Here is a 72,089-nt window from a genome sequence, read left to right on the forward strand (position 1 = left end):
GAGATGTATTGGGTTTGTTACAGGCTTAGAGAAGATGTTGGGGGGTTTATAGTTTTGAAGTGAATTTGAAATTTTTGTTTAATGTATGTTTAAAGTGTATGTCAATAGTTTGAAGTGTGTTGAATGTTTGAGGATGTATGTTTGAGAATGTACTGGGTTTGTATTCAAAGTGTCTTTTTTGCAGGCTTGGAGAAAATGTAGAGAGGTTTGTAGTTTTTAGTGTATGTTTGATTTCTTAAGTGTATTTGAAGTTTTTATTTATTTTTTGTTGAATGTATGTTTTAGTTATTAATTTTAGTATATTTGAAGTGTATGTATTTGAATATAAAAATAAAATTTTAAAACTAATTTTTAGTTTTTAATTTACAAGTTTATAGCCTATAATGATGACATTTTTGTCTTGCCATTATAGGGTATCTCACTGTTAAAACAACTTCGTCATTATACGATACCTCATTGTTATTAGTGTTTTCAGTTCCGACGAGATTCTTCGATGGTATTGGTTCACCCTTTAACGACTCCATATAAATGTCGTCATTATTGGACAACAAATGTCATTTTCTTTCGGTTGCTTATTCGCGCCGTTATAAGACAATAGAGGTGACAAATAGGGCAATAGCGGCAAGAAAAATCACCGCTATTAACCCTCATCCTTGTAGTGTGTGTTTTCAATACAACTTTGAAAATGAAAAAGATAAATGAAACTCTATCGTTTTTGTAAAATAGATAAAAAATGTGTTCGTTTGAAAGAAACATTTTGAACACAAAAAAATTATATTTAAAAGAAATACTTTAAAAAATCCATTATGGGTCTAATTGGTATTTTGGATTTGGATTATAATGATTCTTGAATCTAAATCTCATAATTCTTATACTATACATTTTTTAAAGGAGTATTTTATAAATAGTTAAATAATATATATTATATATAGTCACTAGAACATGAGAACTGAAAATATGAGAACTACCGTGTGAACCATGATTTTCATGGATTTTTGGCTCTTTTCTCTTAAATCTAACTGTATGGATGTGATCTACATGTTTGGTTTTATAAGTAGTAGCTCTTGAATCATCAAGATTATGATTTATAAATACATTTTTTAAGGCTTTAAAATCAATGGTTCATAATCTTCATAAATATTCAATCAACCAAAATTCATATTTTTGTTACCGAAAATACATAATCCAATTGTTGATTTCCAGCAAATTCATCATTGTCGAACACATCTACATGGTTGGATTTACAAAAAGAGTGTTGGAAATACCCAATTCAAACGGTAATTCTCATATTCTAGTGACTATCTGTTTTTCGGACCGGTTTAATAAAACTAAAACCAAATTAAACTTGTATGTATTGATTGCCGAGTTTTTGCTAGTTGTATTTTATTTTATGCTTCTTTAGCCATCTTTTTTAACAGAAAACCTTTCAAATAACGTATTCAGTATTTAACGATTTTTTGCAGTTATACTTATTGCTATGGACGTGGGGACGTAGACAATGCTCCCAGCCCTACTGCTTCAGCTGAAAGGTAGGTAAGAACGTTAAGCGCGCGCGCGCGAGCGAGAGAGAGAGAGAGAGAGAGGTGTGGATGATCGATGGGGAGACGTGAGGTGATGAGAGGAGGGAGACCGCTTGGTGAGGAGGACGCTCCAACCGACAGTCAAACCCCAAGCACGCGCCAATCAGTGGCAGTAGCAATAGCTGCAGCCGCCACCATGATGCCCACTGCTGCTAGTGACGATGATGTCTCTCTAACCACACACTCCATCGCTCGGGGTTGGAGCCTTGAAACCCAAATGGTGGTGAGAGGTTTTGAAACCGAAAAGTTGTCCCTCAAGCTTCAAAATAAGCGCCGCAGGCCTTCTTCCCTTGTCCCACCTCCAGATACCCACCTTACATGAGTGAGTGAATCGACTGCTAGTGCTACCATTTTTTTTTATACGGTTCTTGTTATTTCTTCTTTTTCAGGGTCTAGTATAGTGGGGTTTCTTGATGTTGCATCTAGTAGGAATCTGTGTAATTCATTGCATCTCTGTTCTTTTATTGGTGAACTTGGCTAAGAAACTGAAAGAAAAAGAGAATCGAAGATTTTTATGATTTAGACGGTTTGTGTTTGGTGGTTGTCGAAAAATTGAGCTATTCTAGGTTTTCCTTTTTTGGAATTTTGGTATTTTTTTTTTCCATGAGGAATGGGGAAACCACAACTAGTCGCACTAGCTAAGCCTGCCGTACTTACAGTCGTCTTCTCGACAATGTAAACCTGTGGCGCACACCTTGCCCCCAGGGAGTCGTCCTGCTTTGGCATGAGCAAGGGACATAATGCCCTTTCCCTTTCTTATATGCAAGGGGCTGACGTCCGTGAGAATGGAACCCTGACCACCCATCTAGCAGCCAAGCCCCCCTCCCACTATGCCAAACCTGGCTGGAATTTCGGTACTTGAAGTTGTGTTTTGCTTGTTGTTTTCATCTAATCTCGCGAAAAAGAGACAGGTACATATACCTGTTGAAAGATTCGTATGGAAACACACGATGAAGCTGCTATCTCTTGTTCTTGTCTCTGCGAATTCTTCTTATAATTCAAGTCAAATGAATGTGGCAGAGTTTTTGCGCCTTTGCTTCTGCATTCTTAAGATCAAAGCTAGAGCCGAGTGCATCTTATTGCAACCAACATTTCAAAATTGCTTCTGGTGCTTTCAAATGTTTGCAAATCTTTTGGCATTTGAGAATATGGTAGTTGGGACTTGGGAAGATTGGCAATTTTGTTTAAAGGGATCTGATCATGTCTGTTGCAGGTTTGAAGACGTATAGTTGATTTTTGTGGAGGAAAATTTGATAGCTTAAATCACGTGAGAGATTTTGATTATTGGTTTGAGCAATGGAAGACCTGGAGAAACCTCTGCTCGGGCCTGAAAATTTTCACCGAGATGCAATTGATCTGGTACAGATGTTGGAAAACAGTAAATCACAGTGTTGTTTATTCCTAATCTAATTTGGTTTTGCTGTTAGAGGATAGGATTTTATGCTCAATGAGATGAGTGTCCTGCAGGAACGTTTACCTCTAGAAGAAGTATTTGAACAACTGAGAACATCTCGGGCAGGGCTCACAACAGCAGATGCTGAGGCTCGTTTGCAAATTTTTGGCCCCAACAAACTTGAGGAGAAACCAGTAGGTTTCCTTACTGCTCATTCACCCAACTATCTTCTTGCTTTATCATCATTTTTTGTTAATTTTGTACCCTCTTTTTGTGTGCTTGAATTGCCATCATTCCTGAGTCAAATTTTAAGCTGTAAGCACTGATTATACTCTTGATGTGTTTCACTGCAGGAGAACAAATTTTTGAAGTTTCTCGGCTTTATGTGGAACCCTTTGTCATGGGTTATGGAAGCTGCTGCAGTAATGGCAATTTGCCTTGCCAATGGAGGAGTATGTTTTCATCTAACATGGATCCTACACATTTCTTATTTTTATTTATACAGGCTAATCTGTTCAACTAGAATGGAATGATCTGCCGCAAAAGCCACACTAGTTATATTGCACCTCTCCATGTGAGAGTGCTGAGCTATCTAAATTTTAATTGCATGCCAATTACAACCCTTTTCATGAGCTTATGAGCAATGCGCTCAATAGTGTAGATTATGTTGTCAAGAAGTCTGATTGATATGCATTTGCTATAAAAGGTTTAGAAGCTATTCGAGCAATTTTGGATGCTCAAATTCCTTCTCTAACTATCAATTTATGTGATGTTCCAGGGGGAGCCTCCTGACTGGCAAGACTTTGTGGGAATCATCTGTTTATTGCTCATAAACTCTACTATTAGTTTTGTGGAGGAGAATAATGCTGGGAATGCGGCATCTGCTCTCATGGCCCGTCTAGCTCCAAAGACAAGGGTTGGTGCCTGTTCTGAGCTATGATAACAAGTTGTTTCTGTGACTAGTTGATATAACAGTCTGCTGTCTCCAAGACTACGGCGTATGCGATCAAGCGACCTACTTTGTGAATGCATATGGCATTAAGATTAATTAACATTGTAATTAGAGAGAATCCTCAATTGGATCCTGGTGAGACCCCATTATGGCAAACCTTGAAAACGGTGCAGGCCACCAATGAAAAGGAGGCCAAAGAGCCAAAGATGGGGACTCTACAAGCTTTTTACTGGTCTTGACTTTGCTCTGGGACATTTTCAATGTCATCTTTTTTCATGTTTTGGCGCTATATAATACCTGTCAGTATCATAAACGTTCATAGCAGAATGGCTGAAATAAGTGAGATGTGTCTTTTTCAGTTTGTTTCTTCTAGAATTACATGAATTATGGGGTTGTTACTTTCCAATTATTTTGTTCAGGTTCTGAGAGATGGACAATGGCAAGAAAAGGATGCTGCTATTCTGGTACCAGGAGATATAATTAGCATTAAACTTGGGGACATTATCCCAGCAGATGCTCGCCTGCTTGAGGGAGATCCTCTTAAGATTGACCAGGCATGTGCTTCTTACATCCTTTAAGCTAATAATTTCAAATTGTTTAGTGCAAGATAAGCCACCATTCTTATGATAATCATGTGAAATAATATAAGGATTTCTTTTCTGAAGCATTTATGACACTGAGGAGCATGAGCCTCACTAAAAGTCACACTTATATACTCTAACCATTCATGCTTCTTTGATGCAGTCAGCATTGACAGGAGAGTCCCTTCCAGTTACAAAGAGGACTGGTGATGAAGTTTATTCTGGTTCTACATGTAAACATGGAGAAATTGAAGCCGTTGTAATTGCTACCGGTGTTTATTCTTTCTTTGGGAAGGCAGCTCATCTTGTTGATTCCACTGAGGTTGTCGGACATTTTCAGAAGGTAGGATATGGAGGATTTTATAGCTTGTTCTTTGCATATAAAGCATCCATTCATATTATATTTATGCACAAGGATTCCAATAGATGTCATTCCAGCAACAATGGTAGTTCCACGATTACCCAGCCAGTCAATCTTTCATCGATTGCTTGGTATTAATTTCTGCAATTTTATGAGCGGTCACCCAACTTCTAGGCATTATGTTTTCACCAATTGAATAGTTAGGCATTGCAAGTCATAGAATTTGCTTGCATCCATCATAAATGAGTGTGAAAAGGTATGATCTGAAAATTTTGAGAATTAGCTGTTTTGTGTTGGGACCTCATCAAATGGCCTGGTTTTTTAAGTCATTATTTATCTGCAGGTATCCTCTTGGCCTTGTTACTGCACCCATAGGATCACCATGCCTTTTTATATTCATGAAATTCTTTACCATGGTGATTTGCTCAATTCAGAAATGTTTAACAGACAACAATTGTTTTGTTTTTTAGTGAAAACAAAAAACTTGCAGACTCGTGTAAAATTCCTTAACACCCAAGTGGATAAATGTTCCTAGCATAGGCACATAGAAATCATCACACATGAGAATGTTGATTACTGTGTGGGTATCATTCATTGAATTGAATTTAGAGTAGTGTCATACTGAAAGGACATTTCTGACCCTTCATGGTTCATGATACTCAGATGAAAGGTGGGACTGAAGGTGAAGAATTTTTTTGTCACCTTAATGTTTAGCGGTTCTCGACAAGTTATATCTACATTGCAATCCTAAAGGAAGTATTAATTATGTTATTTTAGATGCTAAAATTTTGATTTCTTTCTTTACTAGGTTCTTACAGCCATTGGAAACTTCTGTATTTGCTCAATAGCTGTGGGAATGATTCTTGAAATCATAGTCATGTACCCCATCCAGCATCGATCATATAGAAAGGGTATCAACAACCTTCTTGTTCTCTTAATTGGAGGAATTCCTATTGCTATGCCAACAGTGTTGTCCGTAACACTTGCAATTGGTTCTCACCGTCTTTCACAACAGGTATAACTTATCCACTTTTAGTTTCATAAGAGGTGTTATACATTATCACCCAAAAACTCTTTTTCTTCTCAAACAGGGTGCTATTACCAAGCGGATGACTGCCATTGAAGAAATGGCTGGAATGGATGTCCTCTGCAGTGACAAAACAGGGACACTAACTTTGAATTGCCTTACTGTTGACAAGAATCTCATTGAGGTTAGTGTCCCTTAAATTTTGTTGTGATTGCAAAAAACTATTTTCTGAACCTTCTAGTTAGCTTCCAATAAACTTTATTTCTGTATGGCTTGGCTCTACCTTTACTGGCATTTGTAATTGGAAGAGCCTTGGCAACTTTTGATTTGACTGCTGCTGTACCGCTTTAACTTTCCCCAAAGAATGCAAGCTTTAGTATTCATGTTTTGAGGAGAGGAAATCACGACTACAACCTTTTCTTGTAGGTTTTCAACAAGGATATGGATAAAGAAATGGTAATCTTGCTTGCAGCACGAGCAGCAAGGCTCGAGAACCAAGATGCTATTGATACAGCCATTGTTAACATGCTTGCAGACCCAAGGGAGGTAACTGGATCCATTTCCCATTAAATAACTAATTAAACCAACTAACAAACTCTACACACAACCACATGCACACATGCTTAAGATGCTAGTATTTTGGGTACCATCTGGCATCACAGCAGGTGCTGCTCTACTGGTTTCCAATCACTTTGATGCTCAAAATTGATGATCAAAGGTAGAGCATTTGTTGGGTAAAATGGATGTAAAATTGCCAATTTAGTAGCAAATGCATGTGTATGAAACACAAAGCTACTTCTGGTTTCCAGACATGGCAAATACAGATCTTGGTAGAGGGGAGTAACAACTTTCAAAATGGTACCGATCTCACCCGTTCCTGGTATCATCATCGCCGGAAGCTAGTAGCATGTAGGCATGTTTACAGAATTATGCCTCATGGACATGCACATGTGAGAGCGTACACTTCATGCCTTATTAAGCCCAGATATTTGGGAGGATTTTTGACCTGGAACAACCATAAATGGGCCAATATTGTGAAAGAACAAAAGAAAAAAACATATATATAAAGCCCATATAAGTGCCATGCAATCAAAGATTCCTGCCACAATCATCTCTGACAGTAGGAATACCCTCTGAACAAGTGGGATAACTGAATTTTGGATTTCTGCATTATGGGCACATCTGGTGCCAATGGTGATGGAATATGATCAATTAAAAGCGGAGCATGCTCTAAGTTATAGTGATTTTTACCACCAGAAAGCTGGACTTCACAATCTTTATATGTCTCCATTCTGAATCTTCTTTTATTGCTTTTCACATTAAGAACTGAGAAAATGTTATGTTTTTAATGCAGGCACGAGCAAACATCAAACAAGTTCACTTCCTGCCCTTTAATCCTGTTGATAAACGTACTGCCATTACATATATTGATTCTGATGGTTCATGGCATCGGGCCAGTAAAGGTGCCCCAGAACAGGTATTCACTGATTAGCATGCTTTCATCAGATACAGAAAGTCCAAACCATGACAGAATTCCTGGAAGTTTTTTAGTTTTTTTCTAAATTTGAGAATCCTAAGTTTCTACTAGTTGTAATTGTTACTCAGTAGTTCAGTCATTAGAAAGTTTATCCAATTTGGGTCATCTTTTTTTTTCCTTTTTGATAAGCAAGCTGGGAATAAACCCCACAGAATTCAGACCTGAAACCCCTCACTTGTCTTAGTGCAACCCCATAGTTACCAGGAAACAAAATGGATATGAGAAGCAATGCATGAAGCAGAAACCTGGAACTGAGTATTAAAAAGTAGTATGAAGCCACAAGCAGGATACAGTGGTGATGCGATTTATGGAAATGCATGAGAAAAGAAAGAGACAATGCATAGAGAGCAATATGAAGTGAGAGCAGAAGTGAATAAGAAACAGCATGAAAATGAGTAGAAAGCTATGTATAATCAATATACAGGCTTGTTGCATAAAAAATTTATTTTTTAATATGAAGAAGTGAGGGGGAAGTGAGTGAGAAGTGAGAAGTGAGAAGTAAGAGGGAAACACTAAAGAAGCATGATGTGTGACCCTGGTTGAATGAGATAGCTGGATGCTTAGGTCAAACTATTATAACTGAGGGGTCTCATGTTTGAATCCCATGGGGGTTATCCCCCAGCTTGCTTATCAGAAAGAAATTATTGGTGTCATTTGCTATGATGGAAAGTATATAAATGGCCTTAAATGGGGTCGCTTCTCAATGTGTATCTGGTCTGTTGTTCCTTCCCTCAAATAAGCAGCTTCTATGCTTTCAAAATTTTCTAGTGAAACTTAGACCCTCATGTCCCTTTGCTGCAGATTCTAAATTTATGCCAGGAAAGGGATAAAATTTCAGGGAAGGTCCATGCTATCATTGACAAATTTGCAGAGCGAGGGTTGCGGTCACTAGCAGTTGCCTATCAGGTAGAAAAACTGTTGGAAGCCCTAAACACTTGGAAGGTTTCTTTTCTTTTTGGATCTTCGTTGATGTTTGGTGGTCCTTAGATTTATGGTTTTCAATATTTTGAACAGATTTACTATATTGATTATTCACATTGAGCTCATGCTAAGGTGGTTATCCATTAATTAAATGTATCAGTTTTTAAATTCTCTTTAATTTCCATAAATTACCACTATAATTTAGAAGAAAAAAATTGCAAAGATAGAGGTTCATGTGTAATCTGGATTTTGTTGTGTTTGTGTACTTACTGCACTTTCATAGTGCAATGTCTTTATAATTATCTTTGCTTTTAGGATCTGACCATGCTAAAGAAGGTTGGCCATAAATACAGGATGTGCCTGAAAAATTGAAAGAAAGTCCTGGAGGCCCATGGACATTCTGTGGGTTGTTGCCATTGTTTGATCCACCCAGACATGACAGTGCTGAAACGATCCACAGAGCACTTAATCTTGGTGTTTGTGTAAAGATGATAACAGGTAGAATACTTTTCTTCATTATTCTTTGTATAATTAACATTCGGGATTTTAGCTCCTTTAGATGCCACAATTAGATTTATTGTGGCAAATTCTAAATAGAGATTTTGTTAGAAACCCTTAACCATTCTGCAAGTTTCAGAAATAATTGATACAAAAGTGTAATTCCTGTCAATTGCCACTTCAAAATGATAATGGTCTTTCTTAGCTTTCAGCATAGATACTTCTGATGATATTCTTAACTAAACCTTGGTTGGTACTTTTTTTCCTGCATTTTTCTCCCATAAAATTTTATTTCGGATGTTCTTTTTTTTGAAAATTTTGTTCCCGAGGTTTAAACTTGCAAACAAATGCTATGGTTAGTGCGTCCTTGATGCAATTAATGCTAAACCATGTAATTCTAACTTAACTGACTTGCTATTATATATTTGGTATTTGTTTGAATTGTCATGAATACATGTTTTCAGTATCTTTTAGTTTCTAAAAACTGTTCTTACTCGAATGTATTTCTTGTGCTCATGTAGGTGACCAGCTGGCAATTGCAAAAGAGACTGGTCGTCGTCTTGGCATGGGAACAAATATGTATCCTTCTTCATCATTGCTAGGGCGTGATAAAGATGAAACTGAAGGGCTTCCTGTTGATGAGCTTATTGAAAAAGCTGATGGTTTTGCTGGTGTATTTCCTGGTATTTGGATTAGACCCATATATACATACATACATACATATATATATGTTAAGATGTATCTATATATATGTATATATATACATCATATATATGTATGCATATAATATATGTTATATGTACATTTTTTGTAAAATAATTTTTTGTTTTTTCTGTAATTTTCTTTTTTTCTTTTTCCTGCAGCTGTTGACTAGCCGTTAGGCTAGTCTAACAGCTAGTCAATCTACCTGTTAGACTAGTCTAATAGCTATCTAGGGCTCTTCTTTGTGTGTATATAAAGGGGATCTTCCCATATTGTAGTTATGCATTCTTTGTGCATTGATTCATTAATAAAATATTATTTTTTAAGAGTGTTTTGTGTGCTTTCTCTTTGGTCCTTAGTGGCTCTTGTGCTTATGCCCATAGTAGCTTGTGTTTGTGCCTCTTGTGGGGTGTGTGGGTTCTCTCCCTATTTCATTACATGATATCAGGGCCATGAGTTCTCGATTCTTGGGGTATTTGTGATCAAAGTGCTCGTGTGGACGTTTGCTCGTGGATTGTGCGATCATGAGTTCATGGTGTTCAAACTTCAAAGAGCGTTGCTATCCACTATTTATTCTTCTCCTTATTACTCTCATTCTTTGCCATCATAAAAGATAATCATGAGTCTATCATTGTCATTGGCATGAAGATCAATGACACCAACTACGTAATGTGGGTTTCTATTATGAAACATTACATTTGGGGCAAAGGGGTATGGGTATTGGTCGATGGTACCAAAAAAGAACCAAAGCTTGCCCTCACCAAAAATGACAATGGAAAAGATATTGTACTTCAAGGAAATGATATGAACAAAGTCGTTGTCAATTATGAAAAGAACTGGAAAGAATGGAAGATGGGCCATTACAAAATCATGTCATGACTCATAGTGTGGATATCAACAAGTGTGCAAGCTTGGCAAAATTTGAATATGCAAGCGATGCATGGAAGTATCTTCAAGACATGTACTCTTTAAAGGATATTGCATATGTGTGTAATCTTCAAAACAAAGTAAGGACTATGATCCAAGGGGATATGAGCATACATGAATACTATAATGCTCTATCCCTTCTTTGAGATGAACTAACCCTTCTTGAGCCCAAATAACATTGTCTTATAGGCATTGAGCTCCGTGGGAAGCAAGTGAAGGCGGAGCACATCTATCAATTCATTAATGGACTTAGGCCCGAGTTTGAAGATACTAAGTTTGTTATTCTCGATAGAGGTGGTGTTCCCTCTATTGTAAAAACGTTTGAAAATCAACTATGGAGGAGAATAGACTAAAGAAGCATGCTACCAAAGATAAAGATTATGTGTTATCCATGTCTAGGCCCGGATCTAACACACGTACTTACAAGCCTCCCCATTTTGGTAGGTCCTTCAATGATCATGAGACCAAGAAGAGGATTGTGTGTCATTATTGCAACGAACAGGGTCACATCAAATGGTTTTGCTCGAAGAGGAGAAAAGAGGAAACAAAAGAAGAAATGATAGTGACATTCGTGTGACCTTCATTTGAGAAAAGCGGTGTTGATGAAGGCTCTAAAAGCATTTCATCAATGTCTTTTTTTCTAACGAATGGAGGCTCTACAACCACTTTTCAAGAATCAATCATCTTCACTCTCCAATGTCTCGATATCTACGTGCATTGATCTTGGTAAGTCCTTTTGGATTCTTGATTCCAGTGCTTCATTTCATGACTCCTAATGAGTCCATACTATCCGAATGTTATGATAATCCTAATGATTCCTATGTGTTCACCACCAATGGAACTTCCTTAAAAATCAAAAGTTTTGGTATTTTGAATAATGTTTTTAAAAATAGCCAAAACTTTTATGTTCCAAATGTTATAATAGTGTCAAACTTGAATTTAAATCTCTTATCGGTTTCGCAAATCTTCGACCATGGATGTAGGATCATATTTTCACCTAGTGGTTGGTTGGTGCAAGATCTCCAGTTCAGGAGGCCGATTGCGCGAGGTTATAGAAGAGGGGATCTCTACTTCATGGAAACGTATGCTTACCAAATCAAACTTTTTGTAATTATGTTGAAAATAAAGATATAGAAAATTAGAAAAATAAAATTATTACCCTTTAGACCTAGTAATTTTGTTTCTAAAAAAACCATTTGAATTAGCATATTCGGATGTTTTGGGACCAGTGCTGATAATATCTAGAGGAGGAGTTTCATATTATGTTATATTTGTTGATGATTATAGTAGACACCTTTGGATATACTTTCTTAGACTAAAATCCGATGTATTTACTTGTTTTCAAAAATTCCATAAACTTGTTAAAATTTAATTCAAAGCAAACATAAAAAAAATTTGATCGGACTCTGAGAGAATTTTTGCCTAATGATTTTAAGAACTACCTTGATCATCATGGAATCATATATCAAAGATCTTATCCCAATACCCCCACAACAAAATAACTTAGTCGAAAGAAAACATCGGCTTATCATTGAAACTACACGGACCTTGCTTATTTTAAAGAATGTTCCTAAAAGCTTTTGGGCTGAAGTTGCTCTTACAGTGATTTATTTAATCAATAAATTATCTTCATCTGCTCTTTAAAATATTTCACCCATTGAAAAATTATTAAAAATCTCTCTCGATTACAAAAGGTTAAGAGTTTTTGGTTGCAGATGTTTTTTTCTCACCAACAAAAATGATAAACTTTCCGCAAAAGCTATTGCTTGTGTGTTTTGGGATATGCCAAAAATAAAAAAGGATATAGATGTCATGATATTAAAAAGGATAAACTTTATGTTTCAAGAAACATTATTTTTCTTGAAAACAAAAATGAATTTGATAAAGTTGCGTCTAATGAAAATTATGAGTATTCTTTCCTTTTCTATCTAGTCAATAAGCACTCTAACGACCCCAACTCCTACCTTTGAAAAATGCGGAATATATATATATATTTTTTTAAGAGTCGCGGAACACTTCCCAGAGACCTGGGGTCCCTACAGTTCCAATTTCAGTTGGATAACCACACACCACAAAGCAACTTACATTTATCAATCATAACTAATCCACTGAACTCTTTTATTAATGAATCAATAAGAGTAATATGTTCCATGTCAAAAGTGAAATATCAAATTGCAGGAAATCAGAAGAACTAAAAGAAAATAACAGTAGAGCCACTCTGTCCGTAAGTGAAGCCGTCTGAAACAAATGTGACCCTTGTATCTCTCAGAAGCTAGTCGACTTCACTGGTTACCTGTGCCTGGGAAAAACCAATAAAATAAGAGGGTCAGAAATCCGAAGAATTCTGCGTACAGGTTTCCCTAATGAATCAAATAAGAAAAAGAGCATAAATAAGATCCATGTAATATTTTGAGGAATACGATTATAATCAATTACTAAGTCAATTAACCATTCATGCACAATTAAACATTTAACAGGAGGGAACACGAAATATGCAACATTGATCACAACTTAATCAATAAGGCAATTAAATGTAAAATAGATCAACATCATACAATGATCAACATAAACAATCAAGTGAACAGTACACATGCATGAACTAATGCAGAGCAAGAATATACATGATTTATGTGCAATGCATGAACCATTTATTACCTTTCATTTAAGTTTTCCTCTTTCCATATGCATGTCCTATTAAATGCACACAATCCTTAAGTTCCTCTTTTTAATTTATCATTGCCCGCGGATACACCAAACGGGTACAATCCCCGAGGTCAAGTAGGGTTCCCGGGGTAGCTTCACACACAATTTGTATTTTCTTACCGGGTTCCAAACTTAGCCCTCGATCGATATCAGGAAACAGCACCATCCATCGGAACCTTGGAAAACAGCATCCAAAGTCGGGGACACCAGGGAAAACAGCATCCACTGGCGCCACTTTCTTGGTATACCAAAACAAACTCACAGTTGTGACTAACACACCACTCCCGGGTAAAGTGGCGGACTCTCCCTAAAACCGTGGCCAGGAGAAGAACCTCAATATCGGGTTCAGGGGCAACAAAACGCACACGGAGTTTTTGTATCCTCACGGTTTCCCCTAAACCGCAATATCCAAGATTCCCACACTAAAGCAGGGACGTCAAGGAGAAAGTGAATTACACTGTTCTTTATTTAATTTTATTTGGTTATTAATTCATTTCTTTTACATTTGCAAATTTACCTGCAGAACTAATAACATAAGCTTGCACATCAGCATGCTAAGCTTTTTCACGGGACCACAGCCCGTGATCACATAGAACAGTGTGGTAAAACAATAACATCACCTTTGATTTATTGCATTGCATCAAAATAACTAAAATAGAGAACAACTGGTTTTCGAGGCTCACCCAGCCTCTGATGATCCAGTTGACCATCAATGCATTCATAAGCAAAAATCATCAATCACATGCCTCCCTGCATAATTTTCCACATGTTTTTCGATGCATATGTATGATAAAATTTAAAGATATGCATGAAACAATAATATATTTATGCATGTGCATGAGTTCACTATTCATGTGCATGTACTTTTATGAAATCATTTCATACACATGCATTCATTTATGATTTATAAGCACATGTGGACATTCAAGCACTATTGTACATGTTACACCCACATCGATTTCATGTATGTATATGCACTTAAACAAATTTTTCGATAGCACAATACTTAGGCATGTCAGATCAAATCAAAGCACATGAACGATCTCAATCATAACATGTATTAAAATTACCATACATGCATATAACTAAATCTGGAAATTTAACTTGCAAATTTAAAGATCTAGCTCTAGAATCAAAATAACACTAAGTGTTAAAGTATACACGTAATATATATATATATATATATATATATATATATTTCGTGTAACATTTTATTCATGCACCCAAACCAATTCCCTAATGACATGTCATGCAAAGAATCTCAAATACCTGTAGAAGAGTTGGTGCTTGGCTGGTAGTGGATAATACCTATAAGTGAGGTTTTCCTTTGTAAATATGATGTATGGGCCTAGCAAGTATTTGGTAAATATACATGAACACCTTTATATTTCTAGTAATATTTCCCTGAAATTTCCAGAAATAAATGAAGCACTGAAACTCTTCATGAGAACCACTTCAATCGAAGCATCATTAGGTATTTGGAAAGTTGAATGTGTCAGAGGCAGCTGCTGTTAGCCATTAGAGACAGACTTCAACAGTTTGTGAAAAGAAAATCTGTTAATAGGATAAACAAACCCACGAAAAACAAAATTTCCAAGACACTTCTTTTAAGGTCTTCCGGTCTGGTCTTACTAGAAGGGGTGTTACATGATGTATCTGTTGTGCACCTCAAAGGGATAGTTAAATGGAGTTTCCATTGACTCATGAAGAAAAAATGCCAAAGTCTGCTTTGTTATCCAGTATTTAGTGAATATTACAGATCATGCTGCATCATCTTTTGTCTGGGAATATTACAGACTAATTTAATCATGCTGATATGTGGCCAGAAGGTGGCAAGCAACATGCACCAAAATAGACTGGTTATTGGGTTAATGCACATTATCTTCTTGAGTGTTGTCTTTTTTTTTTTTCTTTGTTTCAATCCCAAATACATATTGGTGTCATGAAATTTTAGTTGCTATTTAACTGAGGTATATTTTCTCTGTACTGATCAAGGTATTTTGTGTACGATGGACTAAAGCACTCATGCATAGAGGACCAGCATTACTTATACTGAGTTAGTGACTTGGTTTGTTTGTTCCTTAAAAAAAACAGGCCAGCAGAACATACATTTACCCCTCTTCTTCCCCTTGAATATATGCAAAAGCCAATGCCTGACATGGGTGCCACACGATCTTGCTAGGTCTGTGCACCCCCTTGCCATGCTGCCAAAGTATGGCAGTCAGCAGAGACTCACTCGGTTGGCTGCCAGCCATACCCATCACTCATATTTTAAAAGTTTCATTTTAAACTTTGTTTTAAAAAAAATTGTTTATTGAGAGTAAAGGTTGCTGCCCAATAGTCTGGCAGTAACCATAGCCCTAGGGCTCAGTCTGCCCCACGTTGGCCAGACTGTTGCCTAACCCATACCTGTTTTTCTTTTCTTTATGAATTAAAATCTCTAGTTTACTATACAAATACCTTCCACAAGCATGTTATTCCATAATAACTTCCAAGAAGATGAAAAATACATGGATTTCATCCATGGATCTTAGAGTAAACATCTAGATTTACTCATCCCTATGCTTTTACACCAAAATACCTACATGGAAGTCGAACCCATGTTCGTTTTCCTTACTTAACCCACAGGAAAAACCCGTACCTCTTACGGTGGTTTTCCGGTGGCCGAAGACGGCTGTCGCAGAGGGGTGCCGACTGGTGACGCTCCTTCCAACTGCTGTGAAAGGAGATGCTCGAGGGGCCCTTGACGCCTGCGGATGGCCGGTAATGGGCTCCTTCCTCCGGCGTGCGCACACACAGCGAAAGAGAGAGAGAGAGAGATGAGGGAAGGGAGAAACGAGGGAGACGAGGGAAGAGGGTGAGACCCCCTCTTCCACTTCCCATTTATCGCCGACCCCCCCCCCCCCCCCCTTTTCTTGCCGAGATGGGTGGGGGTTTCGGTTACGCCTGCGTAACCCCCCCCCCCCTCTTTCCCCTTTTCTGTTCTGCTACAACCCTATCGGGCAACCCTTATCGGGTTGCCCCTTTCTTTAAAAGGGTTACACAGGGGGTGCGGCTCGGGTCCGGACCCGAGGCCCGTAACCCGACCCCCAACCATATGGATCCATCAGTTGGATCCGAATGGATCCAACTGTGGATCCTCGGATAATTAAAAAATAAAAATTTAAATTTTATTTATATATTATATTATTAGTTTTATTATGAATATGGATATAAAGACCATTTTATGGATCTTAGATCCATATGTTGGATCCATTTGGATCCAAACACGGATCCAACCTTAAATACTCGGTTTTTCTTTTCTTTTCTTTTATACTTATTAATTATTTATTTAACTATTATAAGTATAGTTTTAATACCCCATTGTGGGTTATTTACACGTTCTTTTATGGATCCGGTAATGGATCCGAGGCCCAAATTTAGAAAAATACTCGTTGTTTTCAAATAAATTTAAATAAATAAATTACAAAATTTGAGGTTATTACAAGCACGATGCCAATGTTGATGATGATGATCATGATAATGATGTACATGAGAATGTCAATGATTATATTCATGATAATGATGTGCATGAGAATGACAATGATGATACTCAAGATAATAATATACATGAAAATGTGGATGTATCCCATAATGACATACAAATTTGTACACGTCATGTTGATGATTATCCACCATGTGCTTTAGAGAAATATTATCAAAACCAATACTTAAAACAATCTAGCATTAGAAGATCAACAAGGATATCCAAAGCACCTAGTAGATTTGTGTCCTATGAATCCTTTGAACCAAAATGTAGATTGTGTCTCATGGTCATTCACTTATATGTTGAACCATCCTCATATAATGAAGCTAAGAATCACCAAGAATGGATTGTTGCTATGAATAATGAACTAGAGGCCTTATAAAGGACTAAAACTTAGAAAATTAAATCCTTACCATTAGGAAAGAAACCCATAGGATGTAGATAGGTTTACAAAGTCAGGACCAAATGTGATGGATCACTAGAAAGATAAAAAACAAGACTAGTGGCCAAAGAATATAGCCAAGAGTATGGCATAGACTATGAAGAAACGTTTACCCCGGTAGCTAGGATGACCACATTTAGAATTCTTACAGCCATAACATCGATTAGTGTGAGAAATCAGATGTGGGAGTCACCTTACTATCGTAGCAAGAGATAGAGAGAGAGGTAAGAGGGAAGAGAGAAAAAAATGTTGGGCGGCAATGATGTCTTCTCCCCTTTCCATTGATATTTATATGTTGTACGAGTGGTACAATACAGTACAATAGTACAATACAGTACAGTATGCTGTACAATACAGTACAATACAGTACAATAGTACAATACAGTACAGTATGCTGTACAATACAGTACAATACAGTACAGTAGTACAATACAGTACAGTATGCTGTACAAGTGGTACAATACAGTACAGAAATATATTCATTTACATATACATATTTAACAGCCTCCCTCAAGTTGAGGATGATCTTCAATCATGCTCAACTTGCCCTTAAGTAACCAAAATTGATGACTAACCAATCCTTTGGTGAAGATGTCTGCTACTTGGTCTTCTGATCTGACATACGAAGCCTCAATTTCTTCTGTTTCAATCTTTTGTCTAACAAAATGCTGATCAATCTCAATGTGCTTCGTGCGACAATGATGAATAGGGTTAAAAGAAATATTAATGGCACTTTGATTATCACATAAAAGCAGAGAGGAAGAGATAGGTTCATTCAACTCTTGAAGAAGATGTCGTACCCAAGTGACATCAGCTGTCCCTGCTACCATTGCCCTGTACTCTGCCTCAGTGCTGGATTTAGCAATGGCCTTTTGTTTCTTACTACTCCAAGTGACAATATTTGGGCCAATAAAAACACAATATCCTGAAACCGACCTACGCTCATCAGGGTCCCCACCCCAATCTGCATCACAATATGTAAGTAAACGGTGTCCTGTAGTGAAGCTTTCATCTTTGTGATAGAGCAATCCATCTCCAATAGTCCCTTTCAGATATCTGAGAATACGCTTAATACATTCCATATGACAATCAGTGGGAGCATGCATAAACTGAGATGCTTGATTTACAGCATAAGCAATGTCAGGTCTTGTAAATGTAAGATATTGCAACATACCAACAATGCGGCGATATAAAGTGGAATCATGATATAATTGGCCTTCTTTTGCACTAAACTTATGATTTAAGACAGATGGGGTGCTGAGAGGTTTACAATTAATCATACCAGTGGTGTGAAGAATGTCAAGAGTATACTTGTGTTGACTTAGAGTGAGTCGATCATCTTGTCTATCGACTTCAACTCCCAAGAAGTATCGCAATGGGCCTAAGTCCTTCATCTTGAATTTGGCCATGAGTAAAGACTTGACCAAGGCAATATGTGCATCATCACTCCCAGTGATAATGATGTCATCAACATATATAAGAACCCAAGTAGTAACATGATCATTCTTATACATAAATAAAGAATGATCAAGTATACTCTTAGAAAAGCCATGCTGCTGAATTTCCATGGAGAAACTCTCAAACCAAGACCGAGATGCCTGTTTTAAACCATAAAGAGACCTTCTCAATTTACAAACCCATGTAGCCGCATCATGTTCACTATATCCAGGAGGTTGCTCCATATACACCTCTTCCTTCAAGTCCCCATGTAGGAACGCATTCTTGACATCCAACTGGCTAAGAGACCAACCATGCTGAAGTGCCAAAGTGAGGATCACACGAATGGTGCCAATTTTGACAACAGGGCTAAAAGTTTCCTCATAATCTTGCCCATATTGTTGTGTGAATCCGCGTGCAACAAGGCGAGCTTTATATCTTTCAATGCTATCATCTGGTTTACGCTTGATCTTGTAAACCCATTTGGAACCAACAACATTTCTATCAACAGGTCGAGGAACAATATCCCATGTATGACATTCATGAAGTGCTGCCATTTCTTCGTTCATAGCTTCAACCCAAGCTCGAGAATGGGCTGCCTGATGGAAAGTAGACGGCTCTTTCTCTTTGGCCACATTGGTTAGAAACAACTGAAAGTCAAGAGAAAAATTGTTGTAACAAACCCAACGATGGATAGGATGCCTTTCACGTGTGGATCGTCGAAGAGGGGGAGCCTCGTGAGATGGAGTTGAAGGGGCTCCTCGACGGGCATAAACCAAACCTGAAAACCGTGAAGGTGCATCCTGGATGATGGAGTTGTCTGCTTCAAACTGAATTGGTTCATCAACAACAGGATCTCTGATAGAGTCATATAGCAAAGTATCACAAAGCCATGGATCATAAGTAGTTTGCTCATATACCTGAGAAGTATCACAAGTGCTGAAATGGTCATCATCAAAAACAACATTTCTAGACACCTTAATCTTACCCAAAATAGGATCATAACATCTATATCCTTTATACCCATCGGCATATCCCAGAAATCTGCACTGAACTGCTCTGTCCTGAAACTTGTTACGTAAAGAATGATCCACATGGACATAACAAATGCATCCGAAAGCATGCAAATCATCATAAGAAGGGTGAGAACTGTGAAGCAAATAATAAGGAGACTGATCTCCTAATAATTCCATAGGCAACCTGTTAATGATATGCATTGCAGTGTGAAAGGCCTCAGTCCAAAGAGAGAAAGAAATATCAATATTGTGCATCATACTTAACGCGGTTTCAACAATATGCCGATGCTTACGTTCTGCTACTCCATTCTGTTGTGGAGTGTAAGGACAAGAGGAGTTACGTGTGATGCCATGGTCCTTTAAATATTCATTAAAATCATGAGATATGTATTCTCCACCACCATCACACTGGAAATAAGTGATATTTGAATTGAAAAGGTTCTGAACAAGAGCATGGAATTGTTTGAAAAGTTTGAACACTTCAGATTTAGATTTCATAAAGTAAATCCAAGTGTAACGAGTGAAAGAGTCAAGAAATAACACATAATAACGAGAGCCAGATAGAGATGAAACAGGAGCTGGGCCCCAAACATCAGAGTGAATAATTTCAAATGGCTTGGAAGCTCTTTTATTGATACTTTGAAAGGGAAGTACATGACTCTTGCAGACATTACAACTAGGACACTTATGATCTAATTTGACTTTGGGAATAAAACCCTGAGAAGACAATTTGTCAAGGAACCCTTGACTACAATGACCTAACCGACGATGCCAAGAAACTGGCTTATTACATTGCATAACAGAAGAAGACTGACTCAAATAAGCAGGAAAAGATGGAGACACGGTAGATGACGTCTTCAAAGTCCCGGGGGCTGCTTCGAAGACGTACATGTTTCCGCGTCGTTCACCCTTAGCGAGCATCTTCTTGGTTCGAAGGTCCTTAAGACAAACAGAAGACGGAGTAAATTCCATGGAGGAATTTGTTTCATCAACCAATTTAGAAACAGATAAAATGTTTTTCTCAATGGCAGGAGTGAGTAAGACATTTTTCAATGGTAGTGTAGATTGTGACAAAGAGAGAGATGCATTTCCAGTATAAGAAATACGGTGGTGGGAACCATCTCCCGTGACAATAGTGCCAGTGCCAATATAAGGAACCATGTTGGAAAGTTTACCTGCATCAGAAGTAACATGTGCGGCTGCTCCAGAATCAATATACCAAACTCCATCATCATTCTGACGCAAATTCATGTTGTTAAATGCAGTCATCAGAATTTGTTGCACATCATGTGGCAACCCTGCACTCTGTCCCTTATCAGTACCCTGATGTGCTCGAAAATTTCCCTGCGGCTGCCCCTGAAACTGTCTAACATTCATCTGTCCAGCTCTTGGTCCTGGCCTCCCTGCCTTGTTGCGATTCTGTGGGTTGTGCCAACAATCTGCTTTCACATGGCCACGCTTGTTGCAATGGAAGCAAGTAGGGACACGGGTACCTCTAGTGGCAGGTGGAGCAGTAGGAGTAGGAAGGAGTCCTCCACGGCCCATATGAGCAGCAGGTGGACGAAATGAGGTAGACCCAGATGTAAACATGACAGGATGAGGATCATCAATAAGATGATCTTGAGTCAAACTAACTTCATACTGTAGGAGTTTGGCCTGTAAATCCTCAAAGCATGGAAGTGTAGAGGCAACCTGTAATGCAGTGCAAAACATACGATATTGGGGCCCAAGGCTTCCCAATACCTGCTGAACAACATCTCTGTCAGAAACAGGATATCCAATAGCGGCCAACTGATCAATGATAATTTTGATATCCCCTAGAAATTCAGTAATGGTCTTAGTTCCCTTTCGCATAGATTGGAACTGCCATTTCAGTTGAAGTGCACGTGATTCAGAAACCTGTGAATAAGAGTGAGCAAGATGTCTCCATAGTTCTGCAGCAGTAAAATGGTCAGAGATAGTTTGTAATATACGATCAGATAACGTGGCAGTCAAATAGGCAACCACAGATTGGTCCTTCTGAAACCAAACATCATACGCAGGATTTGGAATAGCAATGCAACTCACCTTCCCATCATTACCAGTTACCTCTTACGTAATAGTCATAGGTGGGGCGGGTGATCCCCCATCCAGATGCCCGGAAAGACCATGACTTCGGATAAACAGCAGAATTTGGCGTTTCCAAAGTAAGTAGTTATCATGAGTTAATTTGTGAGAAACAAGTTGAGAAAGAAATCCGGGGCTGATTTTAGAATCCATAAGGAAGAAGATCAAAGATGAATCAAACAGCACGACAGAAATTCGTAGGTTGTACGGACAGAACCGTACGGACAGAAATTTTTGAGTTTTGGAAATCACGATTTTTAGTTAATCGTGCAGAATGTACGATTTATCAACTATATTGCAAGAAATAGATAAGAAATCACAAGAAGTTTGAGAAAAGAGGCACTTTTGAGAAATGAGGGTTCCCAAATTTGGGGAAAACAGAAATTAGGGTTGATAAAATTGGGGATAACAGAATATGTAAGAAGGAAAAGATGCACGATATGAGGAAATGAAGAAACGACATCGAAATATAGTGATTCAACGGAGAAACAACAGAGAAAAGATGAAAAAAAAACACTTTCCTTGAGAACGCCCAAAAAACGCACGTCAAGGTCCTTAGGGGCCTTCCAGATGATCGTGATTACCACGCCCTTGGCTCTGATACCATGTGAGAAATCAGATGTGGGAGTCACCTTACTATCGTAGCAAGAGATAGAGAGGTAAGAGGGAAGAAAGAAAAAAATGTTGGGCGGCAATGATGTCTTCTCCCCTTTCCATTGATATTTATATGTTGTACGAGTGGTACAATACAGTACAATAGTACAATACAGTACAGTATGCTGTACAATACAGTACAATACAGTACAATAGTACCTATGTCACAGGGATTCGGCTAGCAGGGTGCCGCACCCGCGTCGACGCGACTCGATGCGGGTGCGTGTGCGGGTGCGGCACCGGGTGCGGTCAACCCTATCCTGGGTGCGTTGATCGCACCCAGGATCATTTTGGTCCATTCTTGTTTTGGATTTATTTTTTTAAAAAAAAAATTGCCCAAATGGGCTGCGAATTTTTTTTTAAAAAAAGTAATGCTGACAGCTGCTGTCAGCTGCAGCAGCTGCTGACAGCTGCTGTCAGCCGCAGCAGCTGTCTGTCAGCTGCTGACAGCTGACAGAGCTGCTGACTCCCTTGATATATATATATATATATATATATATATATATATATATATATATATTTTACATTTTTGCCCCTGCCGCACCCCCGCACCCGGGTTTTTTGGAAGTGCCGAATCCCCGCACCCGAACCCGCACCCGCGCCCGCACCCGCGCCCGAACCCGCACCCGCACCCATGTGACATAGAATAGTACAATACAGTACAGTATGCTGTACAATACAGTACAATACAGTACAATACAGTACAGTATGTTGTACAAGTGGTACAATACAGTACAGAAATATATTCATTTACATATACATATTTAACAATTAGGAAGTGACTTATTTATCAAATGGATATAAAAAATGTTTATATAAAACCTCCTCAAGGATTAGAGTTGGCACATATAAAGGTTTTTTGCTTGCATAAAGTCTTGTATGGTTTAAAACAAACTCCTAAGGCCTGGTATGATCGATTCAGTAGTGTAATGACTCAATTGGGATTTAAATCATGTTATACTGAAACAACATTATTTGTTAAGTCTTGTAATGCAGGCATGGTGAATCTACCACTTTATGTTGATGATATGATCATCACAGGTGGTGACAAGCAAGTTAGTCACATCAAAGATATCTTTAAGGCTAATTTTGAAATGACAGATCTTGGCTTTATTTATTATTAACTTGGTACAAAGGTTGCATACTCACCTCATGGTTATCTTTTGTCACAGACTAAGTATGCAGCTGGGATAATACTTCGATTTGGAATTACTGATGAAAAAAGAGTTCATACTCTAGAGGTCATAAATGTCAAAATAAAGAAAGATGATGGAGAACCTTTGGATGATCCAACTCCATATAGAGTCATAGACAAATGATTGAAGTACTAACTTATCTCTCTATTACTAGACCTGGTATTGTACATGTCATTCATTTTGTCAGTCAATTCCAACATCCCCCAACTACAGTACATATGAGTGTTGTAATGAGGATTATGAGACAGTTTTATCATCTTCCTTTCCATTAGAAGTAATTGCTTATTCATATTCTAATTGGGGAGGGGATATAAATGATCGTCGCTCAACCAAAGGTTTTTGTGTTTTTATAGGCGACTCCTTAATATCGTAAAATTGCAAAAAACAACAAAAGATGTTTCAATCTTTAACAGAAGTAGGGTACTGGGATATGACGACTACTTCTGAATTGGTGTGGTTGAAGCAACTATTAGAAGACTTGGGGGTTCACATAATAGAACCCTCAAGATTATTTTATGATAACAAAAATGCCAATTTATATCGCATGCTACGTTTCACGAAAGAACTAAGCATAAGAGATGGATTGCCACTACGTTCATGAGGAGTTCAATTGACAGACTTCTTCACCAAGGCTCTTCTTTCTCATAGATTTCATTTTTTTTCTTGGCAAATTCTCGGTTGTGACATCGTGAGTTTGAGAAGGGGTTTTAAAACATATTTATATATATACATTATATATATATACATCATATATATGTATGTACATCATATATATGTATGTACATTTTTTGTAAAATATTTTTTTTCTGTAATAATTTTTTTTTTGTATTTTCTGCTGGCTGTTGACCAGCTTTGACTAGCCATTAGGCTAGTCAATCTAGTTGTTAGACTAGTCTAATGGCTAGCTTGGGTTCTTCTTTGTGTATATAAAGGGGATCTCCCCATATTGTAATTGTGCATTCTTTGTGCATTGTTTCATTAATAAAATAATATTTTTTAAGAGTTTTTGTGTGCTCTCTCTTTGGCCCTTAGTGGCTCTTGTGCTTGTGCCTCTTGTGAGGTGTGTGGGCCCTCGTTTTTGGGCATGGCCGGCCATTTTTTGGCCAGCCACCAGCCGGGAAATGGCGGGCCATTTTTTTTTTTTTAGTTTTTTTGTGACCAACACCCAAACAGCCCTGTTCATGTTGGTTTTTGGCAAACCAGGTTTTTTTCCGTCATCCAACAAGGCCTTAGAACATGAAAAAAAGGGGTTTATTTCTTTAAAAGATCAGCTTTATATATATATATATATATATATATATATATATATATATATATATATATAGAGAGAGAGAGAGAGAGAGAGAGAGAGAGAGAGAGAGAGAGAGCATAACATGTCCCAGTCCAGAACATGTTCAAAGTTCTCTTTTCATATTTGTCAATTAGCAGAAAGATTTAATATGTTTCTTGTGCAGTTTGCTGATTAATAATTCCACTCTTGCCATTTGGTATTGCTGCTGTTCAGAGCACAAGTACGAGATTGTGAAGATCCTTCAAGAAAAAAAACACATATGTGGAATGACTGGAGATGGTGTTAATGATGCACCTGCTTTGAAGAAGGCAGATATAGGAATTGCAGTAGCAGATGCCACTGATGCTGCTAGAAGTGCAGCTGATATCGTCCTAACAGAGCCTGGTTTGAGTGTCATCATTAGTGCAGTTCTAACTAGTCGTGCCATTTTTCAGAGGATGAAAAATTACACAGTTAAGTGATTACCATAAATTTGTTTTCTTTCTTCCAGTGTGGAAGTGTTTCTAACTATGAATTCACTTTAAAAGCTGCAGATATATGCTGTATCTATAACCATCCGTATTGTGGTAAGTTCACCTTGTGTTGTTTCCTTTTCCACTTGCAGATTATGTAGCCCTTTTTGTGGCAAAACTAATAGCATATCTTCTTGTTGCAGCTTGGTTTTGTTCTTCTTGCATTAATCTGGGAATATGACTTCCCTCCTTTCATGGTCCTGATTATAGCCATTTTGAATGATGGTAATGTTCCACTTTTTGGTTTCTCTTTAAGGAAAGTCTCTTCAGTTATTCTGATGCTTTCATTTATGCCCTTTGATTGTGCTGCATACTTTTGGGGAAATTGTCAATATCATGGTTATGGAACTGCAGATGTTATGGAAACTATGCAGATATTGTATAAGTTTGTTGCAACAAGTATGAGTTTGTTGATTACCTGCATATCTTTAATATCGTGTGTTTTTATACTGTGTTAAACTTTGAAATTTTTGAAAATTTGGCTAAGTGTTGTAGAAACATCGGTAAAATGCCCGATGCTAGATTAGGATATTTGAGTCTGGGCTTAGTTCAGGTCTTGTTTACAAAACCTAAATGAGCCAATTAATAGGTGATAAAAACTTTTATTTTCGACCTTTAAAATTAAGCGAAGTTCGGGTTAAATTTAGGCAAAATCCAGAGGTGAAATTCGAGTTATATATCGTTAGATGCGCCTCAAAATTTTGAGTTCAACGGTATTTTATTTTTTTGAATTCGGGCTACGGTTGGCTCGAAAATTGTATTTTTTCAAAAAAGGCCCGTCTCGATGGGACCGGGTCTGGATTGGATCAGACCAAATCCGATCCATATGATCCAAGTTAATATGGATCTTAACTCAGTGCAAGATCCATATTAATTAGGATCCGATCCGCCTCAGGATCTATATGGATCTTGGATCTAGGTCCAGATCCAAAATCCAAGTTCAATGAAATTAAAGCTTTAAATTCGGTATAAAGGTTTAATTTAAGGAAATTTAAAGTTAAAAAGACTCTCAGAGGGATAAGGCACCCTCTGAAATTTTTTGGATATTTATTAATTAATAAATAATTAAATTAATATTAAATTTTATTAAATTCCAAAATTTTAGATAAGGTAGTTAAAAAGTAATTAGGGTTCTCTAGAAGAGTCCTGTAGTTACTATAAAAAAAAGAGGTAAGTATTTGAAAGAGGAAAGAGTTGGAAAAGTCAACAAAAGAAAAAAAAAATCTAGAAAAATTAGGAAATTAGGTTGGAGATAGAATTCCATATGAAAATTCTATCTCCAGCCCTCATAAGAGAAACCTTAGAGGGGGCATCACCCTCTAGAGGCCCTCTAATATAAAAACTACAAAAAAAAAAGAAAGAAGAAAGAAAGAAAGAGAGAAAAAGAGAGAGAGAGAGAGGAAGAGAAAAGAAGAAGACGAAAAGGAGGAGAAACCTTCTTCCTCTCCGGTCATCCGAGATTTTTCGGTCGTTTTCGAGCTTCAAAAAAGGCAAGGGTTTCTCTCTCGGTTCGAACGGGAAGAACTAGTGTAAGTGAAATCTATGTAATGTTTTTGGTGAAAAGGGAAAAGAATGAATGAATGAGAATCCGATTTGGAATATGTATATATATAAGATGCTGGCTTTTCCTTCTCTACCAATATATATATATATATATATATATATATATATATATGAAATAAAATTTCAGAATGGTTTGTACAGACTGTTGTCTCTGAGCATGTAGTGAAATTTGTCCCATAGTTCAAAAGGACAGATCTGCAGATTTTGTGGGGGTGCACAGATCGGGTCCAGATCTGCGTATTGATGGGTGTATGAGAATCCAACTTTAGATCCCCCGTATGTTGTTCATGACAGCCGAATATATATATATATATATATATATATATATATATATATATATATATATATATATATATATATATATATATATATATATATATATATATATACTCTTTTTTTTGTTTTCTTTGATCTGTCATATAAAACGTGCTATTAAGATACTCTCTATCGAATGGGTTTCCTGTGAAATATCATATTGAATGCTTTTCTTTTGTTTGTTCTATGCGTGACGTTATGGGGTGCTGATCATACTCCTGTCATGCGCAGGGATGGGTGCTGATCAGAACCAAAGAGATACGGTGTTCGGGTACTGGTCAGACCCAACATATATGAGCATATCTCAAACACATGTGTGCTCAGCCGACTGCAATCGGCTGAGCAATGTGTTACCCTATCACTCCCAGCTGACTACAGTCAGCTGGGCAGAACCCATGTATTACAGCCCAGCCGGCTGCTACCAGTTGGGGGTGGACTCATATACGGAAAAAAAGGGGAGGCTTTTGTTAAGCCCAGCCGAGGCAGATCCTAAAGATGTTAAGCCCAGCCGACCTGTAGTCGGCTGGGAAATTTCTAAAACTGCTAAGCCCAGCCTACTGCAATCAGCTGGGCAGATTCACAAACTGGTAAGCCCAGCCGACTGCAATCAGATGGGCAGTATTCAAAAAAAAAATAATATATATATATATATATATATATATCCCATGTTAGATGCTTAGATTCATACATGTAAAAAGTCCAGATTTATACATGTCCCATATGCTGATTTTTTTTACATGTTAAATATTCAGAATTTCACATGTTACATGTTCAGAATTTTATAAGTTAAATATTCAGATTTATACAAGTTAAATGTGCAGATTTTTACATTCTAAATGCTCAGATTTATACCAGTTAAGTGATCAGATTTTTACATGTTAAATGCTCAGAATTATAGATGTTGAATATTCATATTGGATGTTCAGATTTAGGCATGTTGAATGCTCAGATTTACACATGGAACGTTCAGATTTATGTATTTTTGCCCATGTTCCAGATTATGTATTTCTAAGTACGATTGGACTGTTATGCATGCCTTAAGTACGATTGGACTGTTATGCATGCCTTCATGTGATTATTATGCATGTTTTTATGTAATTGTTAGGAATATTCTTATGTACTACCATGCATGTTCTTATGTGGTTCAAAAGTCTTGAAATCTCACTAAGAGTACGTGCCTTAGTGTAGAAAAGGGGCAGCACATACACGCAAAAAATAACATGAGATTGCCATTGGAGTACCAGTGCTGTCCCGGTAGCCATGTGTCATAGCCCGAGTGTCTGATTTAACAAAAGTAATTAATGTTTTCATGATCATGAGATTTAACACAATAATGGCACAGATGTGCATATTATGAATACTTTAATTTTTAAGTTGCTTACTGTTGCATCATCAATAATCATGTACATGCTTGAATGATATGCATGAGACAAAATATGAGAACAAAATGTGTGTTCCAAGCATGTGTTCATATGCATATAAAATTGCTATACATGTACATTCGTAATGTGTGAGAATGTATGTGCATTTATGAGCATGTTGAATGATTGCATAAATTACATGTTCACTGTGGTTTTTGCATGTGATGCATGAATGGTCGAAATGTGCACCATTGTAGGCCACGTGGGCCGCGAGCAGGTGTTGTTCTAAGTTTTATTTAATGCATTGCAAAATCCATAAAATTTATTGGTTTTCTAAATTAATTACACTGTTAAATATTGTAACGGGCCAAGGTCCCATGTTGTGTTTTGCATGTTGATTTGCAAAACGAGTCTTGTATGAATAATCTTTCTTTTGATAAAAAGACACAATAAACAAAACAGTGTAATTAATGTTTCTTCATGGATGTCCCTTCTACAGTATGGGAATCCTAGATGACGGTTTTGGAGAATCGTGAGGATACTAAAACTTCGTGTGCGATTGTGCCCATGAACCTGATATAGTGGTTCACCTCCCGGCCACGGTTTTAGGAAGTTTTCACCACTTTGCCTGAGGGTGGTATGTAGACACAACTGTTGTTATTAGTATACCAAGAAAGTGACATTAGTGGATGCTGATTTCCTTGGTGTCCCGACATTAGATTTTGATTTCTAATGTTCCGATGGATGGTGTTGATTTTTTATATAGGTCGAGTGTCAAGTGTGGAACCTAGTAATAAAATACAAATTGTGTGTTAAGTTACAACTGAAAACTTGTCTTGAACTTCGGGAATTGTTGTGCCCGTTTTAAGTATCCGCGAGTTTTAATAAAAAGTGAAACTAAACATGTGTACATTTAATAGGGACATGCATACAAAAGAAAACTTTGATAATAAGTTAATAAGTTACTCATGCATATGCACTGATATCATGCATATTAACTGTTCTGCATTAGTTCATGCATCCTTTCCTGTTTTTTTACATGTGGTATATTGTTGTTGCATGATAATTGTTCTTAAATGCATGAATGGTTATCTGGATTATGGAATTATAGTAGTTATGATCCTCTAGAAATATTACATGAATTTGATTTATGCTTTTCTTTCTTATTTGAATCGTTAGAGGAATTCGTACGCAGGATCTATGATTCTGACCATGTACTCTTTATGTTTTTCACAGCTTCTGAAGCCCAATGATGAGACCGACTACCATAGGGAGTCTGGGAGTCTACGAGACCTGCGTGACGGCTTTGACATTTTTCTTTGGGACAGTGTGGCTCTATTTTTATTGATATTTATTTGATTCATATTCTTAAACTTGAGTTATTGATGAATAAAGTTATTTTAGTTAGTTGATGGTTAATGTAAGATTCCTTATGGTTTGGTTTGTGTTATGTCTGTGAGGCCCCGGATCTCTGGGTATGGTTTCCGCAATTGATTTAAAAAAAAATATTTCACTTTTCAATGGGGATGAGTTGGGGTCATTACAGTATCATATCATATTGGCAAGAAGCCATCCTCGATTGAAACCATTGAAATTACAGTTTTGAATACATTCTTCTTTGCATGTTGGCGAGCCACTCATCTTGCAATGACCTCATGTTACCCAAGTATTCAACAAAGCCTGTTGGGAGTCCTCCTAGGTTATTAAAATAATTAGCAAATAAAGTTACCTTCGTTCCTACCATCAGAGATGCACCTGAGTTGATCTGAATCTCAATAGGGCTTAAAACTAGTGGTGTCAATGGGTAGGGTTTGGACCCAGGTGGAACCAGACCCATACCTAATTTGAGATGATGGTACCAGGTCCAGACCCACCATAAGAGAAACCATACCCTGATCCTATAAGGATTACATGAACCAGACCTGAACCATACCCGGTAAAATAATATATATACTTTTTTTACATTAAAAATTTGTGGATATTAGTCAGAACTCGATTCAGGCCTGGGTCTGGTATAAAATTTCACAAACCATACCCGGCTCCATATATTAATCGGACCCTTCGGGTTCAACCCGCATTCTAATCGGGCCTTCTTATTTATCACCAAACCCTGACCATATAGGGTCTGGTATGGGTTAAACTCGACCCATTGATATAATGAAACAACAAGTGCACAAATACAATGTCACAAAGTGGCTACAAAGGTGCACACACAAGTACGAAAGCCTCTAATGGGCCAAATACAAGGAGCCACTAAGGGATAACACGCAATCTCTCAAAAAGAGATCAAGAACACAAGTAAAATAATGTCTTTAGAAGCAATACAAGGGAGGGAGTGCCTTTATATAGGCACTCCCATGTTGTTGCCGTTGGGGCTGGCCCAACAGCTAGTTGGACCAGCCTTTTACAACAGTCAACAAAATAAAAAATAAATAAATAAATAAAAAGAAAGTAAAAGATAAAAGTTGTCAGTCCCTAGTGGACTGACACCTATTACAAGCCAAAATGACTGAAATACCCCTGATGAGTATTTCAGTTTACATACACACTAAAATATATATAATGAAATAACGAAAAATACAAAACAATTCCACTAAGGGCTTACAAGATCACAATCACAAAAGTGCATAAGCACAAACAAATGCCACTAAAGGCTTACAAAATCATAATCACAATGTGTACAAGCACAAGTCCACTATGGGATAATACAATAGCCAACAAGGGGCAACACAAGCACTAAGTGCAAATAAAACATTAAAAAACTAAATAGAAAAACACAAAACATAAAAAATATTCATCTTTATTGAGCATAAATGCTTAAGATAAGTATTACATAACATGGGGACAAGAGGTCCCTTATATACACAAAGGAAGAGCCAAAAGGGAGCTCTCGTAGAGTTGTTGGGAGCTCCCAACGGCTATAAATATAGCCATTGGGATGCTTTCAACAACTCTTAAGAGCAAAAGACCTTAAAATCCTTGGTCTTTGGGATAAAGACAACACAAAAATAAAAATAAAGAAAAAATTGTCCCTAGAGGATAGAACCTATTACAAAAATACCCCTAGAGGGTATTTACCTATTACAGTGACAAATAAAAAAATATATAATCTATATATACATTATATATATTACAATGATAAAAGAATATATATAATGTATATATATATATATATTATATATATATACATCTTAATACCCCCCTTCAAACTTGCGGTAAGTTATACCGAAAGTTTGAAAATAAATAAAAGAACCAATATGAAGAATCCAAGTCTTCAAGGAAAATCTCCATCTTTATGACATATTAGAGAATTTCGCAAATACAAGTCTTCAAATGGCTTCATTAGTAATTATCCCCAAATGCCTTCATCGACTTTCTCCATGATGCATTGAAGTTATTCCTTTCTCAATCCATCACATCTTTAAGAACATGTAGAGAAAGAATAAACCAAAAGGTTCCAAGTACACAAGAAAAATATCCTAACCCAATAGTTATAAAGTTTTAAAGACAATATATTTTTAAAACAAGTAGAATTTTCAAACAAAGTAGTAATAATTTTTAGAAACTTTAGATAATCATTAAAAAGGATAAAAGGAGTATTTCTCAAGGATCAATTTTTATGAAATCAAACCATAAACTCAAAAACAACATATTTTCCACGAAAACATAAGAAGATGTGATCACTAAAGGACATATAAATCATTAAAAAGAGATAAATAATATCCGAAGCATTTCAAATAACAATTCAAAAAGAGACCTCTAGAAAAAGAAAAGCTAATTAAATTCATGCATACAACAATGTGAACAAGATAATTAATATGAAACACACACATATATCCAACATGCAATTAAGTGATATTTAATGCACATGAAACAACAATAAAAAGATAACTATTTTTGTCAATAAAATGCATAAATTTAATGTAAATAATCAAGTAGCCTTCAATTACAAACCAAAGTGTCCAATATCTAGTGGACAACACACAAGTGTTTATTTAAGGAACAAAAAAGTCACAAAAGGGCACACAATATAAAGAATAAGATTTTTATTAAACATTACAAGTATGCAAAAATGCAAGTATGCAAACATTACAAGGATTCATGTGGAAGACCCAAAATGAATTTCTTTTTTGGTTCATATCGCTGACCCCAATTGTTTTGGGATGAAGGCGTAGTTGTTGTTGTTGTTGTATTACAAGTATGCAAAAATGCTTAAATTTTTTATCCATAAACATCTTCCATAGAAGGAAAAATAAGTAGTAGAAGTTTAGAAATTTCAAGGAGAGATTTTAAAAACCCAACATAACAAAGAGAATGATATTTGAAAATCAACACCAATTTGCAAAAAATATGAAGAGATTTAAATTCTCACAAATATCAAGAAGTGATATTTTGCAAACTTCAACAATAGTTTGACCATCACAATCAATTACCTTACTAGGCCTCCAAACCTAGAAAATCACACAAAAGTATGATTAAACATCTCTTGTCTATATATAATGACACTCAAAACAAGTGTATCAACAACTAGAGCAAGAGTATAACAAGAATGTAACTAATAGGCTAAAAACACACACCAAGGTATAAATAAACATCTCTTATCTACATATAATAACACTCAAAATGAGTGTATCAACGACTAGATCAAGAGTATAACCAATGCGTGCACATAACTCACCATATTGAAACACATCTTTTGTCTACATATAATGACACTTAAAACAAGTGTATCAAAGACTAAAACAAGAGTATAATAAGAATGTCACTAATGGGCCAAAAATACACACGAAGGTGTAAATAAACATCTTTTGTCTACATATAATGACACTTAAATAAAAAGCATACTAAGAGGAAACACATAAGGTAAGAGAGCTTGTAATTAAAACAAGCTAATGTCACCAAGAATATCAATCTTTAACAATCTTTCGAAACACCATGATTTCAAAAATAGATAATCATCAAAGATACACATAATTATAAGCATCCATAATAAAGACAATAGCCAAAACAAATGAGTGATTCAACACACTCACACAATTAGAGATCGCATAACTGCCAATTAGAGCCTTAGAGCCAAACTATAAGTTGTCAATCTAAACTGACATAAAACAAGGTGCACACAACTCACCCTTACAAACATCTCTAATTTAATAATAATAAGGCCAAGAAAAATGATACGTCATATAAAAACATGTGATGGACAACACAAATGTCACAAGAGGGCAATAAATACTCACAAAAATCAATTTTCAAATAAGTGAGTGCATATATAAGAACCGATTAAAAAAAAACAAAGTTTTAAATCAAATCCAAATAACGATAGATGAAAATTTTTGAATGAATATAGTGCAATCATATGCATAACAAGATGACAATTGATGCAATCATATGCAATATCAATATAAGCAAACTATATAGAGACAATCAATGCCATATAAGATTAAAGAGGGTTAAAACATATATAGATTCTCAAAGAATCATATAGAAAATCAAGTACATATACAAGTACAACTAACCATGGATACTCATAAAGAGATCAAGAAACACATATATATGCAATAATCTAAATAACTTAAGGCCGCATATCTTATACAAAAGATATGCATAGGAACATATTTAAGCATATATGCAAGCGATAGTTTAAGGCACTAAGGGCACAATATAAAAATTTATATTTTATAAATAACAAGTATGCAATGAATTAAGAGTCTTTTAATCAGGAATATACATGTCCACCAAAGATCTAAGTGAACAAGTACGTCCATCAATAATGGACAAGTACCAAAGTGAACTATTAGGGAAACACATATAACACCTATAAAGAGCAAATATAAAAAAGTTTTTCATGATCCTCAACTTAATTGTTTATTAAAAACTAAGTATACAACACAATATTTAAATCCCATGCAAAACATGCCATGAGACTAATAAAGTAACATAATCATAAGCACCACAAAAAGGATCAATGAGAGAAACACCTAATATCATAACTATTGTCCCACAAAAGGACCGTAAAGACATTTGTTAAACTGAATGACTTCCCATAAGAAATTATGCTCAATACCTTATGCACGAATAAACAATCTTCTTTATCATGTAAGGCAATCATCAGTGCATAAGGATCAAATATCTGTGAAAGTATCTTCAACAAGATACTAAGATCAAGACCTTAATATTCTTGATAACAAATACGTACACACATGCACAATAAGAACACATGGAACACTTGTGCACAAAAGCACAAATCAATCTCACAAATGCACTAAAAGAATAAAGACTTTATTAAATGCTTGGGCTTTGACCCAAAGCCATGAAAATACACAAGGGGAGAGCCCCTTTAAATAGAGGAAGTGAAGGCCTTGGAGGGGCTCCACTTCTAGTCGTTGGAGCCCCACCAACGGTCACAAATGTGACCGTTAGAAGGTGCCCAACGACTAGATGGTGGGCCCCTCCAAGCTACACACTACCTTTTACAAACAAGAATAAAAGAAAATAAAAAAGAAAAAAAAATTACAAAACATATTAAAAAAAGAATATGTTGTAAAAAAACTAAACTACCCCTACGGCTAATCAATAGGAAAATATATATATTTTATATATATAATAAGTAGATACATATACATATATATAATATATGTATATGTATTACCTTATATATATAAAATATATATATTAGATTACATGGTTGATTACATAATTTAACACCCCCCCTCAAACTTAGGGCAGGATGACCGAGAGTTTGCTAAGGAGGAAGTTGAAGCGCAGAACACACAAAGCTTTAGTGAAGAAATCTGCCAACTGATATTCTGACGAGACATATGGAAGGTCAATGACTCCTTTGAGATACGCCTCACGAACATAGTGACAATCCATCTCTATGTGTTTAGTCCGTTCATGAAAAGTGTGATTTTTCGCAATATAAATTATACTTTTGTTGTCAGAGCACAACTTGGCGGGCCCTTCTATTGTGATCCCCATGTCTTCTAGCAATTGATAAATCCATACAATTTCCATGGTAGTGGTCGCCATGGCACGATATTCGGCTTCAGTCAAGGATAGAGAAACTTTTTGTTGCTTCTTACATCTCCATGAAATCAGTGAGTCTCCTAAGAACACACAAAAACCAATGGTGTAGTGACGGTTATTTGGGTCATCTCCCCAATCAGAGTTAGTATAAACAATTAATTTTAAATCAGAAGAAGATAACATAAAAACTCCCTTATTTAGAGTACCCTTTATGTATCTTACGACTCGCAAGATGGCACTCATGTAGACTGATGTTGGTGCATGCTGAAACTGGCTTGCAGTATGGACTGCATGAGAGATATTTGGTCTGGTAGTACTCAGATACATCAATGATCCTACAAGTTGTCTGTAGAGAGTAGGATCCGAAAGAGGAACATCATCATCAATCTTCATTTTAGCTCCTACTATAACAGGAGTTTCAGAAACCTTTTCATCTGTAATACCTGACCTGTCAATGATCTCAGAAGCAAGCTTAGTTTGAGATAAGAAATACCCTCTATGAGAGTATGCTACTTCAATACCCAAAAAACAAGTTAGAAAAACCCAAATCAGACATTTCAAATTTATCTTTCAAAATTGATTTTATACTCTTAAATCACTATCAGTGATGAACATATCATCCACATACAACAGTAAGATCACAATCCCTGCATTGGATTTTCTAGCAAACAAAGCAGCGTCAGTAAAACAGGAAGAAAAGTCATTTTCTATCATTACAAAATTAAACCTATCATACAAGCCTTGGGGGCTTGTTTTAAACCATAAAGTGCTTTTCGAAGACGAAACACTTTCCCTTTGGGAGTCTCCATTCCTGGTGGAGCATCCATATAAACTTCTTCATTTAGATCTCTATTTAGAAAGACATTTTTAACATCCATTTGATAGATGTTTCACTTGTTGATTGAGGCAACAGTTATAAGACATCAGACAATGACCATTCGAGCTACAGGAGCAAAGGTTTCCTTATAGTCAATCACATATTCTTGACTATATCCCTTTGCAACCAATCAAGCTTTATATCTCTCAAGAGATCCATCACTCTCAGTCTTAACCTTAAATACTCATCTACACTCTATTGTTTTCTTACCTTTATGAAGGTCTTAAAATTCCCACGTTTTGGCTCTTCTCAGAGCTCAGTGTTCATTTTCCATTGCTACTATCCATTCAAGGCACTTGCGTGCTTCCTCAAAGTTTCTAGGTTCTATGTAAGAGTGAATGGCACTAAGACAGAGTCTATGTTTAGGTGAAAAAGAGTCATATGAGATGAACCTAGAGGGAGCTTTTCTACTTCTTTCGGTTCTACGAAGGTTCTCCTCACTTTGAGGAACAATCCTACTAGCATGATCATATCTTTCAAGAGCACTTCTAAAGGTGTTTCTATCTCTATGAATATAGGTGATGGGATCTTTAGGTGGTCCTTCATCAATATGTTGATGAGATGGGGAGATCAGAGGAATGATTTCCTCGGTTTCAATATTACTTGAGTCATTCTAATTTGACCCATCATCACTAGTATCATCGTCTTTAGCTAGTAGATCAAATAGAAATGAATAATCTACATTTTCATCATGAGATTCAAGACTTTTGAAGCCACTAAGATTTTCCAAAAAACTCACATTTCTGAAAACATACAATTTGTCATTCTTAATATCATAACAACGAAAACCCTTTTGGGTTTCAGAATAACCAAGAAAGGCACAAGGAATGGGCTTTGGAGAAAGTTTGTCATTTTTATCAGTAAGGACAAAACATTTACATCAAAAAACCCTTAACCTGCTATAATCAGGTTCTTTTTTGTATAATTTTTCAAATGGGGAAATCTTATTTAAATTTTTTTATGGAAGTCTATTTATGAGATAGACTGAAGTAAGAACTGTCTTAGCCCATAATTTCTTTGGAATATTTTGCGAAATGAGCAAGGTTCTAGTTGTTTCAATGATATGCCTATGCTTTCGTTCAGCTAACCCATTTTGTTGAGGAGTTTTTAGACAAGTTTTTTTATGAAGAATACCAAAACGTTCAAGATAACTCTTGAATTCGTTTGAAAGGTATTCACCTCCAGAGTCAGACCTAAGAATTTTTAAACTTCCATTGAATTGATTTAAAACCATCATATGAAAAGTTTTAAATGTTGAAAAAACTTCATGTTTATGTTTAAGAAAGTATATTCAACAAAACCTAGTGTAATCGTCCACAAAAATTACATAATATGAGAATCCTCCTTTAGATATCACAAGAGTCGGACCTCATACATCGGAATGAACAATTTCAAAGGGTTTTGTCGTAAACATGGTCTTTGAGTAAAATATAGACTTTTCATCTTCCCAATAATACATTCATTACATAAAAAATCTCTTTTACAAAGATGTTTAATAAAAGGCAAGTAAGAGATTTTAACAATGTTGTGATGTCCCAATCTCTTATGCCATACATGAATATCTTTGTTTTGAACAACATTACAAAATTGATTCTTGGGAACTTGGAGAAAATCAACGTAGTAAAGGTTTCCTCTCCTAGAGCCTTCTCCAATCAACCTCCCGGACCGACAATCTTGTATCCAACATTTATTAGACGAGAATTTTATATCACAACCATGGTCCGAGAGTTAAGACACCGAAAGTAAATTTAAATTTAAATTTAATTTTGGTATAAGACAAATTTTTGGAACAAAGAAATCTTGTTTTTCAAAATTGCCTATTCCTTTAATTTCAAGAGGTGTTCCATCAGCCGTTGAGACAAAAGATGGAAGAGTATTTTTAGAAAAATCGGAAAGAGAACAAGCACTTGGGGTCATGTGAAAAGATGCACCGGAGTCTAAAAGCCAAGATGTCTTACCGAGAGGAGAATAAGTTGTCACAGCGGCTCCGAAAATGCCTCCCTTGAGAAGAGGTTGTAAAGCTTCCACTATTTGTTGAAGAGAAAGATACCCATTTGATGATGATGGTCGTTCCTCCGGTTGGAATGTCATAGCCATCGCAATTAATTTTTTCCATTTAGGGCAAATGGGTTTGATATGCCCCGGTTCTTTACAAAAATGACAATTTAATTTGCTATAGTCTCTTTTTTCATATCGATTGTTTCCTCCTTGACCTTGATTCTTGAAGTGAGGAGGTTTGTAGGCCTTCACATTATTCCCCGGTCTTGACACGACATTTACCCCTTCACAATCTTCTTGAGTAGAAAGAGGTAGCAAGAATGCTAGGATTACTCTTACTAATCCTCATACGGGTTTCCTCACCACTTAACTTAGTGATTACATCTTCAATTGAGGGAAATGTGAAGGCAGAGAGAAGGGAGGACCGAATTTGTTCAAATTCGAGTCAGTCCATTTAGAAAATTGAAGAACTGATCTTCTTCTAGTGGTTTGTGTCTTAATTCAATCGCTTCTCCACTCCATTTTGGTTCAAGCATAGCTAGCTTGTCTCAAATAGAAGATAATTCGGCAAAGTATTCCCGAATAATCATCTCATTTTATTGGAGGGTCGCTGCCCTTTTTTGGAGATAGTACTTGTGTGACAAATCTCTTGAAGTATATATTTTCTCAAGATATAACCAAGCTTCGGAAGCTTTTTTGAACTTAATGATGTTGGCGTTTATCTTGGTTTTAACGGATGAAAAAATCCAAGACAAGAACTTGAAGTTTTTCATCTCCCATTCATCAAGCTTTTTTGAATACTCTTCAAGAGCCCTTTATCTTTCTTCCCCTTCAAGGATCTTAATATCCCCCTTTTCAACGATTGCAATTTTTTGTTCGGGTTCGGGTTCCCGTATCGAACCTTGAACATACCCCCAAAGCCCCTTTCCTTTAATATGGGCCTCCATATTACCGACTCAAACATGATAATTTGAACCATTAAGTTTAAACTCAAGGGTTCGCCCATTAGAGAGGATAAAAGTTGAAAAATAACATGTACCTCAAAAGATTTTCAAGTATTTCTTGAAAAAAGAGGCTTCTAAAAAATTGCCCGAAGAAGATGATCCACTTCAAACTCCAATAGCTTTGAAGGCACATTTTTCGAGGCAATCAAAAAAGAAGAAATGCACGATCCTCCTTCTTCAACGAAGCTCTGATACCATGTGAAAGTATTTTCAACAAGATACTAAGATCAAGACCTTAATATTCTTGATAACAAATACGTACACACATGCACAATAAGAACACTTGGAACACTTGTGCACAAAAGCACAAATCAATCTCACAAATGCACTTAAAGAATAAAGGCTTTATTGAATGCTTGGGCTTTGACCCAAAGCCATGAAAATACACAAGGGGAGAACCCCTTTAAATAGAGGAAGTGGAGGCCTTGGAGGGGCTCCACTTTTAGTCGTTGGAGCCCCTCCAATGGTCACAAATGTGACCGTTGGAAGGGGCCCAACGACTAGATGGTGGGCCCCTCCAAGGTACACACTACCTTTTACAAAAAAAGAAAAAGAAAAAAGAAAAATAATTACAAAACATATTAAAAAAAGAATATGTTGTAAAAAGACTAAACTACCCCTATGGCTAATCAATAGGAAAATATATATTTTATATATATGATAAGTAGATACATATACATATATATAATATATGTATATGTATTACCTTATATATATAAAATATATATATATTAGATTACATGGTTGATTACATAATTTAACAATATCAATATAAAAATTATTTATTCATAAGCTGGATCATAATTTTTAACACTTCATATGCTATTTTTAATACACCAAGAGTAAAGAGAAAAATCAAACACAAGTTTAAACAAAATTTCATAAGATCATACTTATGAAATACACACAACACCATTATTTTAAAATATCTCAAATTCTTTTAAAATATATGACAATTTTTCAAAAAATAACAAAACAAAGTTCAATAATAAATATGAACATGATTTGATATTTATAATCATGACTTGTTCAAATAAAGCATATAAATGCCCACAATACATGCTCAAGCATACAAGATTGTATACATATATATCAAATAAAGCAAGTTTTGAAAAATTAAGATTCAAACATGATTTCAAAAAACATACATATATCTAATTTCACAAGATTAAACAAATAAACCTTATAAAAACAAGTTTAATGATAATTAAAAAAATATTTACAGTTTTTTTAATAAAAAAACAAACATATATATATTTTTAAAGACAAAGAAAATAAGTGCTTCCACATGCATAATGCATGAAATAGATTACACAAAAAATACTTAAAGATATAAGATACATACCAGGTCTAGATTTTCCTTGAATCCAAGTCACACAACGCTAATGAATCTTTCATGAAGCACAAACTCGAACCAAAGAATCCCAAGACCCAAAAAAGGCAAAATGTCAAGAAGAATTTCCAAGCTCTGATACAGAAGCATTACATAACATTTGGACAAGAGGTCCCTTATATACACAAAGGAAGAGCCAAAAGGGAGCTCCCAACGGCTAAGGTCCCTTATATACACAAAGGAAGAGCCAAAAGGGAGCTCCCAATGGCTATAAATATAGCCGTTGGGATGCTTCCAACGACTCTTAAGAGCAAAAGACCTTAATAGCCTTGGCCCTTGGGATAAAAACAACACAAAAGTAAAAAAAAATGTCCCTAGAGGACAAAATCTATTATACAAGGAAAAGACTAAAATACCCCTAGAGGGTATTTACCTATTATAGTGATATATATATATATATAATATATATATATATATATATATATATATATATATATATATATATATATATATATATATATTACAATGATAAAAGAATATATGTAATGTATGTATACATTATATATACATTATATACATACATCTTATCAATATCTTCAAAATATATATATATATATATACACACAAAATACTTTTTAACACCTCACCTCAAACTTACGGTGTGATCACCGAAAGTTTGTCAAGAAGAAAATAAAATTGAGGTAACAGAAGCGCCTTAGTAAAGAAGTCTGCTAGTTGATACTCGGAAGTAACATAAGGTAGAGTGATGGTGTGCCTCATAAATTCTTCACACACATAGTGGCAATCCATTTCGATATGCTTGGTTCTTTCATGAAATGTATGGTTGTCAGCTATGTATATTGCACTCTTATTATCACAACACAGTCTGGAAGGTGTCTGAAGATAAACGCTCATGTCTTCAAATAATCTTTGCAACCAAACGGTCTTTGATGTTATTATAGTCATTGCACGGTACTCGACTTCAGTGTATGATAAAGATACTTTTTATTATTTTTTGCACTTCCACGACACCAGAGAATCACCTACAAAAACACAAAAACACAAAAACCAATAGTTGAGCGTCAATCATTTGGATCTCCTCTTCAATCTAAGTCGAGATAAGCAATCAACTCAAAAGAGGGGAAGGAGGATAACAAAAGACCTCTAGAGGTAGAGGTTTGTAAATATCTATCAATTCTCGTCACAACACTCATGTGAATTATGGTGAGAGAATGTTGGAATTGGCTAGCAGTATGAACTTCATGTGCAATATCAGGCCTAATAATAGTTAGATAAGTCAGTGCGCCAATCATTTGGTGATATAGAGTAGGATCATCCAGATGTGTTCCATCATCAATCTTTATCTTGGCATTAATAACTTCAAGTGTGTCCATCATTTTTTCATCAGTAATACCTGACCTGTCAATAATATCATTAGCAAACTTCGTTTGAGAAAGCAAGCAACCTCAATTCCAAGAAAAAATCTAAGATTAGTCATTTTAAAATATTTTTAAGGATACATTTAATAAACTTTACTCTCTGTTTGTCTTCACTTATAATGACCATATCATCAACATAAAGAAGTATAACAATCCCTGCATCAGATTTCTTAGTAAACATAGCAGTATCAGTATAACAAGATTTAAAACCAAATTTTAGCATAACATAACTAAAGCGATCATACCAGACTTTAGATGTCATTTGGTATATAGGTTAACCTTTAATAGCATCAACAAAAATAAGGGTCCTAACTTAAGTCATCTTGGCTGTTGGTGTAAATGTCTCATCATAGTCTATAGTGTGACCTTATTTCTTTCTAGGGTCTCGTCACTCTTAGTTTTGACTTTATATATCCATCTACAACTTATAGTTTTCTTACCTTTAGGCAAATAAGATACTTCCCAAGTCAGAGATTTTTTTAGTACTCTTAATTCTTAATTCATAGCTTTTACCTATTCAGGATATTCTTTTGCTTCTTTATATGTGGTAGATTCAAAATAGGCCAAAATTTTAGCTGGACACAACCTATATTGTAGTGAAAAGGATTCATATGAGACAAATCTATTAGGGATCTAGAAGTCCTATCTGATCTTTAGACTCCTTTGAATTGTTGATTTTCTAAGGTAGAGTACCTTTCTAAAGCATTTGGTTGACTATCATTGTCATGTCTTCTATATTGAATTATACTAGGTCCTCCAGTTTCAATGTTTTCACCATCCTATTTTGATTGAGGCTCTTTATCTCTATCATTCTCATACGAAGAATCACCCTTACTTTAAGGCAATAATTCAAGTAAAGGAAAAACTCCAAGTCTTTCTGAGGCACATGTTGAAAAAAACTTTCATTTTCTAGAAAATGAACATTTCTGGATATATATAGTGTCATTTATGAAATCAAAACATATAAACCCTTTCTGAGTTTCTCCATATCCAAAGAAAGCACACAGTATGGCTTTAGGAGAGAGTTTATCATTTTAATCTGTGAGAACAAAGCACTTGCATCCAAAAGGTCTTAATCTAAGATAATCGGAATAAATTTTGAAAAGTTTTTCATAAGGAGAGATGTTTTGAAGTTTAGATGACGAAAGTCGATTGATGAAGAATTCCATTATTTTCAAAATATGTTTTGAAATCATTTGACAAACTCTCCCCCAGAGTTGGAGTGGAAGATAGAAATTTTTGTTTCAAATTAGTTTTTGATAAATTTATGGTATTTTTTAAAGTTCTCAAAAACCTCATTTTTGTGCCTAAGTATATCCATGAGTATCTTATATGTGTTAAAATATATATGGATCTCACATATATATATATCATGTATTTATGATATATATTTATACATATGTATTTCATAATATATGTATATGATGTATACTTTTTATATATTTCCTTTTGTAATGCCCACTAGGGGTAATTTAGTCTTTTGGTTCACATGTAAATAGGCATTCCACTAGGGTTATTTTTCTAATCCTTTATTTTTTGTTTTTTATTTATTAGTTTAAGGGGTAATAAAGGGGCCTCCCAAAAGAGCTCTTGGGACCCTCCCCAATGGTCATAAAAGTGACCGTTGAGGAGCTCCCAACGTCTTTTTTGGGAGCTCCCTTTAGTCCCCAAAAGTGTGTATAAATAGGGGACTTCTCCCCTACTTTTCTTAATGTTTTTTTCAAGCATTTTACCAATACATCTGTTTTTATTTTAAGCTCTCTCTCTCTCTTCTCATTTGTAAGTGTGTTTGGTGTTTGCCCTTTGTGGCATTAGAGACAACTTGCTTATGTGTTTGTGCCTTCTTGTAGTCACTTTTTGACATTATTCTTCACACTTGTATTTCATTATAATATAATCATCAACAAATATTACATAATATGATAAACCACCTTTAGATAAAATAAGAGAAGGTCCCCATACATCCGAGTGCACTAATTCAAATTGTTTAGAAGAAAATAAGGTTTTTTTTTAAAAGGAAAGAGCCTTCATTTTGCCAATAATACAATCCTCACAATAGAATTTTTATTACAAAATTTGCTTAAATGGGGTACATGAGATAATTTTAAGAAACTAGGATGTCCCAATCTTTGATGCCATAAAGCTAAATTGACATTTTGAATATTATAACAAAAATTGCTTTATAGAAAGAGAAAATGATCCATGTAGTAAATGTCTCATTCTCTATATTTTTTCCCAATCTACTTTTCGGACTGGAGATCCTGCACAGAACACATTTTGGATGAGGAGACACTACACCCATGGTCAGTAATTTGTGAAACAGAAAAAGAAATTAAATTTAGTTTGGGGACAAGTCTAACTTTTGGAATAGAAAATTTTGAAGTACTTTAAAAAATTTCAATGTTTTTTATGCTAAGAGAGGATCTATCGACGGTAAAAATATTTTTTTGTATTGAATTAGTATAGCACTTGAAAAATAAAGAAGAATGTGGAGTCATATGAAATGAGACTCCAAAATCTAAAAGTCATGAAACCTTAGGGGGAGGTGATGATGAAGAGACCGCGACACCGAAAAGAGAGGAGTTTTTTATTAGTGGATGAAGGGCCTCTATGATTTGAGAGAACATGGTTTCAATAGATTTTGATTCTTCATTGATTTCATTTCTTTCTTTGTGAGACACTTTCATATATGCCATTTTTTTTGTCTTTTCTTCTTTTGAACTTGGGGCAAAATGGCCTAATATGACCTGGTTCTCCACAATTATGAAAGTCAATATACTTTTTTTTTTGTTATCATATATAAGCTTCTCTTGTTAAGGCTTTAAAAAATGTGGTGATTTATAAACATTTGTATTGGCACCTGGTCTTAAGATGGCCAAACACATTATCCTTTATCTTCTTAGATTTGGACATAGATTTAAGTCTTGTCTCCTCCATGCATACTTGAGTCAAGACTTCATGTAAGGGAAGTGTTTTTTCCTATGAATAATATTGACTTAAACTTGTTCAAATTCGGGTTTAAGTCCTCTAAAAAATTCGAACAATTATCCCTCGTGCTTGTATTTCTTCTATTCTTGATCATCATTTGGAGTCTCCCATATAGGCTCAAGTTTAGCCAATTGATACCAAAATCTTTTGAGTGTACTATAGTATTCTCTCACGGTCTTATCACCTTGTTTTCAATTATGTACTTTGTCTTTGAGATCCCATTTGTGTGCCACATCTTTTTGGGTATATATTTGTCTAACATATTTCCAAGTCTCATTGTCTCTTTCAAATCAAGAATATTGGAGCAAGGCTCGTCATGCATACTACCCCATAAAGAGGAAAAGAACCTTGGCATGACCTACTTCCCACTCTTTATAGTTTTTTTTGTAATCAAGCATAACCTTTTCTCTTTTAATCCCCTTAAGGCTTTCTTCTTTGGATTCATAATCGGTTCCAACAACCAATTTTGTGAGAATTGGTTGTGGTTCCAAAGTGGATCCATCAACAAAATACTACAAATCTTTACCCATGAGGATTCTTTTCACCGCCGCGGCCTATAAGTTGTAGTTTTCCTCATCAAATTTGATTGGAACGACCATTATAATTTCTTTATCGGTCATAGTGGAGGAAAAAAAAGAGATAAGAAAGAGAAGAAAGAAGAGAAGAAAACAAGAAAAAGGTGTTGAATAAGTTTGATGGTGCGCTTCCGAAGGCGACGAGCTAACGAACCAATGCTCTACCAATCCCGCGATCCTCCTCTTTGCGTACAAGCTTTTACCCAAGAACACTGAAGCCTCTAATACCATGTAATGAAACATCAAGTGCACAAATACAATGCCACAAAGTGGCTAAAACACACACACACACACACACACACACACACACACACACACACACACGCGTACAAAAGCCTCTAATGGGCCAAATACAAGGAGCCACTAAAGGCTAACACACAATCTCTCAAAAAGAGATCAAGAACACAAGTAAAATAATAATGTCTTTATTCAAATATGCTTGGCAACAACCATGAAGCAATACAAGGGACCATGGCCCAATCACTAAATTTCTAGCCGTTGGGGCTGGTCCAACAGCTAGTTGGACCAGCCTTTTAGAACAATCAACAAAATAAATAAATAAATAAATAATAAAAAGAAAGTAAAAGACAAAAGTCATCAGTCCCTAGTGGACTGACACCTATTACAAGCCAAAATGACTGAAATACCCCTGATGGGTATTTCAGTTTACATACACAGTAAAAGATATATATATATATATATATATATTCAAAAAATATATATATACAATACATATACACAGTAACACAATACATTTTAACAATTGACACCCCTACTTAAAACCGATCTGGTCTGAGCATCCTACCCCACCCACATGCAGTAGGAAATAGTGAATTAGTCCTCAGCTTCTACTGTAGTATACATGTTATACCAGCCATATGGCCATATGTATACATGGTTTTAGCGTGTGAGTATTTATTTCCTTCCCAGTGCACGTACTGATCCCTGCTGGTAAATTGGTACTATATCTGCTAATACATGAAGGCTGATTTTTCATGTTCTTCCAATTCCAGACAAGGTGCTAGTAAATTTCCACTGAAACTATTAGCAACCAGTGTTTATTATTGTACTGCTCCAGATTCTTTTCATTTGTCACCATATGCAAGAATTGTTTAGATGAAACATTAGCTGCCACATTGTTAAGGTTACAGACTGTAAATCTATATCTGTGCCATATTTTGTCAGGAACTATCATGACTATATCAAAAGACCGTGTGAAACCATCTCCTCAACCAGACAGTTGGAAGTTAAATGAGATCTTTGCTACAGGCATTGTCATAGGAACTTACCTTGCACTGATAACTGTGCTCTTTTACTGGGTTATTACAAGTACCACTTTCTTTCAGGTATATTCATTGCAAGGAGTGCATTGAATAACTGATTTTTCTTGGAGAAGATTTACCCTTTCTGTCATGTTCTTGTTTAAGTGTTTATTTTTATTACTGCATATTTTTGCAGTCTCATTTCCATGTGAGGTCTCTACAAGATAACACCGAAGAGATTTCAGCTGCCATATATCTACAAGTTAGCATTATCAGCCAGGCTCTCATCTTTGTAACCCGTAGTCGAGGTTGGTCATTTATGGAGAGGCCAGGGATTCTCTTAATGTGTGCATTTGTGGTGGCTCAACTGGTAATTTTTCAAATTCTAACTCTCATAGTCCATGTTGGTTTCCCATTTTAATTCCTAGCCCAGAGTTTTATTCTCAACATAAAATCTTTTATTGGCACCATCATATTCGCACTTCATCTATCCTATGCAATGTATTTCAAGTTATTCTCCTACTGATATTTTTTTCATTTCAAATTAAGGACATGTACTTGCCATTTTCATATCTAATATCAAATTGTGAGATCAATACCAGATGCATCCATATGATTAACTATAACCAAGTTAGTTGAATATGCCAAGCATAGTTTCGATCCCAGTAGCAGATGTACACCACCCTGGGTCCTTCATTGCCTGAAATGTAAGTTAGTCATGGAACAACTGCAGTCAAGTGGTTTCAGAAAAGCCGATGCAGCAAGCTGCATCCTTTAACTAAGGGGGCTTTTCCTTGTGACATATCCCAACTGATGTGTCCTTTTGTAGTTAGCAGGACACCAAGATTGTCGAGTATTTCAAGCATGGTTTCAGGTCCAATTGTGAGCAATGTGCACAACCATGGTCCTTCACTGCCTGGATCCTAAGTGAGACATGTTAAATGCAGCTAAATGGCTGCAGAAAATGTAACGCTCCCAAAATCTCATAGTTGTAACTTTTTAGGAAAATTTTGAAAGCCTTGTAATCATTCATTTGTCAGAGTTTAACATAGCAGTTCAACAGAAAATGGTGTTCAAAATAATAACTCAACAGACCTTGGGCGTATTACGAGTGAACCTTTTTTCATTACACAATGGATTTGTAATTACGTACATTCATTGAAACCAAATAGATTCAAAACGAGGTTTTAAAGTTTATACGAAAAATGAAACTTCAAATAAACCCTTATACCAAATTACAAAAGATGTCCTCAGGAGTGAAACGTCAGGGAAAAAGTCTGATCTTGATATCATCATGTCATCGTGCTATCGCTTATGACCTAAACATCACCTATACCCATGAAACAGAGTCAGGTTGATGAAAATCTAGTAGGTGCATAGATATAACAATTCAGAATAAGACTAACACATGCGTAGTTTAATTTGTGATATAACAATTCAGAATAAGACTAACACATGCGTAGTTCAGAATAAGTAAAAATGAGCATGATAACATTGTTTCGATATTAGTTGTCCTGAGGATACACAAAGGAGAGAACGTAGAAGCAACTGAAATTGCCCGGGGGTTTGTTATGTTATGTATTTTGATACCCCAGACAACTAGCTTAATCCATTCTTAAGAGGATGGTCAGTGATCGAGAGAGAATTTTTCAGAGGCATTCGTGGCAAGGGATGCATCCAACTTCTGCAGAAGCCCATGTGAACTACCACCTAGGATAATTTTTGGTAGCCCCGTTCCTTAGCTCTGATGACTGACGACACCGAGTCATTTGCTCGAGAAGTGTAGTTGTTAACAACCTATTCATCCAAGTTTTTGTATCATCCCATCATCTCTCTTGACGGAACCAAGAGACGAATGAGTACGTCAGATTTTATTTTAACCGACGACCCATTCTACATGCTTTGGTCTTTCAAACCAAAATCGAGCATCTTACCTGTGAAGGCGATTATCACAATTTATGTGATTTTTCTTTTTATCAGTATGCATTTGCATGCCACGAGATTACCATAAACCTCTCATTCAATCATCGTAGTACTAACATGTTGCGCAAGTCTGATAGTACCTCTATGATGAAAGGGGTATCGGTTTCTCAGAAAGAAACCTCAACTTTATTGTGTTATGAAAAAAATGATGTAACTATTTTAGTTTAATTCGACATGCTCTGGTCTTTCAAACCAATTCGAGCATCTTGCCTGTAAAGGTGATCATCACTATTTATGTGATTTTTCTTTTTAACATTTCGCAATTGCACGTTACGAGGTCACCATGAACCTCTCATCCATTTATCGTAGTACCCATATGCCGCGCATGTCTGATGGTACCGCTACGATAAAAAAAAGGTATTGGTTTCTTAGAAAAAAAACTCAACTTATCGTGCTCTTGATCGAAGAGATCTGAGTCATTTTCGGATATCAAACAAAAGACCGTACGTACCTCTTAGGGCTACGCAGGTTTGAGAGAAAGACTTGGTTGCGAATGAGCAACCGTCAGGTATTCATTCATTTTTGCTATTCGAAATCACGCATATTCAAATACTGAAATCTCGTAAGAAATCTCTTTTTCTTTAAAGCTTTGGCGAACATGCTCGAATCCGCGCATTGAAGAGTACGCAAAACTGTGTACCTTACAAGGTTGTATATATGTATGTATAATACATATATCACAAAGCGCAGGCCTGTGCACATTACAGCGCGACGGCAATGTATAGAGCAAGACTCGATATGCGAAACCACACATCGAGTTAAATAAATTACGTAAGTAATGTACGAGGTACAAAACCATACTTTGGCTAAATAAATGTGTAAGCAGTACACGAGGTATAAAATCGTACCTTGGTTAAACAAATGCGTAAACAGTGCATGAGGTACAAAACCATATCTCAGCTAAATAAATGCATAAGCAGTGCACGAGGTACGAAATCATACCTCGACTAAATAAATGCGTAAGCAGTAACCTGTGCACGTAACAGCATGATGGCAAGGCAAATGACATAAAGTAAGACTCGATGAGCAAAACCACACATCAAGTTAAATAAATTGTACAAGTAATGCATGTGGTACGAAACTGCACCTTGGCTAAATAAATGCGTAAACAGTAGCCTGTGCACGTAACAACGCGACGACAAAGTAAATGACATAAAGGTAAATGGACAAAGATTCACAAAACTTTGTCCTTAATATATATATATATATATATATATATATATATATATATATATATATATATATATATATATATATATATATATATATATATATATATATATATATATATATAATTGTCCTGCCATTGTCTTGTATGCAACTTTCTCATACCTCGGAGATTGTCAGATTCGCTGACAATTCCAAGCATAGGTTATAAATAGCTTGTGTCCTGATGCACGTATCAAGTCCGTTGCGCCGATGGAGTGCGTTAAAAGTACTCGTCGTACTACGAAAATAAGAACAAGAGAATTCCTTTTTAAAATTAAACATTTGTGCTAGGTTTGTGTCGCAGGATCGAACCTGACCCTGAATCGAGCCGACTGGCTGAGACGGGTCCCAAATCAGGGTGAGCTGAGTTGGGACTCAAGGTTAGCCGGGTTCAGCTCGGCTGAACCCGACAGGCAGGGAGGGGCCGAGTTGGGCAGGCCACAGCCGAGCTAGACTCTGTTGGACCCCAAACCGAGCCGGGCTCGGTTTCGATCGCCTGAGGAGGGACTAAAACAGGCAAGGGGAAGGGGGTGGGCTCGGCTGCCAGGCCAAGCCTGGCCCCTCCCTGGATGGGACCGAGCTTAGGCTCGGTCTTCTAGAAACCAGGGACCAGGCTGGGCTCGGTCTGGCTGCTGAGCCCGGCCCTGTCACTGAACGGGACCGAGCTTAGGCTCGGTCGTGCTGAATGTTGAACGGGCTGGGCTCGGTTCAAACCGAGCCTGGCTGGAGGAGGCAGGGGGCGACGGCCCCGCCTGCTGGCCGAAAAAGGAGGAGGCAAGGGCGTCGCCCCTGCCTGCTGTCCGGAAAAGGGGAGAAGGCAGGGGGGCACCCCTGCCTATTGGCCGGAAGAAGAGGAGGCAGGGGCATCACCCCTGCCTGCTGGTCGGAAAAGAAGGGAAGGCAGAGGGCAGGGCCCTTGCCTTCTGGCTGAAAAAGGGAAGAGGGAGGGGCATCGCCCCTGCCTGCTAACCGGAAAAGAAGGGAAGGCAGGAGGCGGCACCCCTGCCTTCTGGCCGAAAAAGGGAAGAGGCAGGGGCGTCGCCCCCCGCCTGTTGGCCGGAAAACAAGAGGCGACGGCAGGAGGGGCAGCGCCCTCCTGCCGTCTAAACCAGCCCTCCTGCCGTCTAAACCAGAGAGAGAGGAGAACGTGTGCCTGTGGGGTCACGCGGCTCCGACGGGGGTTGGAGATTCCGGCGAGTGCAAGGGGAAAACTCAGGGGGGGAAGAGGGAAGACCGGGAGAAGAGGGGGGGTTTGCGCAGGGGAGGAGTCAGGCGAGGGGTGGAAGGAGAGAGATGAGTGCAGGGGGAGGTGAGAGGGAAATCGGGGAGAGAGAGGGAGAGCGCAGGGGTTTATCCTTTTTTCGTAAAAGGGTAACCCCCCTGCAGGGTTTAAATAGAAAACACGGGGGGGCGGGGTTGGACCCGAATTCGGGTTGGATCCGGTCGGATCCAACCTGGATCCAAAACGTTTTTTTTTTAAAACACGATTGTTACAAAAAAGCTGATGCATCAAGTTACAATCTTAACTAAGAGGGCATTTCCCCTATGACAGACCCCATGAGTTGTGATAGGATGGGGCTGGGAGGGTAGGGTTTTAATTATATAGTTATATTTATATAATGATAGGGTGCTCCCGATGCACCTACACCACCTAGTAGAAACCATGGGTGTAGGTTACATCTTCTCAATGAAACCTGATAGATGTTCGTACCATGGATCCTATCTGACATGGGTACTCTACCAAACTGCCATACCCATTTGCACCAGATTAGTACTTGGGTACTTCAAATGAATCATTTGTATCCCAGACTTGCCCGACCCATTTTATCCATTTTGTGATTTAGTCAACATGCAGTCAATGCTCAACGAAAAGAATCAAATGTTAACCATATACATTTTGATTATTGATTGTTATTTAATTATATCTTTCTGACATATTTTAAACCTTTACTTTGTAGTTAACGGTCTATAACTCCATATGTAGAACAACAACAACAACAACAACAACTACGCCTTCATCCCAAAACAATTGGGGTCAGCGATATGAACCAAAAAAGAAATTCATTTTGGGTCTTCCACATGAATCCTTTTCCTCCAATCATTTCTATCCAACGCCATGTCCTCGGTGAGGTTCAAAGCATTCATATCCTTTCCTATCATCTCCATCCAAGTCTTCCTAGGCCTACCCCGACCTCTTTTAACTAATATATTTTCCCATTTCTCCAACCTTCTAACTGGAGCATCATTAGGCCTTCGCCGAATATGTCCAAACCACCGTAAACGATTCTCTCGCATCTTATTTTCAATGGGTGCAACACCTACCTTCTTACGTATCTCTTCGTTCCGAATCTTATCTTTTATTGTATTTCCACACATCCATCTAAGCATCCGCATCTCAGCTACACTCATTTTTTGAATATGATGTCTCTTGGCAGCCCAACATTCCGTACCATATAGTAAAGCGGGTCTAATAGTCGTCCTATAAAACTTTCCCTTCAACCGCAATGGCATTCTACGATCGCACAGCACTCCAGTAGCACTTTTCCATTTCATCCACCCAACCTTTATCCTATGATTTACATCTCCATCAATTTCTCCATACTTTTGAATGATGGATCCCAAATATTTGAAATAATCATTCACCGGTATATCTTGCTCACCAAGCTTCACTACACTCCCATCACTACTTCGTTGCTTACTAAACCGACATTCCATATATTCAGTCTTACTCTTACTCAACTTAAAACCTCTAGCTTCCAATGTCTGTCTCCATAATTCTAACTTAGCATTAACCCCAGCTCTAGACTCATCAATCAAAACAATATCATCAGCAAACAACATACACCACGGTACATTTTCTTGAATTGATCTCGTAAGCTCATCCATCACTATCGCAAATAGGAAAGGGCTTAAAGCAGATCCTTGATGTAACCCAACCGTTATCAGAAAATTGGTTGACACCCCTCCACAAGTGCGGACATTGGTTACTACTCCTTCGTACATATCTTTAATTATACTAATGTACTTGAGAGAAACACCTTTCTTCATCATTGTCCACCAGAGAACGTCCCTAGGTACTCTATCGTATGCCTTCTCTAAATCAATAAAAACCATATGCAAATCTTTGTTCCTCTCTCTATATCTTTCAATAAGTTGTCTAAGAAGATGTATAGCTTCCATAGTTGATCTTCCAGGCATAAAACCAAATTGATTCTTCGATATCATGACAACCTTCCTCAACCTAGACTCAATCACCCTCTCCCAAAGTTTCATAGTATGACTCATGAGTTTTATACCACGATAGTTTGTGCAATCTTGTATATCACCCTTATTCTTATATAAAGGCACCAAAGTACTCTTCCTCCACTCATTAGGCATCTTATTTGTTCGCCAAATCAAGTTAAAAAGATTTGTCAACCATTCTAAACCTTTCTCTCCCAAGCATTTCCAAGCCTCGATAGGTATACCATCTGGGCCAACTGCCCTTCTTGATTTCATTTTCTTCAAAGCCTCTGCAATTTCTTTCTTTTGAATCTTGCGCATGAAGTCACGATTTATCTCATGAAAAGGAATGGAGAAGTCTCCAAGATCTTGAGCATGACTATCATTAAATAGCTTATCAAAATAATCTTTCCATCTCTCCTTAATCTCCTCATCTTTGACTAAAATCCTTTGCGTTTCATCTTTGATACATCTAACCATACCCAAATCCTTCGATTTCCTATCTCTCATCTTTGCAAGCCTATAAATATCCTTCTCGCCTTCTTTGGTATCCAACTTGTCATAAACCTCCTTATATACCTTAGCCCTCGCGTTTCGAACAACTTTTTTAGCTTCCTTCTTTGCTATCATATACTTCTCCAAACTCCATATGTAGAACATTTTGTAAAATATAGTATAGTCATGCATTTTTCTGTGTTTATATATATATATATATATATATATATAGAGAGAGAGAGAGAGAAGAGTGTCATCAGAGGTGCGTGCAATCAGCGACGCATGCACAGAGGGCCAAAAAAACATCCTTTAGCGGCGGTCAGTGACCGCCACTAAAAGCACTTTTTGCTGGATGGCAGCACACCATTGTGTGTCCGATGGCCATTCGACACCCAAGGGATTCAACGTGTCCGATGACCATTCGACACCCAGGGGGGTCGACGATACCTCCTATATATATATATATAAAAACTTAGTGCCAGTTCTCATACAGGACATGATATGATCCATAATCATGAGGCAGATAAATCTATAACAGTTTCAAGCTACACACTTGTATGGTTTATAAATGTATTTTGAACATATAATACCAAAAGATATGCATCTTTAAAACAAATTCTTATGGTTTGATAAGTTATTGATGAACTGATATTGACCTGCACCAATCTCATGTGTTCAACCTAATATTTTCTGGCATGAGTTGCAGGTTGCTACACTAATTGCAGTTTATGCACATATCAGTTTTGCTTCACTGAGCGGCATTGGTTGGGGCTGGGCTGGTGTTATATGGATTTACAGTGTGATCTTTTATGCACCTTTGGACATTATTAAGTTCGCCATTCGTTATTGTTTGAGTGGAGAAGCTTGGCGTCTTGTATTTGAAAGAAAGGTAGCTTCATTATTTGTTTCTCAGAGTTTTTAATTTATTTGAAAGCTGACTATCTTTCTCATGTATAGTTGTAGTATTATGCAATTTGAGATAAAAATGTGCATGATAATTCATTCTCATTCTCTAAAAAGAAAAAAGACCTTATTTGGATGTATTATTAGTGCATCTACCACATTGTATGTACTGATGCATGCATATATTTCACTATTTGGTTCCTTTATTTATTTATTTCCAGACTGCATTTACTTCTAAGAAGGATTATGGGAAGGAAGACAGAGAAGCTAAGTGGGCAATTGCACAGAGATCTTTATATGGATTAGTTCCTTCTGAAGTAGAGTCCAATGGCAGCAGGCATTCAGGTTCAACATTAATTGCTGAACAGGCTAGGCGGCGTGCTGAAATAGCCAGGTAGTCTAACATGCTTTTTCTTCATTCTCTTCCATTTCTACAGCGATGCTTCAGTATGTTGGCTGCATGTTTTTCAGCTAAACATTTACATTGTCAATTTTTCTGTTTCTTTGCCTGTATATATCTCTACGTGTGTGTGTGTGTGTGTGTGTGTGTGTGTGTGTGTGTGTGTGTGTGTGTGTGTGTGTGTGTGTGTGTGTCCTTGTTTTGAAATTGTTAGTTTATCAGTTTCCTTTTTCAAAAGGATTAAGATTAAAAAACAAAGCCGAAATACAAAAAGGATGGAAATCCTAGTTTGTGATTCCAATTGCATGCCAAATGATATTGGAGTAAATTTAAGTTGCTCGGATAAAAACATGGCTCTACAGCTTTTATAATTTTCAAGGTCTTTTGATCAATCCATTTTTGGGGATGCTTGCAAGTTTCTCTTTCCATGACCAAATATTTCCTATTTTGCTGTGTTTTAGTAATCCACCAAATTGGGAGGCAGTTGTCATTCTTTGAGACAAGAAAAAGCTGATTTCATCTTATGGTGGAATTTGCAGGTTAAGAGAGCTACTTACATTGCGGGGACATGTAGAATCTGTTGTTAGGTTGAAGAATTTGGACATAAGAACAATTCATGGAGCTTATACTGTCTGAAACCATCATTGAGACTCAAATTCAGCTTCATGATCCTTGCAGACCGTTGGATAGTGATGCATCTTGTGACTAATGGACAATCATCAACATGATGATGGACATGAAGACCATGAGATTCACTTCGTTCTGCTTTTTGCAACCTGAGCATTGTATTCTCCACTAAGAATGCATTGAGAGATTCACCAGCCAGTTGCAAATTCCATTTAAGCTCCTTTATTTTTGTTTTGCAGTCATTGTTTTGGCTTCCTTTGTGTTGTAATTTTTCGTAAACAGTAGGAGCTTATTACAAATAATTATTCTTTGTTTGGAAAACCACTTATTTTGATAAACCCGAACTCGATTCTCTGGACCAGTCCTATTTGGGCATACGGGAATTATGCATCTAAACATGAGGAATGTCACTGGTGCTTCATTATGTGTATGGTATCTTTTATACCAGTAATGCATGAATGAATAAGATTGTTAGAGACAATGTTATCAAAATTGGTCCAATTGGCATATCAGTGATTCAATTGAAAGTCAACCTAAACTGGTTTTCTCTTTTTTTTGTGATAACTATGATAGTTGTTCACTATTATATTATTTTTGCATTGAATGCATATTATAGGATTTAACTGAATCCTATAAGTCATCATTTACTTTTACATAATTTTTCCTGAACTTTTTTTATAATGTTAATTTTTTGAGATTTTTTCACTAGACCTTTTCTGAGTCTTTTTGAAAGATGATTCAGTTCATACAACAATTCTGACAACATTTGTAATATCACATATTTTTTCATGATTTTTAATTTTGGAAAACATGAATTTTTTTATTTAATATTTAATTAAATTAATAAAAATCATGGAAAATATATTTAAATATAGGTGACATCATCTAGGTTTGGGCGTGGCCCAGAGCCCACTAACAAGACCTAGATGAGCCAATTAAAGCTTGAGAAAGATTTCATTTTTAACCTTTAAATTCAAGCAAAAATCAAATTAAATTCAGGCAAAATTCGGAGGCGAAAAACAGGTACATATACCGTTAGATGTGCCTCATAATTTTGAGCACATTGGTGTCCTGGTTTTCTGAAATTGAGTCACGGTTGACCCAAAAATCACATTTTTCAAAAATGACCCATCTTTATTTTTGCTTTTTTCTGGATTGGATTGGATCCACTCTGTTTGATCTAAATTGATATGGATCTTGACCCAGTCCAGGACCCATATTAACTAGGATATAGTCCATATCGGATTCATAAGGATTTTGGATATGGATTTGGATTTGAATCTGAAATCTATATATGGTCATTTTAAAACTTTAAAATCAATTTAAAATTTAAATTGGGTAGGTAGAGTTCTACCTGAAGTAGAACTCTACTCTAGGGATGCTTCCAGAAGGGGGCAACACCCTCTAGAATATAATATGATATTTAATAATTAAATATTAAATTAATTAATTAATTAATTAATTAAAAGAAGGATAATATATAGTTCTACACGATGTAGAACTCTACTTAAATCAAGCTTTTCTATAGGGGACATTCCCCTCCAGATTTATCTAAAAGAATAAAAAAATAAGAAGATAAGAATTTTAGAAATCATAAAGAGGGAGAGAGTTTGAGAGAGAGTGTAAAAACCAAAAAATTTCGCTAATAAATTTCGTTTATATTACGAAATATGCAATTTGGGCCTCGGATCCGTTACCGTTATCGGATCCATAAAAGAATCCGTAAATAACCCACAATGGGGTGTTAAATTATACTTATAATATTAATTTTTAATTAAAATAAATAATTAATAGTATTTATAAGAAAAAAATAACTAAATTTTGGTGCATAGGGTCGGACCCACAGGTGGATCCAAACGGATCCAACTGAGGATCCATCACTCGTAAGCAAACCGGGTCCATTTTAATAATGGACCCAACGTCGCGGGTCACGGGCTCGGACCCGGACCCGAGTCCAATTTAAAATAGGGGGGGGGGGTTAAAATAGGAATCGTGCCTAGGGCACGATTCTTGTTTTCAAGAATCCTAAAGCAAGAAAGGGGGCAGGGGGGAGGGGGGGTTATGCAGGGCGTAACCGACCCCGCGCCTCTCGGCAGAGGAGGGGGTTTGGGCCGATAAAAGGAGGAGTGGAGAGAGGGTTTTGCCCTCTTCACTCGGTCTCTCTCTCTCCCTTTTCCTCTCAGTGTGAGCACGTCGGAGTGAGGGTCCTGTCGCCGGCGAACTTCGGCCACCAGCAACCACCACAAGCCACGACAAGCACTCACTGTCACGGCAGTAGCGTGGAGCGACACTAGCCGGCCCTGCGTTCGCGTCCCCAGCCTCCGATCATCGGAAAAGCTTAAAAAATGTACGGTGCTTCTAACGATTTTGGGTGAGGGGTCGAACATGGGTTCGATCTCGTGTGAGGGGGTTGAGGGGAGCATCCAGGGAAGGTTGTCGATGGATGTATTCCCTATTTTCAAGGGAAAAAAAGGGGTTTCAGGTGGTAGTAGCATTTGATTTGGGGAAAGCTTTGGGTCTAACCCTAATACAAAAAATCCCCAAATTGGGCCCATTGTGGGGGTCGGCTGAGGTAGTGGATGACCCCATCCGTGTAGGTCCCGAGTATCCTATAGGGATTACTGCATACTTGGGGGTTTTCTCAGTTAGGAAACGAGCAACTCAGGTGGCCTGAGTTTTTTTTCTCTGTCGCTATTTTTATTTCATTCCATGATAGGTTTAAGAAGGTTCTTGAATGTTTTTTTTTCGTCTTCTCTCTAACCCTGTTAGTAGTAGAATTGTATAACATAACATGAAGGTCGAAATTTGCTGTTAGCCGATCTTTGGGGTTACTTTTTTTTCTTCTTGTGTCTCAGCCAAATGTTCTGATCTTGTGTTGGACAAGAAAATATTGTTCAAACTGACGAACACAGTGGACTTGACGTGTTGATTTCAATCTTGTTTCTGTTAACCGCATAAAATGTTCTCCTAGAACTTACTTGGAAGCGCACCTCTTAACATACCAAAGTAATTTTTTTTCAGAAATACTTGTTTATATTCTCTTAAGCTTCATTTGAACTTGCTGAAAATGCCTTCTATCATTTGAAAAGGGAGAGGAAAGAAAATCCGCTGATTTAGGAGTACTAGCTGTGAAATTTTTTAGAATTGGGGATGTTTTTTTTTACTGTTGATGTTACTTGAATTGGGTGGATGGCCTAACTAGGCACTTTGATGCGCCCATATTGTGGTCATGCCTTATCTTGCCACCTTAAAGTCCAATTCCTTAGGCCATTATCCATCCCATGGAGCTACCATCCGACTAGTCACCAGAACCTGCCTTGCTCAAATTCTGAAGGCCTTCTAAGCTCGTGCACTTCTTGGGGTAACCTTATATTTCAATGTGAACTAAGCATAGTCGTCAGGTTTGTGGACTATGTCATGGGTATAGTTCAGTTACTGGTATGCTAAGGGTTGGATCATTTGGACTAAGAAGAACACCTGTGCACTAACAACTCCAAGTCATGGGTCATGGGTCCCGTGACGTTGCCCCAAGTAGAAAACCTTGTAACAATAGAACTGGCACTATCTATCGACATTGCTACAAATAAAAACATCTGCCTGATATTTTCTAATCTGTTGACATTAAATGAATAAAATGAAGCATGACTAACTATTTATACTTGTTAGTAAGCATTAATGGGTCAATTGAATATCTTGGTGTATGCTGATCAGTTAATAGAAATTGTATACCTGGTGATATTCTGATTATCATACCCTCTTATACTAGTATACCATGTTATCCTCTGATTAGATATAGTTGAACGGTATTGCAACAGTATGACTTGCTTTCGCCATACTGATTTTTATTGCACCATTATGAAGTGCTTTCACAACTCTGATTTTCTTGAAACAGTAGGAATTGACTTCACTTGATTAAAGTAACATTGACTATGGGTTTTGTATTAGGTTACATCAGATCGTTTACCTTTCCCTAATTATGAATATTTGAGATACCTTTTCTTGAATGTCTTGTTATGTTAATATGTTATTGCAAAGTTGTTTCGTAGAGGTGCATACATGATATGAATGTGTGCAGCCCTGAAATGTCAATTTCTAGATCCGGTTTATGTTCATGTGTGTGGATGATAACACGTGTTATGAATGGAAGGTTTCATGTATCTACATTTATGGGACATGTTGAATTATCGTGCATGTATGATTTGGTTTCAAGTGCATGTGCATATATAGGATCGAGGTGTATTGGCATGTAGAATCATGCATAAATATTCTCATGTCCGTATGAAATTTTAGATGGATGCGAGTGCGTTAAGTGAATACATGAAAGCACTTGCACATAAATGTTGAACACATGTATTTGGCACTTTGGCCTAGTGTTATGAATGAAACACTACTTTGGTTTTATTATGTGATGCACCGATGGCCTAAATGGACCATCATCGGCCTGAAGAGTCGTGGGTTTGGTTTTCTTTCACATATGTTTTTAACTGCATCACTAAAACCACATAAGATGGTTTGGCACATTACTACATTGTTCTAGTTGATTATACGGGCTGGAGTTCCGTAAGGGTCCCCGCAATGGAGGATGCGGGTTTTCACTTTACTTTTGCATATGGTGTTGCAAACTTAAAGAACTAACTTTAATAAAAATATAATAAGAACAGTGTAATATATGTTCTGGGATATCTCATCTGGAGTATGAGCATCTTAGATATCCGGTCTTGGGGAGACTATGAGGATACAAAAACTCCGTGTGCTGTAATTTTGTCCCCTGAACCCGATATTGAGGTTCTTTCTCCTGACCACGGTTTTAGGGAGAGTTCGCCACTTTACCCGGGAGTGGTGTGTTTTACACAACTGTTGTTTATGGTACCAAAGAAGTGACACTTGTGGGCGTGGGGTGTCCCTTGTGTCCTCGACATTAGATGTGGAGGTCTAATGTTCCGAAGGTGATTCGGTCGAGGGATAAGTTGGAACCCAGTAATAAAATAAAAATTGTGTGTTAAGCTACCTTGGGAACCTACTTGACCTCAAGGATTGTTCGTTTGGTGTATCCGCGACAACGATAATTAAAAATATGAACTTAAAGTTGCGTGCATTTAATAGGGCATGCATATGAAAAGATGGAACTTAAATGAAATATAACAGAAGAAATCATGCATTGCACATAATCATGCATTTTCTTGTTATACATTAGATCATGCATGTTTGAATCATTCTCTATATCATAACATGATTTGGTGGTAGCATATGATTTACTTCTTGAAATCATGTTGCAAGGTTTGGTTATTTAGTTCTTGATATATGGTACTGTTTTACTGTTCTTGACTGGTGAGCATATGTAATTGTTGATAGGTATGGATATTTGAATACTACAAATTTTATATCTGCACTCACTCAAATCATTGCATGAAATCTTATCAATGTTCTTTGTCTCACCTGATTTCTTTAGAAGTAGTTTGCTCAGAATTTCGGTTCTGACACCCTACTTTGTCGGTTTTTCACAGGATATGGTGAACAGTGAGGTTGGACTGACTACTGAGAATGGATGAGAGTCATACTTGAACTTGTCAGCTTCAGCAGGGGACAGAGTGACTCTTTCTTCAATCCTTCTTGCTTTTTCAGTTGTTACTTTACTTTCAGTCGAATAAAACATTGTCTCTGAAATTTACTTTTACTCATAAATAAAAAAATTGTTTTGGTTCTTATGGATGATGGTTGCAAGTTCGTTTGTGGTGTTTGGGCTATCCAGTTGAAATTGGAACTGTGAGGACCCAAGGTCTCTGGGAAGTTTTTCGCAACTATTATAAAAAGAAAAAAAAAATTATTCTGCATTTTTAAAGGGTATGGATTGGGGTCATTACAGAGAGTGAGTTAGAAAAAAAGAGGATACCCAAACTCATGTGGGAGAGAAGAAGAAAAGAGAGAAAAAAATAAAGAGCAAAAAAAAAAAAGAGAAGAGGGAGAAGAAGAAGAAGAAAAATAATCTGTTTTCACCCTAAATCTGTCAATTTTCGATTTTTTTTTTACGTTTCGATTAAGGTACGGGTTTCTCTCTAAGTTTGTATGAGAAAAAATACGTATAAACTAATTTTATGTGTAAATTTAGATGAAAAAAGAAAATCTAATCAAAAAATATGTATGTGTACATGCATTAAGTGACAATTTCATGTATTTCTTGAGATTTTAATTTTCCTAGTGTATTAAATCGTAAAATACCTATGTTTTTATGTCAATTTTCTTGATTTGATATGAGAAGGCCATTAATTTTTCATTGTTTAAGCAGGTGTTCAACCTTTGTTGATTTTGAATAGGCATATAGTGTGAGATACATGTTGTCGACTTTTTTTAGCCTTGTGCATTTCACCATGGTCGATCTTGCTATTTGATAACTTTTCTAAAAATCTATTGATTTATTAGTCTTGGTATGAGAGAAATCTGATCAGACTGCCAATGGGTTGGCATGAGCAATCTGATCAGATTGTCGATGTGTTTGCATGAGAAATCTGATCAGACTGTTGATGTATGTGAGCACGTATCATCTTATCAGATCTGCACTATGTGTTGTGTGTGAAGCAGTGTTGTTAAAAATGTGCCTCGCCTCAAGGCGAGGGCCTTTGTGCCTTGAGGCGCAGGCTTGAAACGCAATACCCTTGAGGCATGCGCCTCATAGGCCTTGAGGCGCACGCCTTGAGGCGAGGCGCGCCTCAGACTGAGGCATACCCGCCTCGATTTATTTGGTCAAATGAGGGTCAAAACCCTCATTCAACCAAAAAAATAAGGCTTAAACAAAGCCCTACCTACTTCTTTTATGTGTTTTGATTTTTTTTTCTCACAGCCTTCTCTCCCTCACGGTAGCCTTCTCTCCCTCATGGCTCTCATAGGCTCACAACATTCTCTCTCGCGTGGTGGAGCCCCGAAACAGGTATGAATTTTTTTTTGCTCTCTCGTTCTTCTCCTCTTCTTCTTATCTCTTCTCTCGTCTCTTGCGTGATACAAAAAAATGCACAGATGCACATATTTTGTCTCTCTTTTTGCCGTAGTTCATGCACAGAAATGCATTCAACTATTCTAATTTGTTCTTTTTGTTTTCAGTTAATGTGTTCTGCATTTTCAATACACCTCTGAATGTGCTCTACGTTTTCAAGATGCTTCCGAGTATGTTTTGCGTTTTCAATACACATTTAAAGGTGTTATGCGTTTTCAATACACCTTTGAATGTGCTTGGCATTCTCAATATGCATCTGAAAATAAAAGAAAAACAAAAGATTAGAAACCTGCGCACTTTGCTATGAGGCGTGATTTTATTTATTTTTGTCCGGATGATTCTGTGCCAAATACATTCTGTCGTGTTTCTGCTAGGGGTCCTGCGTTTTCTTTTATGTACAGAAACCTGGTGTTACATTAAAAAATGTTTGTGTTTTATGTTTCATTAGATGGTTAATTTTTTTTTATGTTAATGGATACGATCACTGCAGCTGCGTGTTTTTGCTTTTGCTGGAAATCTGTAAATACACTTGATATGCATTTCCAACATTGGGGAAAATTTTGATACGCGTGTTTGACAGTGAAAAAGATATAATATGTTGAAATCGTGGTATCTACGTGTTTTTGTTTTTAATGAAAATCTGCAAATACACTTGATATGCATTTCCAGCATTGGGGAAAATTTTGATACGTGTGTTTGACAATGAAAAAGATATAATATGTTGAAATTGTGGTATCTACGTGTTTTTGTTGTTAATGAAAATCTGCAAATACACCTGATATGCATTACCAGCCTAGGGAAAATTTTTGATATGCGGATTTGACATTGAGGAAAAAAATATATAATAAGTTGAAATCCCTACATCTGCTTGTTTTGCTTCTGATGATAATCTGCAAGTCTATCTGATATGCCTTTCCAGCATTAAATTTTTTTTATAGACTTAATAATCTGATACGTGTTTGACAAAAAGAATAATTACGTAGAAATCCCTACTTTGCGTGTTTTTGGTTTTGATGAATTTTTGTATTAAGGATATTGACAGAAATTTATTTATGTTAAGTTCCATAACAGGATATAGATGTATTAAGCCTAATGACATTTTTGAATTTCTGTATTAAGCACATTGACAGAAAGTGATCTATGTGTTAAGTTCCAGGGCAGTTTTGATTCTTTTTAGAAAAGAATAATTCGTTTGTTTTTTGTCCACAAGGATGCTTACTGATATTCTATGTTGGAGTTCATATTTTTTTCGTATTTATTTGAGATTTTTTATTTTTTGTTGGTTGTTGCTTCATCAATAAAGCATTTCTTATTTATTTATAATTTTAGATAATTTTTATAGTCTTTTTTAAGTTTTAATAAAAAAAAAATTGAGGCTTACGCTTTGCGCCTCGAGGCTTACGCCTCGCCTTAGATTTTGGTGGAGCGCCTCGCTACGCCTTAACGCTTTTCACAACACTGGTGTGAAGTCTGATCAGACTTGCCTATATACCATGTGTAGTCTGATTAGGCTTGCCAATAGGTTATTTTTTTATATGTTGTCATTAGATTTGCCCATATGTTCTTTTTGAGAACTGTTATTAGATTTGCTTATATGTTCTTTTTTATAACTGTTATCAGATATGCTTATATGTTCTTTTGATAACTGTTGTCGGATATGCTTATATGTTCTTTTTAATGATTGTTATCAGATTTGTTTATATGTTATTTTGATGTTCTGACCAGATTCGCATATGTTGTGTGTGTGCTTTCTGATCAGATTTGCATTGTATTGCAAGTACAATATGATCAGATCTGTACCATGTTCCGTGTGTCATCTGATCATATTTGCACTGTGTTGCAGGTGCAATCTGATCAAATTTGCACCATGTTGCTTGTGTGCCATCTAATCAGTTTTGCATTGTGTGTGTGCATGTATAATATAATTAAATATGCACCATGTTGCATGTGTACAATCTGATCAAATCTACCATCAGGTTGAGTGTAGGCAATCTAATAAGATTTGCCACAGTTTGTGCATGTGCAATTTGATCAGATTTGTCACGGTTTGTACATGTGTAATTTGATCAGGTTTGCCATTATTTGTGCAGGTGTAATCTGATCAGATTTGTCATGATTTGTATATGTGCAATCTGATCAATCTATTGATCTGTATACACATACAATTTGATCAGACTATCTATGTGTGTGTTTGTGCATTCTGATCAGATTTGCCAAAGTTTTGTTCTTGTAAAATCTGATCAGATTTGCCAAAGTTTTGTGCTTTTAAAATCTGATGAGATTTGGTAATGTGAGAACTTGTGCATTCTGATCACATTTGCCAATGTGTAATATGATCAAATTTGTTATTGTGTTGTGTATGTTAAATATAAACATTTTTGTCATGTTCAAACTCACATTCATGTTGACTGAAGGAATTATGCATCTGATTATATGTTTGATTTGGTTATGTATGATTATGTATTTGAATACCATACTACAATTGTGCATATCATACGCATGAAATTTGAAGTTTATTTTGATGTTTGCATAAATATGATCGTATGCATGAAACTGATCATGATAATGTGTATTGCAAGCATCTGTTCGCATGTGTATGCATTTAGCTATATGTATATTCATGTTGTGTGTTTGAATATGCATTATAAACATATTTTGAAATAATGTGTATATTTCATGTTCACTAAAATTTTGCAAAAGCTGCATAAATCACTTTTGAGATGTTGTGATGGTTAGATATGAACCACTGTGGGCCGTGTAGGCCAGGAGCAAGTGTTGCTCTACTTATTGTTGATTTTGTTTATGCATTGCAAAATTATTTTTAAAAATTATTGGTTTTTCAAATTAATTGCACTGTTAAATTTTTGTGGGTCAAGGCTCGAAATTGGTTTTGTATGTTAATTTGCAAAACGATTTTTGTGTAAAGAACTTGAAATTATTTGAAAAAGGTAAAAGGGACCAAACTGTGTAATTAGTTTCTTCCTATGTGTTCCTTTAACAATATGAGGATCTTGGATGACGATTTTAAAAAAAAACATGGGATACTAAAATTCTTTATGTGATTGTGCCCATGAACTCGATATGGTGGTTCACCTCTCGGCCATAGTTTTAGGAAGATTCAGCCACTTTGCCTAGAGGTGTTGTTGTTGACTCAATTGTAGTTATTGTTATACCAAGAAAATGACATCAGTAGATGTTTTTTTTATGTCCTGACATTAGATATTGATTTCTAATGTTCTGATAGATGATGTTAATTCCTGATATCGGTTGAGGAACAAGTGTGAAACCCATTAATAAAATACAAATTATGTGTTAAACTACAACTGTGAGCCTAACTTAGACTTCACAAAATTTTGTATCTGTTTTGAGTATCTACGGGTTTAAGAAAAAGTGAAAACTAAAATTGTGTGCATTTAATAAAGACATGCATGCAAAAGCAACCCTGATAAATAACTTAATAAGTTATTCATTCATCTTTACTATTTAAGATTAGTTCATGCATTCATGTTCATTCTATTTCGTATGATAATTGTTATTGCATGATATTTGTTTAAATGTTTGAATGGTAAGTTGATTGTGGTAAATTGTTATTGTGATATTCTTCAAAAATTTATGCATGAATTTAGTTTATGCTATTTTTTTACTTTTTTAGATTTTTAGAGGAATTCATATAAAGCACTTTGGTTCTTACCCGTTTTCATAAAATTGTTTTACTAGTCTAGATGCTCAATGATGTCTCGATTGGCTGACTGAAAACTAAGTCTTGTATAACTAGTTTTGGGTTCTATGACAGAATGGCTCCTTATGATACAAATGATTTTTGCTCTCATAAACTATTTGATATTTATTCATTGATTAATAAAGTTTGATTCAACCTTCTTTAATTTGATGCATAGTCAGTTTGTGGTTTGGTATATTAAATCTGTGAGACCCCGAATCCTTGAGTTTGTTTTCGCCATTGTTTAAAAAACAAAATCATTATTTTTACGAAGATTAGTTAGGGTTGTTATAACATTGGTTAGAGAATTACAAGTGTGAGAATTTTTTCATATTCAAGAAAGTGTTCCCTACTTGAGCAAATATATGAAGCAAAAATTGTGAAATTCTTTTGTTTTGTTTTAATTCTTTTTTGGTTTTTGGAAAATATGTGGATGGCCCTCCAAAGCACAATATTCACCAAAGTCCAGTAAGGTTGCCACTCAAAGAAGGGGAAAGTTTCCCAGTCGTGTGCAGTTTATGTAGTTAGTAAGGCTGTGTACTGATATCCCAGGGAATGCCAACCCTATTCATTCTCCCCTTGAATAGTCAATCGCCAAACGTCATTTAAGTACCGTGCCGTGAAATATTTCATGCCAAAGATGTACTTGTTGGTCTCCTCATCCATTTTCTTTCTGAAACAAGCAAATAACAAACACCAAAATTGAGAGAGAGAGAGATTGGTCTCCTCATCCATTTTCTTTCTTAAACAAGCAAGAACAAACACCATAATTGAGAGAGAGAGGGCTTCTTTTTAGAGAACAAGTGTGGGGCTTACATGCTATTAGCAAATAAGCCCTTACACTAAAAAAAAGTAAATATATAATCATAAGTGAACAGAAGTTTGATTTTGAAATATAATAACAAAAGGCAATTAAAAATAAATAATAAATAAATAAATAACTTCATTTCATTAAGTATTTCATGCATATAATATTTATCTTGAAAAAAAGTCTCATAAAATAATATCCATTTTGCAATTTCAATTTTACACACCAGTTGAGTTTGTACCATGATCCCTCCAAATTAACAAGTTGGGTTCAGGTAGCCAATCCAGGTTATGTCAGCACCTCTTCCCCGCTTCCTTCTCCACTCCCCCCTCCCCCCCTCCCCCCCACCCCCCCGCAAAAAAGAAGAAGAAAGAAACCTGACGCTTTATATAATTAAGTAGGTTACATCAAATAATTTTAGGGTTGGAAATTTTCATGTCTACACCATTGCATCCATGCATTAGGAATACAACAAAGCACAAAAGCAAGGTGAGAAGGCAACTAAGATAACCCAAAGAAAGTAAACTTTAAGAGATGCGAGAGAAGAACCACGCATTTTTATTATTAACAAATAACAACTATCTTAAAAAAAATAAGAGTCCAACTTACAAGAATAACCACATAGCTCTAAGGCAGTTTATATAGAACCAACCTCATGAATCAAACCGATATGGACCTGAAACGGAACCGACCAGATCTATTCCATCACCTGTTTATGGCTATGAAATAGCAGGCCCTTCTAGAGCAAGGAGGTCACATGTAGATGCCTTCAGTAGGTATTTGGAAATGGTTCATTTCATATAAGGGGTAATTAAAACATTCTTCCTTCAATGAGATTCCATGTGGAAGTAATACTTTCAGATTACATATCAGTAAGTTGTATGGAAAAGAGTAATCATGGCCCAGGGGTCTGTGTTTGTCATGGATCTTTTGATGTTCTTGATGCATTTTTTTGCCCATAGAGAAAAAAAAAGTATAAACACCAGGAACACATCTAGGTATTCTGTAGATATTCTATGAAAGCTTGTCATATCCAAATGTTGGATATGATCATTCTAAATTGTTTTCCATTGAAATTTTCATATGAACCAACTGAACAGAAAAGATGTACCAAAACTCAAAGGCTAACCTGATCCACATCAGTTTGGGTCATCCAAGTCCAAGTTATGAAGCAAACTTACAGAAAACTGAAAAGAAAGCATAATAATCACATAACCCTTCATATTTTGATTGCACCATCAAGCAAAACAAAGAAACAGACCTATGTAGAACACTTACAAAGGATACTGCAAAGCATAGAGAGAGGGGGGGGGGGGAAGGGGGGAGGGGGGCGTAGATGGTATGAGATTAAATAGTGCAGGAGATGATTGGTTTGCATATAGTTTCATCCTTGAGAGTAAAAATACCTACTATAGAACCAATATGATTTGCAAAAGGTCAATTTCATAAATTAAGAAAGTATTAAAATCTGCTTATTTAAGTTCTCTAACCGTGATAGTGTTTTGGACAGGGTCACATTGGCAATATTTGGAATTTGAGAAAGTCTTAGCAGGGAAGAAACTCGCAATAAATTAAAACTTTTATTTTTGGAAAAATCACTGGTATCTTAATTTTAGGTTTATAAACAGGTTGGCTAAGTGGTGTATGACATCTTAGTTTTAGGTAACTAATTGTTCATTACCTTTTTAAAGGGAAATAGGAGAGAGAGCCATATAGAGATAGGGGTATGGCGTCTTAGTTTTAGGTAAGTATTTGTTTTATTTCATTGCCTTTTTAGAGAAAGAGAGAGAGAGAGCATGCAAGTAACGCTTGGTTTTTCTGAAAAAAAAAACACAAATGTTTTGACAAATTTCATAATTACATCCCAAAAGAACATGGCATGAGAGTCATTTAAAAAAGATCATAAAGAACAAAAGTTTTTTGGCATCAAATACCCTTGCATCTGCTTTTATATATTCTATGATATCATCTGATCTAGTTTCCAGTGATAGTGGCATATTCCCAGGTGTACTTAAGTGAGGTATAGTCAAGCAACATTGGAACCAGATCATTTTCAAGAGGCCACGCCTTAGTATTCTTGGGGGGGCAGGTTCCTCCACATAAGCATCCATGAACCTTGCCAATTGAGAGTCTCCAACTCTTGGCTGCCCAAATAGGTGCATACCTACATAAACACCCTCTTCATCATTGCTTCTTGCTTCTTCGAGTCATTATAACCCAGAAGGCCTTAGCTCACCCTCTGATGGTGCAATAGGCTGTCCCCTTTTCTTTATCTTCCATTTCCTCTGTTGTCCAACTTGGATAATCTAACCAACCGGGGGGGGGGGGGGGTTACGTCACCTTGTGTTGAGACGTTGCAAGTTCAAATCCCAATTGTATGGTATGGTTGTATAACTGATAGGGGTCAGCCGAATCCCAGCTTTCTCTGTCAAAAAATTTTGGATAATCTACACGCACGACCAACTTCACTATCTAACTGCACAAATTTTTGGCATTTGTACTGGGCCTGCTCCCCAAGCAAAGGTCCTCCAAGAAGCCAATGTGAATCTTCTGCAGCGGTGATGGTGTATAAGATATGCCAATTAGTCAAAAGTCTTTGCACTAGTCGTCTGTGTCAAATATATCACGAGTGGCATCCCTTGCCGCAAGGTCGAAGCTGGGTGTACTCCTCAGTGGGCGGGAGACCTCAAGGGTTTTACCAGTTGGAGTCCAGCCAATGTGCGTCGGTGATTAGGGTTTAGGGTTTTGGGAGGGGCGTAGGGGTGTATTTCCCTTGCTATCCAAAAAAAAGATGATGGATACTGTTAGACCTTTTCTTCTGAAAATTTACTTTTTTTATCATTTCCGATATAGAAGAGTACAACATTCTATAAAAGGGACATATGAGAAAGTACAAATGGACATAGCAAATAGAAGATGCAGGAACATGCATTTCAACATGAGAGAAGATTCAATTATTTGGAAGTGTTGCTGCCTAATGTTGAGAACTTTCTTAACTAGTTGGTATGCCAAGAATAGCATATTTGGTTTGTGGTACTGAAAGCCAACGGATGCAAATGAGAATTATGTAAATTATTTGCATGGTGATCTCTAGCAGTGAAACCAAGCCTCTATTTAACTAGTTAATCTTAGTCCAACCCTCACTTGGTATTTCTAACAAATCAAGCCTTGTTATCTATTCTTATTTAAAACAGCTCCTCTTTGTTAGAGGACACAATCAAGGACACCTGGGTCTTGCTCATGCTCAGGTTGGCCTTGGACTATCTCAGGACTCCCACACCATGAAAGACTCTCATATAAGGACTCTCTCAATAAGGACTCTCACATGATGGATGTCTCTCATATGTTCCACTCTTTCAAGAAGATTCAAACCAATAAAGCTTGTATGAATCAGGACTTTCAAGAGTCCAAAGTTCAAAATTGTGTGGACCTTCGAGAGCCCTTAAATTTTCAAAAATACGTAACCCAGAGGTACACCCAAGTCTATAAATATAATAATAATCATAGCTCTCAGGTGACCTGAAGTGAGAGTCTTTCCCGTGGATGCACGCGTATTGCCGAACAACGTAAATTGTTGTCATTTGCTTATGTGTATCGTTTTACTCCTTAGACATGATATTAATCTAAAAAACATCAATTTTTAACTTTTGCTTTTTGAACGTTTTTGTAATACTCGGGGAGTCCCTTCCCCTCCCCACGTTGAGAGGAAGATGGGGAGAAGAAAGAGCCCCCACTGATATATTAATGGGGGGATCTTCCCTCTCTCCACACATGGATTAGTGGAGAAGAGGGAAGGACCCGTGTTTAATGAGAGGAGGTAAAGCCTATATAAGCCCATAGGTCCCCTGTCTCAATCCCCCATTTACATGAGAGAGAGAGGGGACAAAGAGAAAGAGTGGGAGAGAGAGAGAGGGAGAAAGAGAGAACCTGAGAGAGGAACGTGAGACAGTGGGGAAGGAATGAGAGATTTCGAGAGAGACATGCCAGAGGAGCCGTCGTCCATTAGGTAAGCCCTTCTTCCTTCTGTCGGACGGTGGTTGTCAGTGACCCTATCATAGGCGGAGCTAGGGGGTAGCCCAATCCTGCCTTCTGAAACAGTTAAGTTTTTTTTTTTGTAAAAGCCCAGCCCTGACTGCAGCAAATAGTTTGATTTGTCCATATGAAATCGATTTTTATTAATAATTGTAGCCATTTTTTATTTTATCTCAAAAAAAAATCGGGGGCGCTGCCCCCGAACCCCGACTATCAAACCAGATTTTTTTTTCTTACACCCCTTTTGCCTCCCCCCCCCCTTCACATGAATCCTAGCTACACCACTTGACCCTATCATAAGAAAAGAGAAAAGGGGGCCAAGACAGAGGGTAGCCCTCTATCCCTACTACCTCTATGGAAAAAATGAGGGGGGAGAGAAGTGAGACAGAGGGCATCCGCCACCGGCAACAAAAGTTGCAAGTGGTGTCATCATGAAAAAAGGAGGGAGGCATGGGGGTTGCCCTTGCCTCGGCCACTAACAACCATAAGGTTGTCGGTGGCAATCGTATCAGAGAGAGGGATCTATCTCAGTTTTTTCTACGAGACCACCGAACTGACTCGGTTTGAGGCTAAACCGGACCGAATCGGCCAGCCTGCAAGTAAG

The 72,089-nt window shown here is 36.7% G+C and overlaps 1 protein-coding gene across 1 annotated transcript; it reads left to right on the forward strand.

The window, feature by feature from the left end:
- The first annotated feature begins 1,773 nt into the window (after positions 1 to 1,773).
- On the forward strand, positions 1,774 to 56,303 carry LOC149827545 (ATPase 10, plasma membrane-type-like). The gene is made up of 22 exons (XM_090019456.1): positions 1,774 to 1,902; positions 2,794 to 2,939; positions 3,048 to 3,167; positions 3,327 to 3,425; positions 3,752 to 3,889; positions 4,345 to 4,483; positions 4,674 to 4,849; positions 5,676 to 5,882; positions 5,959 to 6,078; positions 6,321 to 6,440; positions 7,249 to 7,371; positions 8,233 to 8,337; positions 8,706 to 8,850; positions 9,372 to 9,533; positions 25,064 to 25,302; positions 25,384 to 25,416; positions 25,506 to 25,587; positions 47,027 to 47,187; positions 47,300 to 47,473; positions 54,719 to 54,901; positions 55,137 to 55,309; positions 55,855 to 56,303. The coding sequence occupies exons 2-22, from the start codon at positions 2,877 to 2,879 to the stop codon at positions 55,949 to 55,951; spliced, it is 2,859 nt and encodes a 952-aa protein (XP_089875582.1). The 5' UTR covers positions 1,774 to 1,902; positions 2,794 to 2,876; the 3' UTR covers positions 55,952 to 56,303.
- Positions 56,304 to 72,089: the final 15,786 nt, after the last annotated feature.

This window comes from Nuphar pumila, chromosome 10 (assembly GCF_984573655.1).
Source record: "Nuphar pumila chromosome 10, dmNupPumi1.hap1.1, whole genome shotgun sequence".
Lineage (NCBI taxonomy): Eukaryota > Viridiplantae > Streptophyta > Magnoliopsida > Nymphaeales > Nymphaeaceae > Nuphar > Nuphar pumila.

What these genes read in the sequence shown, in the direction of transcription:
- LOC149827545 (XM_090019456.1), top strand. Translation starts at nt 2,877, where the DNA reads ATGGAAGACCTGGAGAAACCTCTGCTCGGGCCTGAAAATTTTCACCGA. An exon ending in TTTGCCTTGCCAATGGAGGA is followed by an intron (nt 3,426 to 3,751) that starts GTATGTTTTCAT and finishes GTGATGTTCCAG; the next exon opens with GGGGAGCCTCCTGACTGGCA. An exon ending in TATAGCCATTTTGAATGATG is followed by an intron (nt 25,588 to 47,026) that starts GTAATGTTCCAC and finishes ATATTTTGTCAG; the next exon opens with GAACTATCATGACTATATCA.